This window comes from Thamnophis sirtalis, unplaced genomic scaffold (assembly GCF_051295495.1).
Source record: "Thamnophis sirtalis isolate CommonGarterSnake01/CBP01778 unplaced genomic scaffold, rThaSir2_p1.2 scaffold_4, whole genome shotgun sequence".
In the NCBI taxonomy this organism is placed as follows: domain Eukaryota; kingdom Metazoa; phylum Chordata; class Lepidosauria; order Squamata; family Natricidae; genus Thamnophis; species Thamnophis sirtalis.
The window spans coordinates 113,649,662-113,721,750 of record NW_028261384.1 but is presented as its reverse complement, the minus strand read 5'-3'; the positions used below and the strand labels follow the sequence as shown (position 1 = coordinate 113,721,750).

The window sequence follows — 72,089 nt, the reverse complement described above, 5'->3', positions numbered from 1 at the left end:
TTTTTAATTTGACACTTTAACCAAACTGGCTCTCAATTTTTATGCCTACTTGGGTGCAAAATCACTAGCAAATTTAAGACTTGGAAATAAATTAGACTTGGAAGTTAAAAAAAATCCAGAAAAAAGGCACCTGTACATCTTTTTCTATAGAATTGTTAAAAGAACTGCATAGATATGGAATCAAACTAAGCATGTAAGAGACTTTATAAGTAATTGCTACAGTAAGAACTATAGCTTTATAATTTGCTTTCTTTACTGTTTTCTTTTGGAGCACTATAGAGATTCTCCTCTTGATGATTTAGAGCAAATGGCAACAGTTCCCTTTTCTATTTTTATCAGAGATATCGTAAAGCTGTTAAATATTGACAACACTGAAATATTGGTACACTATATTACCTTGTTAATTTACTACCAGGAGCTGAGTTCAGCTTTGATTACCACTCCCAAATGCAATACGGAATCATAAAATGAATGTAAAACAGATGGTGAAAAAAATCAGGAGGACAGAAAATTAAGCATGAAAAAATAAGATTTTAGTTGTTTTTTGCATTTTCATGACAACCTAGGAAATTGGCTACATCAGGAGAGATTCTAGAAGGAATGTGAAGTATCAATTGAACTTGTTGGTTAACATTCTATAGCAGTGTTTTTCAACCACTGTGCCGCGGCACACTAGTGTGCCGTGACATAGTGTAAGGTGTGCCGTGGGAAAAACACCTTATATATAGTCAATATAGGCACAGAGTTAAATTTTTTTAACATTTTCTAATGGTGGTGTGCCTCGTGATTTTTTTCATGAAAAAAGTGTGCCTTTGCACAAAAAAGGTTGAAAAACACTGTTCTATAGCAGCCCAGTTTCTTTTCTCAGTTATATAAGCAAGGCCACTGAGAGGATTATTAAGTACTGGAATAAGATAAATACGGCCCCACTCACCTGCATATGGAGAAATAAATTAATAATGTCATAATTGTACTGCAGGGAGTCTACTAGGCCCAAAACAGGATGCAGGGGGTTGCAACATTCCCCCTTCCATAGCCCATTTTTGCACCCAGGAGGCTACAGGGAAGCGTACTAGGCCCAAAACAGGGCCCAGGAGTGTGGTGTGCCCCCCCCCAGCCCATTTTTGCTTCCAGGAGGCTGCAGGGAGGCCTACTAGGCATAAAATGGGGTGTGAGGGGGTCATGCACCCACAAAGGTTATGTCAAACAAGGCTGCAAAGCAGTTTTGCTATACACACAAAGTATAGAGTTTGAAGTACATATACAATATTGTTTTTCTTTTTGAAAAATTGGTTTTGTGAAAAAAAAACATTTCCCCTACATGCCCCCCCCTTTGAACTCCATGGCCCCAGAACAATATGCCAGCTGCACCCCCCCCCTCTCCTAAGACCTGTATACAAGCCAATTGGTTTCCATTCCTTTTTATTGGGTATGTCAGCCTCTCCCAATCTTTCTGGAGGATCTGGATTCTTCTTGCTTGATTATTTCCTGGTACAAGCACAATCCATCATGGAATATTAGCAAATAGTCAAATAGCATGGCCTTGAGGCTTTTAGTGAAACTCACTTTCTCCTACTTCTGTTGGCATTAATGGGTAAGAAAGCCTACCATTTTCTTTCTTTCCTTGATTGTTAATATTATCAAACTAAACAAACAAATCATTTTCATTCAACTAAAAGTAAAAAAATAAAACCACCAGTTTGAGGACACATTGTCACTAGCTCCAAAGTAAAAGTGCTAATGTGGTGGTGAGGAATAGAGTGATAATGAATCTGCAATACTAATAGCAGTGGTGAGTGATTAAAGTCTATATATTTTTTAATTCCATAATGTATATTTTATTACTCTAATGATAACATCCTTTATATATCTATTCTGGAGTGAGCTCTAGTGTGTTCAGTAGGTTTTACTCATCTTAGCCCTCTATACTCCCCAAAGCATTGTATTGCTGCTTTAGTTTTCTTTTGGAGGGGCCTATTGTTTTGTCGTGGACAGCATGTTTGCATCCCTTTGCAAAAACCAAAGGAAATTATCTTTTCCAATACTTTGACGACACCAACAAAGCAGTCCTCCATAAGGTAACCTTCAAGGAACATACTCAGAATTGGGATTGGTCAGCATCAGTCTATTGATAATACATGAGGATGAAGCTAAACCAAGGAATTGCACATTTAGATCAGAAATTCCAGTGATTTTGCAATTCATTTGTGTGAGATACTTAATGTTATACTTTCTTCTGTTCTACACAATGATAATTCTATCCATTCAATCCAACTCTATCCATGTTGTTTGATTTTTATTAATCACTAAACCAAACTGGTTCTAATTATGTTCATATTATGTTTATGATTATTTACTGCATGGGCTAGATATGAAAGCAAAAGTGAGTTTAAAGAGTTTTCATGAAACATAACTTAAAATCCAAATCTTAACAGAATAACTCAAGGCAAATACAATCTTTATTACCAATTGTTAGTGACTAGATCCTTTATTTAACAGATCAAGCTGATCTTTTTTTCCTTTAACTGACCATTTGCAGAAAGCAATGTCCATTAAATCTCAAAATACTTTTGTGCATACATAAGAAAAGCCTATTTGTTATTTTAGTCATATTCAGATGGTTGCAACAGGTTAGCTCCAAAATCGGACTATTACATTACTGGAGAAATAGCCAAGGGAGAAAACTACTGTATTGTTTTCCCAACTTGCATGTGGACTTTGCAAAGTCTTCTGGTTGATCATCACAGGAATCAGTAAGCTAGGCTAAATAAATCTTTGCTAACATTTAAAAAACATGAAAGAGATATCATTCTCTCATGAGCTATAAAATTATACAGATTAATAAGTTGTCCCTATGTTTTCTTGGCTAAGATTTTTCTAATGAGATGGGGCTTCTCATCTAAATATCTAGGATATTTTCTACCACTGATTCCTGATTATAAAGAGATCTTGCTAAATCTTGCTGATTTAGTAAGATTTTATAACCAACTGTCCAGTTGAATATGTTTATATTTGTCAGACTGGAGAACAGAACAGGGAAAATGGAATTCTGCCATAAGATTGTTTAACCTTAGTGACTGACTGAAAATAAAAAGTTGTGGAATCTGTTGTACTCAAAGTACTCATAACACAGCAGAACTACATGGAAAGGGCTTTTCCTTATGAGTAGATGAGATGATTTTCAAGCAAACAGTTTAGGGCTATGCCATCTTTGTTTTGAATAGTTGAAATTAGATAGATAGATAGATAGATAGATAGATAGATAGATAGATGGATGGATGGATGGATGGATGGATGGATGGATGGATGGATGGAGAGAAAGAGATAGAGATACACATACATACATACATACATACATGCATGCATGCATGCATGCATGCATGCATGCATACGTGTCTGTGTGTGTGTCTCACATCCAAAATAGCTAACTCTAGCCCATATGCTAGATGGCTCTATGCTTTTGCACACTTCTTTTACAGTTATATCTTGATAGTTTTCAAATATTGGTAACTTCTTGCCTCTCCATAAATTGTGCTTCTCAACATCAGGTCCAGTTCTGAATGTTTCTGTGAAGATCATTTGCAAATATTAACCAGCTGTATTTTGAGAATCACATTACCTCATCCTTCCAAAGTCCAACCAGATGGTTTCAATCTTGAAATCTCAGTCCTGTGTATTTTCTTTGTACTCAAGGGAAGAGCTAGTGGTTTCAAACTATTTTTTTTCAGTTTTCCATTTTTCCTCTTAATGAATTGACCTCAATATCACTTTACTTGTAGGTAAACTTTCCTTTGAACTATTCTAATTTTTTGATATGCTTTAAGCTAATTCTTCTATTTTATTCCTGAATTCTTTTAACAACATTTTAATTATGCACTATTTGCAATGGTTCAGGAAATAGAAGACAGATTGACAGACAGATAGATATGAGAGAGAGAGAATAGTTTCAACAGAGATTAAAAAAAATATCATTCTTTTTGTAATTCAAGAATGTATAGCCTTAGAGATGGGAGGATCCCCAGAGGTTATCTAGCCTAACAACCTGCCCCATGCAGGAATCAAATTGAAGCATTTCTCAAGGTTGTCTAACCTTTGTAGGTGCACATTCTCCAAGACCATCATATCTCTGGGTCATCAGGTGCCTAGTACAAAGGATAAGTGGTGTCTTTGCTTCTCTTTCAGCACATACAGCTCTGAAGAAAAACAAGAACAAAGTGCCTTTAGGTGTGTGGTTTTTTAGTTTTTTAGTTTTTGAAGGGGGTTGATGTGGTAGTTGTCCCTGGAGACACATATGGCAAAGGGAATATCTAAAATATGCAGTAATGTCATGCAAGGCAGCTGAAGTTGAAGTTAAAATTCCAATATTTCTGTGGGTTATCCTGCACCATCCTGTTTCTTGGGCTACTGGTTTCCAAGATGGGAAAATTGGGTTGATACTGGATGGAACAAGGAGCAAAAAGAACAGGGGGGCAGGGAAGTATGAGCATTTATTCCCTCCGATAGATAGATAGATAGATAGATAGATAGATAGATAGATAGATAGATAGATAGATAGATAGCATAACATCTCTTTTTCACCTTGCAGAAACTATATTATTCAATCACAATGCTTCTTGTCTCCAAGTATCATTCAAATTCCTCCTTTTTTCCTTCCTCCGTGGATATACTCTTTTCTTTTTATTTCAACAAGTCTATAGTTTTCTTTACCTGTTTGTGTCCCAATTACAGTTGGTTTTGTTATTATGAGCAAAAGACTGCTCATCCCAATGATTTTTAATGACTTGACAATTATTTTTAATTGAATGATTTCTTCTTAGTTTACACTCCAATTCCCCATCCTCTTCCAAGGGACTTAGGGCTGTCCGCATAAGTGAACAACTTTTTGAAGCAGAAATGATTGTCCCATGCAAAAGAGAAAAGGGCTTCTATAGCAGGAGACGCAATCTTAGGAAAAATAAATATCATATTTGGTATGATATGGCATGCAAGAGAAGAAACAGTTTTCAAAAAGGAACGAAGTCAGAACAACAAATAATTTGACTGAATCCATTTTGATTGCATTAAATTATATACAGTGAATTTGATTATTAAATCCTCTATATGGAGAGTGGTTTCCTCAATCTATCCCATGAAACATTCATCAGCAAGTTTTAGACAAACTCTTAGATCTCCTTTTTTGAGATTTTGTTTATAAATGGAAAACTCAATATTAGAAATTATTCTTTTTGAAAGGTTCTTTCTACACAACTTTGCTTCACAAAGGAGTGGATTCTTTTGTCCCTGAGCATCTGAAAAGTAGTGTCACAGAGAGTGGCTTTCCCTAGGTGGGCCTATGTATTACATGATTCCAGGTTTTTCTTAAATAAGATATATTAATCAAATCATAATCTGTTGGATTTTCACGTTATCTTAAACCATCTGGTTCAGTTCTATAATGCATGGATTTTTCCCAATATGTTACATTAAAACCAAAAAAAGCACATTATAGTTTAGGGAGATGTAGGAATTAAAGTAGGGATTTTTCTTAGCGTGGGTTGGATCCTCGTGACTAGACTGACATTCTAACCACTACCACACATTGGTTCTTATGTCTGATTTTAGATTCTCTGAGGTAGGTTATTTATTGTGATAGGTTAAAAAACCAGATCACACCTGTAATTACAGGATTTTTTTAAAGCCAATGCAATCCTAAATTTCATTAACACTCAATCAAGATCACACCTAGAATATTGCATCCAGTTTTGGTCACAACACTATAAACAAGATGTTGAGACTCTAGAAAGAGTGCAGAGAAGAGCAACAAAGATGATTAGGGGACTGGAGGATAAAACATATGAAGAATGGTTACAGGAACTGGAGATAGCTAGTCTAGCGAAGATAAGGACCAGAAGACATGACAGCAGTGTTCTAATATCTAAGGGCTGTCACAGAGATAAGAAGGCTCATTCTATTTTCCAAAGGACCTGAAGGCCAAACAACAGATATTGGATGGAAACTGATCAAGGGGAGATTCAAACTAGAAATAAGGATAAATTTTCTGACAGTGAGAACAATCAACCAGTTTGCCTTCAGAAGTTGTGGGAGATTCACCACTGGAAGATTTCAAGAAGAGACTGTCAGAAATGTTGTAGGGTCTCCTGCTTGGGCAGGGGGTGTTGGACTAGACCTACAGGATCCCTTCCAACTCTGTTGTTGTTATTCTGTGATTCTTGTTTAGTTTCTGTACAAGAAGTGAATAATAAGATGGCAAATTAGGTTACACCATGTGACCTTTTAAGCAGTAGTCTTAATTTGTAAATAGCTCTCTATGTCAAAATTTCCTGGAAGTAATTTAAACTCTACAAAATGTGGGTGGAACCCTGAAGAATGCAAACTTTAATGCTCAGATCAGCAACATTATCTAAAGCATTTTTCCAGCCATGCATGAAAAATATAGAAACTTGCCAGGGACAATGACCCTAAAACATAAGTTGCTTTGTTTTGTTTCAACAATTATTTGAATATAGCCCAAGAACAAGAATTCCAAAACAGGCAGGGCAATATTCTCTTGTTTGACATTATTCTTCCTTAACTCATCTCTGCCTCCACAATGAATTCCAGCAACAATATTTTCCCCTCTACTGGGAACTGTGAGTACTGCTTGCCACTGGATATTTTTGGATGATGACTACTAAAACTGAGAGAATGGCAACTGTAATATACTCTTCCTTTTTCCCTACCTAAGTTTGACTAAATGTAGTATAACACAAAATTCACAACTTCAACCTATTAGCATATCCACATTATAATTTTATTTCAATACTATTTTAGGCATGCTATTTTTTTAAAAAAAATCTCAGGAAAAAGAATGGGTAAATTTATCCATTTTGATGACTACAAGTCCTGCTTAGTCATGGTTTTGTTTCAGTTGATATACTTAGTCAAAAAAATTCTGCATTAGTATTTTCAGAATAAGAGAGAGAGAGGAGAGGGAAGGAGGGAGGGAGGGAGGGAGAGGGAGAATTTTCTGTAGCTATTTTCTATGCACCCGAGGCATATTGGTATCTCCCCAATATTACATGATGTTAAGGCTAGAGCTTCAGGATTTGGGATTCCAGTCATTGTTAACATTATTATATGCGCTGTAGCAGATAATTGGAGAAGTCATTTATTCATCAGGTTGTTCTTAGGTAATGCCTTTTTAAGAGAAAGATATCTATTATATCTTGCTTCAGCTATAACATTCTTAATGGGGGGAGGAGTTCTACTCATTTGATAACCTCTTTTACCTTTTGTGAAAATGAAAGCTATTCCATTACTCTGAATTTTGCAGGAAAAAATTCACACATTCTTTTCAGACATCTGTCTCAGAATGGTGAGACTGATTTGCCTACAATACACAGAACAGCAAGTTCTAGAAACCCCATAATGATGGATACCACCTATGGAAAGCTTTGATAACCCCATGAATTTATACCTACCATCCATACAAAACTAAGGGGAGAACATTTCACTCCATCCTTGTGTTTTATTTGTCTCTCCAAATATTGTGGATCCCCTCCCCAAAAGATTGGTTTACTTACTGGAGCTGGAGACAGTAAACATAGCAGTTTCTCCTTCATTTTTTATTAACTAAAATCTTGTGAAATAGGTTGGTCTGAAAGACATTGACTGCCCAAAAATCATCCAACACTTATCAAAGGATGAATATGAATATGAACTTTTGTCTTCTTGGTACTAATCTTGTACCTTAATCAGCATTCCACACTGGCAATAAGTGAGGCTCACATGTATATTTAATTTTCCAAATTCATATTGCAAAATTGAATATATTAAATTATCCAGAATTTCCTGTGAGCTTGGAATATCCATATATGAAAGAGGCTCCTTGATAAGTCTACACGACTATTGCCTCTGGCTCTTCTTATGTATCTTCTCCATTTGGTATAGATAATTCTTCCTCTTTCCTCATCAAATTACAATTGGAACATTCAATCATTATTGTTACAGAAATATAATTCTCTGTATTAGGAATCTGCCTATTTATCTCTGCATAAGTTGCACATCTTTGCTTAGTTTCTTTTCATCAGGAAAAATGCTAATGTACATTATACGTTTGCTTAAATGTATTGCTAAAGAAATAAAGCCACTGGGAACTAGGTCAAGTTATTTCCACACATAGTAGTGCTGATTAAGATCTATATGTTCTCAATGGTTCCCAACCCAGTTGTCAAGTTGTTCTTAATGAAAGCCTGTCCCTGGAAAATCACTTTACAGTTAAACTAAAAGCAAGTTTGTGGAGGGTCTCTCATTTCAGAAGGGTAGGTAATAACTATAGCATGTTGTTTCTATCAGAGAGAGCAGTGAATAATATATGCAAAGGATGACATCTTACTAACAAAAGCACAGGTGCAAACCTCTCTGATCTTCGTCATTGGTTCAGTTTTTGTAAAATGTGCATTGGAAACCCCTTTCATGATCATGGTGTCACAATTTATTTCTGCTATATCTAACTATAGATAGATATGCCTTGAAAGATAGGTAGTGTCCTTACTCAGATACATTACATAGTTATGGAAGCAACTCTGGTATAGTGATTAAGGCATCAAGCTGGAAACCAGGAGATCATGTGTCTCATGTTTCCACCTTGGGAATAAAGCTGCTTGAGTGACCTTCGGGTCAGTCACTCCCTCTCAGCCTTAGGCAATGACAAACCACTTCTGAAATCTTGCCAAGAAACTGCAGGGATTTATCCAAGCAGTTGCCAGAAAGATTTTTTTTTTCTAAAGAAAAAAATTGACTCGAAGACACTCTATACATAATATATGGAGAAGGACCAATGCTATTACATGTAAGAAGAGGAAAATAATGTTTAAAGAGTGGTGGGGAGATGTGAAATTTATGTAGAAGAAAGAAGCTCCTGACTTAATTATTTTCTCTGGGTGATTAAAAAAAGAAAACAATCCTATCTGGATAATATTATAATAGATGTAACATATCTCCTTATGCAAATGAGACTTTCAACCAGCCCACCAACACTGAAAGACAAGCATTAAAATATAAATTGATAGCTAACTACACTCCTTACTAGCACTGGTTATCAAGTTTGGGTGATGAAACATCTGCAAGAAAACAAGCAAGCTCAGAGAGTACCAAGGATCCCAAATATCTCCCCATTTTCACCAAAGCTCTTCCTGGCCAATCATACATAAGAATCCAGAAACATTACATTCTAACTGTTTACAGGCTTATGATCTATGATCATAATTGAGTCAACATTTCTGTTGCTAAATAAAACAGTTGTTAAGTGAGTTTTGCCCAATTTTATGACCTTTCTGGCCACAGTTGTTAAGTTACTAACATGATTGTTACACGAATCTGGCTTCTGCATTGACTTTACTTGTCAGAAGATCACAAAAAGTTATCACAAGACCCTGGGACATTGCAACTGTCATAAATATGAGCCATCTGCCAAGCATCCAATTTTGATCATGTTACCATGATTATACTGCAACAGTCAAAAGGATGAGAAATAATCGTGTCATGTTTTTCAGTGCCATTGTAAATTCAAACGGTCACTAAAGAATTGTTGTAAGTCAAGGACTACCTGTAGATCCTCACAGTTACTATATAAAGCTAAAATTAACTTTCTTCAACTGCTACTGCTCTTAGTTATGACATCTTGAAAATCAAAATTTGTACGTAAGTAAGAGAAACTGGGCTTAAAGCTGAGCTTAATCCTCATTCAGAAACAACTGATTTTTATTTGAAAATCCAAAGAGACAGTAGTGTTATAAACTATGATGCCCAATTTTAAAATGAAACCTGGATTCAAGGTGATCCAATGACTGAAATGCAATAGTGAGATTAAAATTTCAGGGAATAAAGTCAAGTTTCCAACTTTTCCCATTACTTCCCTTTGCTCTCAGAGAATGTTATTCATTGATTATGTCAGATAGTTTCACTGGGCATTCCTCTCACTCAATATTCCTTTTAATTTTCTTGATTCACAGGGTGATTCTGAAGGTCCTATGGTATATTTGGTGGGCCAATCATGAGTTTTAGCTAATATTATTAGTCGGGGTGAAGGGTGTGCTCTTGGAAACCATCCTCGTATCTACAGTTAGCTCACATATTACAAAAAAACTGTATTCCAAATATTGAATGTATCAAAGGCCCAACAGTGATAAATCACATAACTGGCAGCAGAAATAACTTGCCTGACTATGGTTCCTGACATACTATAGCTTATGGATATTAATGGTGTTATTGACTTTTGTAGAATTAATAGACAGTGAAAAAGTATTTACCTGATGGATTATGAATAAGAAAGACAGTGCCAGCTAACTTTCTTATGAAGCTAAGAGAAGTCTACTTCTATCTTCAACATTAGCTGCAGTAAGAAACTCAGCTTTTGTTGAGAGTCCAAATGTATGTTATTACTATAAAGATAGTTCTTGACTTACAGTCATTGGTTTAGTGTTCATTCAAAGTTACAGCACTGAAAAAAAAAAGCAGATTTACAATAGGTCCTTGTACTTACGACCATTACAGTAGTCCCACAGTTATGTGATCAAAATTCAAGTGCTTGGCAACTGCCATGTATTTATGATGGTTTCAGTATCCTGGAGTCATGTGATTACCATTTGCAACTGTAGGAAGTTAGCACCGACCCCTCCCTAGAAAAATGAAATATTTTAGGAAATATTAAAACGGATGAATATTTCCCCTAAAAGGGAGGCAAAAACTCAGCTGCCACCCCCCATGTGAATGGGCCATTAAGGCCTGAGCAAGTCTATTCTACATAACAAAGATCTATCTCCTTCAGGCAGTGCCATAATAGGAATCCCAAACCCCTTTCATTACATCATCATCCAGTAAGGCTCAACCAAGCCTGGGACTCAGCACAACCTACAAAGTTGCCCCTGTATGGCCCCATGGGAGTATGACAACCAATCAGAATACAAGCTCAAATTCAAAAGCCCAGAGAGGGTATAAAACTCAGGCACTCTCAGCATCTCTTCCCTTATTTTCTTCACCCAACATCTTCAAGGCATGTGATTCTGTCCACCATTAAACCTTCTTTCTGAGCAACTTCCATGAATCCAGTGTCTCCCCCACCCCCTTGGAACTGAACCCAGAAGGATATTTCTTCCAACACAACTTTCCTAGCCAGTTTTCCGACAAGCAAGATCGATGTGGGGTGGGGTGGGGGACATTGTATTAGCTTAATGGCTGCATGATTCACTTCACACCTGCAGAGATTCACTTAATAATTATAGGAAAAAAGCTGTAAATCAGGCATGGCTCACTTAACAATGGTCTTGTTGAAATTATTGCTCAGATTCCAAAATACAAAACCTCCAATGGTCTTTCTAGTCCCAGGTTATAGATCAATAAATCATAAATTGAGGATTGGTCTGTAGTTTCTCTTAGATGTGAAGCATTTTTATTGTAGGGCCACAAACCTAATTAAAAGTTATACTATCCCAATATAAGTAGAAGTACAATTGTTTTCTGAATGATTATTTCTTCTGAACTCAACTTTCATTAAAACAAGACAAGAAAAAAAACCCAAAACAAAATCTGATCTGTAAATATAGATCTTTAAATAAAAGTACAAAAATATTATTAATACCTATTATCTTTTTCATGAAAATTGAATTCAAAAGCTGACACAATGGAGATTTTGTATTTTGGAATCTGAGCAATAATTTCAATTGGGCACATCTTACAAGTTTTAAAATAAAGTTTGAATAAATCGATGAAGTTCCCTAGTTTGGCGTGCCCCTTCAAAACCGCGCTCGACTAAACCACGTCACTGACGTCATCAACAGGGCGACAACAGCCAGCGCGGAGAAAGAAGGGCGCTTTAAATAGCACTTTGAAAGCAAGCCGATTCAACTTAAGGTAAGGGTTAGGTTTAGGGTTAGGTTTAGGGTTAAGTTAAGGGTTAGGTTTAGGGTTAGGTTAAGGGTTAGGTTTAGGGGGGTTAGGTTTAGGGGTTAATTTTAGGTTTAGGGTTTACAGCGTGCTTCTGTCTCCGCACTGTTGTCGCCCTGTTGATGACATCAGTGACGCGGTTTAGTCAGACGCGGTTTAGTCTAGCGCGGTTTTGTGGTGGAACCCTAGTTTGGGGTGGGTGGGAGAAAAGAAACACATCTTTGCAAAATTGTTCAGATCATTTCCATACCTTTCTTCAGTCTGATGTAACTTCTCTGGAATATTGGAATAATCTTTACATGCATGCTAGCCTAGACAAATATAACATAACAGTTTCCACCATTATGTTATATTTATCTGGACTAGCATGCATGTAGAGATCTCAGAGATAGGCATTTGGCTTTAAAAGTTTGTTGTGAAACATTTTTAGAAAAGAAAAAGGATTAAAAAAAAGAAAAGAAAAACATCTTGGAATCTATCTTTATTAAGATTTAATTCATTTCCCTGCTAGGCACATATGTTTCACTACATAGAATGGAGGAGTCTTTTCTAGCCTGATGCCCACCAGATGTGTTGGAAATTGAATCCTGTTGTTCCAGCCCCATAACCAATCACTATTCTGGCAGAGGATTATGGAAATAGCCATGCTGGCTGGAGATGGTGGAAGTTTTAGAATATCCTCCAACAAATCTGGACAGTATTATGTTGGGGAAGATTAAGGAAGTTCTATACATGAAAATGCTATAGAAGAAAGTGCTATAATGGTGTTGCTCTGAAAGTAAAGATCTGAACCAATCACCCAGGAAACAAATTGATAAATGAAATCTGTATATTAAGAGGGGTCGGAAGCTTGCATTTCTTCTTAATCTTAATCTTTATTCATTATGAAGGTAAAACAAATGATAAGGCATTAAGAAAGAATCATGAAGTAGCCATAATGGTACACTAAGCTAAATATAATTGTCACTTGTTAAAGTGTCATTTTGGCAGTTTCAAACAAATCATGAATATTTTTTTTTTAGGATGTAATATGGTATGTATCAGAGGTGGAGAACTTTATTTATGTAATTTCTTAGTAGATCCCTTTGATTTACTAATTTGATTCAAAAAGAGATAATAGACTAATATCATATACTATAGATGTAGAAAGTTCTAGAAATAGGCACCAAAGTTCAGAAAATTTTAGATTTTCTAGCGATGGGAATAGTTCGGTCTGAGCTGTTCATCTCTTTCATAATCTTATAATAGATTATTGTAATAACAGAATAACGGAGTTTGAAGGGACCTTGGTGGTTTTTTAGTCCAACTCCCTGCTCGAGCTGGAAATCCAATACCATTTCAAATAAATGATTATCCAATCTCTTCTTAAAAACTTCCAGTGTTGGAGCAATTCACAATTTCTGGAGATAAGTCTTTCCACTGTTTAATTGTTCTGTCAGGAAGTTTCTCCTTAGTTTTAGGTTCCTTCTCTCCTTGATTAGTTTCCATCCATTGCTACTTGTCCTGCCTTCAAGAGCTTTGGAGAATAGACTGGCCCCAACCCCCTTCTTTGAGGCAGTCCCTAATTATCTGTTTTAATTTAGAATATACCTAAGAATAGAAAGCATTTGTATTAGCAATTGCCAAGTTCTTAGTAAATGTTGACATCCTTATAGATATGGGTGAAAACACTCTTCTATATCCATTACCCATTAAACCCATTCTACACCCATTACCCGGTACCCATCCAGCTGGTTCCATTTGTAGAAACAAAATTGAAATTTGTATCTTTGCCTTGAATGTCTCAATGAACTGGTTTGGACATTTGTAATGAAATTCATTATGTTTACCTATATTACCAATCATACTGTTGCTAACTAGGGAATTCTAGAAGCTGAAGGCCACATATTTTAAAGGCACTATCTGCCCATGTATTTGTCTATCAAAAGTGTATGCTGCTGACTCCCATTGATTCTGGGAGACTCACAAGAACATTTTTTAAAAACGCAATAAGAAACAAAAATAAGAAAAATAAAGATTGTAAAGAATGACAGAAACTAAATGGAATTTGCATCATGATATTTCCTCACTTGCCTCCCTCTTGAGAATGCCTATGAAAGCCATCAGGCATGGCATTGTTTTCAGAGCAAGACAGAGGTATTTTAAATGAATAAATAGGGAAATCTTTTAAGCAATTATTTGCCGTTACATACAAAGAATTTCTTACCTGCAAAGAAATCTACTGAGCTCACTGCCACTTAATTTTTGAAGAATTTCAGAAACTGCTTCATATTCAGGTTCCTATCCTATGCACCTGGTTTGATCTGACTTAATTGGTTCTGTTGTTTGTAAACTACAATTCATTGCTTTCCATGATATGTAAACCTAATGAATTCAGTGTTACTTACAATGAGATCTACAATCTTTATACATTCAGGGGTAATACTTTTCCTTCTTCTCCATAGGAGAGCCGGAATTAATGTGTAAACATTATTAAAATGTGAGTTCATATATTTCTCCTCATTTTTTGCTTCTTGAAAATCCAAAATGGTTTCAAGTGCTATAAGACCAACCCTACTACTTTGCTTGCAATTTCTTCTCCCCCTGCCCCCCCCTCAAATAATAAAAGAATCATGGGCTACAAGCCAACTGGAGGTTGCCTACCATTTATTTGATAAGCAATGAATCTCCAGAACTTCAAGAATCATGATAGCGGCAAAAACAGCCAATTTATGACAGCTCTATCATTTTTATTAGATGCCTCTAAAAGCATGTGGAAAGTTGGGAAAAGAGCATTTTAAGTAAATAAATGTTGTAAGCAAATGGAAAATGTCAAGCAATCCAAAGATGGGATGTACTAGCTAGGCTGTCTTTCCAACTGAAATTGATGCCTTGTGAAGGCCAGTTGTAAACAATATATTTCAGTGAGGGGAATATTAGTGTAAAGTACATCTCTTCTGGAAATAAGGTGACAGATTCTCTTGGAACCTCTGGAAGTCCTGTGGGATCCCAGATTTCTGTGACTTCAACCAGCTAGCCAGTGTTTCTTTAGGTGTAATGGTTGTAAAGAAAAACTTGTGGTTCATTAGGTTCTGACATACACCTGAAAGGGGCTGTTATAAAAGAACTTGGGGGAAAAGCCAATGTAAATTTATTCACATTATGGAATTCAGGAACTTATGGTAACAGAATGTATGTACAGATAGTCCTTGACTCACAACAGCTTATTTAGCAACTGTTCAAAGTTACAACAATACTGAAAAATGTGACTTATGACTATTTTTCAGTTTATGATCACTGCCGCATCCTTATGGTCACATGATCAAAATTCAGATGCTTGGTAACTGACTCATATTTATGACACTTGCAGTATCCTGGGGTCATGTGATCACTTTTTAGGACCTTCTGAGAAGCAAAGTCAATGGGGAAGCCAGATTCACTTAATAGCCATATTACTAATTTAACTACTTAATAACTGCATCAAGAAAGGTTGTAAAATGGGGTGCTTAACAAATCTCACTTAGCAACAGAAATTTGGGGCTCAACTGTGGTCGTAGGTGGAGGACTACTTGTATACACACACACACACACACACACACACACACACATAGAGTATGACTGCAACTCTATGCAGTTCACTGGGAATAAACTCCACTGAATATCCTGGTGCTCACTTCTGACTGAATGGATTTGATTTGCAAAATACATTGTCCTTCAATAAGTTAAAATACACTTTGGGGTTTTTAATGTGAAAAAGAGGACTATTGTCTCATTCTCTGGAGATGTCAACTAGGTCCATAGTCCAGGAGAAAAAAGTATCCAACTCTTGTTTGATTATCTGTAGTTTCTTCATTATTTGCTCTCTTAATCTGATACACACGTTAAAATCCTTGTTATGATACGCCACAGATGAGGCAGCTTTTAAGTCATCAGTTAATTGTACCAGCATTAGTGTTCGTATCTGTATCCTGATTGACTTTTCAGTATGCAAAAGCACCATGCACTACCATTCTCTTAGGGGTGCACTTGGACGAGTCTTATAGGTGGGGACAATCTGGATTACGTTATACTGGTTTGCGATCACATTCGGCTGGTGTGAGATCACTCCTTTCCTTCCAATCCCATGGCAATATTTCCCAAAGCCCTTCTTTTCTTTCTCAATCTCAACTCCACCCTGCTACAAGGCTGATGTTTCCAGACAAACTCTGGGTTGGAGATCTGAATGAGTTTTGAGAGTTAATGACCTGTAGTAGTGAAGCAAGACAGAGAGAGGAGAAGGGGAGAGGGGGAGGGAGGAAGGTGAAGGAAATGTGATTCTCTGCTTTTTCACAATATAACAAGCTTAGCAATTTTTCTGACATTAATTGATAACTAATGGTTTCATTTTTTGATGAGAGTTTGTGGTGCCTCTCTTCTAGAGGAATGCTATAACAAGCCTTGTGACATTTCTTGTGGAAATCCAGTGCAGTTTTTGACAAAAAACTAAAGCTACTGCTAAAATTGTTAAAATTAAATCCCTTCACTTGTCTGAACATATATAGAGAGAGTGATTGATGGGTGTTTTTCTACTAATAACATTTGCTGAGAGCTGAAGAAATAAAAACCTGGTGAATCCATTGGACTTTGAAAATAAGGAAGCAACATTTGCTATCATTGTGTATCTGTGAGATTGTGAATAACCAGTGGGAGCGACACATTTTATGCTGATATAGTTTTCTACTAGCTCCATTTAATGTGTCTGTGGGCAAGAACCCCAGATTTTGAGTCATTACTAGATCACACCCTTCTTCCACAGTAGACAAGAATCCTAATTTTTATTTCACTGGAAGTCTCTCTTTGGGACTTCACAGAATACACCCAAATGTTCTGGCTCTGAATTTTCTCCCATCTATAGTTAAAATTTAACACATTTTCCAATATGATCACACAAACACAGAGGCAGAGAAAGACTTGGGGGGGGGGGGACCCGTCTCGGACATACGTGAGAATGGCATATAGCAGCATTATGTTCATGCCAAGAGCCCTGGAAAACATCTAGCTCTTGGCTTGTTCTGTGTTTCCTTTCTTCTCTCCAATTTTTCATTTCCTGCCTTGCTTTTCTGTAACACATTCTTGCTCCCCCCCTTCCCCTCCCAATCCTGCGACTTCTCTTTGGGCTATAAATCCAGGATTTACACATCATGTCTGTCCCTTGTCTTGGGGTATGTTAGTGGGCAGGCAGCAGTGTGGGTGGGAGGTGTATAGCTAAAGGCCTGCAAAGGAGTCTGAAAGAGGCAGCTTCAAAAGAAAACAGAAAGTCCTATACAGAGAGCAACAGGAGTGACAGCTCAGGAACCACAGAACAACATGAAGGTACAGTAAGTCAACGAAGAATCTGAAAGTTTGGAGCAACAGATATTTTTGGAGGGGAGGTTTATTAGGCTGTGAAATAAGGTTTGATTATCTTTTTTTCAGTTGGACTTTTGTATTTACTCTCAAATAAATTAATGTTTGCAATGTTCTATTTCAATGTTCTATGTGATGAATGGAATTTGCACTTATAACAAATGGTGAAAGGCAGCTTCACTAACTTTTAGGTATGATGGCTGAATGTAGTAACTGAGACCCAGCAAAGTGGAGTGGTTAAGGTGCTTGACTAAGATTAAGGTTTGGGAGATTCATGTTTATCTTCAGCCATCAAATCTCACTGGGTAACTTTTGGGCAGTCCCTTTCTTTGGGCCCAGCTTACCAACACCAAATTATAGCTGCAAGGATCAAATGGAGGAAAAGCCTTCTGTGAGGTGCTCTATATTGATGGAAGGATATAAAATTAACACATCAATAAAGATATCCTCCCAATACAATGTATACTAGATTTGACAAAGATTTCAGTAAAAGATTCTTGAAGAATTCTGTCTGGCCATTGTAGGGAAGTAAAATGCTAAATGAAATAGACTTTTCTTTTGATATGGATGGCTTTCCTTGTCTTCTTAAATCCTGGCATTTGTTTTTCTTATCATGAAGTTGATTCTTTAAACAAAGGGATGTTTACTTTTTCTATCTGTAATACTATTATGGGATTGCTTTCCAAACAAAGACACCTTGAACTATGGATTGCTTAACTAGTTTATTTTTGTTCTGTAACAAAGGAGAGAAATGGTTTCCATTTCATATCCAAGATAGTGGCATTACAAGGGCTAATTGAGCAGAGTAAACCTTATCAATATCTAATTAGTACCTAATATGATTCTATGAAGTGAACTATTTCATACAAAATGCTTTGCAAAACTAATAGGGAGTGGATGGGAGGAAAACTGCCCTGATTCCCTACATATGAAAAGAGATAAGAGGATATTAATTTCCACAGAGAAAAATGATCAACAAGAAATGGGAAGAACAAGAAGGTGCAGGTTATTTAAAAAAATAAAGATGAGCCAACATGACGGTACGAACTACAGTGTGGATATCTCTATCTATATGTATTATAGCTACATCTATATATCTTTCTATCTCTATCTCTATCTCTCTATCCCTCTATCCCTCTATCCATCTACCTACCTACCTACCTACCTACCTACCTACCTACCTACTATCTATCTATCATCTATCCATCTCCACTATATAGCTCCCTCTCTCTCTATCTATCTATAATCTATCTATGTACATAAAGGTACATGAACAGAGATGTACTAAAGATCAGCAAGGAGCATATCTGATTCAGATAAATTAGCCCCCTGTAATTGCACTGTCTTGAATGTGAAGGAAAACACTTTGTTGCAATACAAAAATGAAGCAGTTTTATACACATACATACATACATACATACATACATACATATCCCGATTTTCACACATCTAATATAACCCCTATCCCCCCCAAATAAACCTTGGTTAACCTCCGCCCGCCATCTGATTGTACAAGGTAGAGCAAGGCGCAGGTGTAAAAATCAAGTTAGGGTGGGGGTGGGCAGGGTGGAGCTGCCCCAGACACCCCACACCCGCTTACCTTGGGACCACCACAGCCAGGCCTCCTATGCCCAGACACCTGTCGCACTGCTGCTCGACTTCTGCAGCTGGACACAATATGCGGTGCATCGAGCCGGTGCTGCCACTCGCTGCAGAACACCACAAGACTCATCGCACTGGTGCCACCACTCATGGCAGAACACCACAAGGCTTGTTGCGCTGGCTCTGCCATTCATGGTAGGACACCACAAGGCTCGTTGTGCCGGTGCCACCACTCACATGTGCCATGGCACAATGCACCACATAGCCTCCTACTGCTCGCGGTGCCATGGCTCCAGTGGTCCTAAGGTAGGCAGGTAAGACAGCCCCCGAAAAGAAGACCTGGTGCTTATTTTGGGGCTGAAAATAAAATAAAACCAGGTCTTTTACACACACACACACACACACACACACACACACACTTCTCTGTGTGTTGGTTTTCTGCACTATCTAGAATATTGACTGTTGATTGCATGAAGAAAGTTTACTAGCCCATATTTTTCACGAGCCTCTGCATATTTTCATCAGGAATAGAGGCTAACACCCTAGTTTCAAATAGAATATTGTTTATTGCAGGCAGCTTTTATGTATCCATGCCAGAATCAAACTCAAGGTTGCCTACTTGTTATGCTTCCTAGCTGACATGTGATGCCCTAGACATGAGGTGCTTGGAGAGATAGCTGGGAGACATGATGTGGAAACAGAGAGGATTTCTTCACATGTTTCCTATGCGTTGCTCTTTGCTTGCTTGTAAATGTTACTGCAGGTATTCTAGGGGTGAGCTATGATTTCCACCTAGTTTCTTTAAGGGCTTGGCTGCAATACATTAATGAAAGCGAGCAACACTGTGTAACGGTGTTTCCTATCCGTGGAAACTTAAAGATGTGAGGACTTCAATTGGCTGGGGAATTCTGAGAATTGAAGTCCACACCTCTTCAAGTTGCTAAGATTGAATAACACTGCCATACAGGCAGTCTTCAACATACAACTGTTCACTTAATGACCATTCAAAGTTCAAATGATTTATGACCTTTTTCACACCTCTGCAGCATCCCCAGGGCCACATGATTTATGTTTGGATGCTTGACAACTGACTCACATTTATGACAGTTGCAGTGTCTGAAGATCATGTGATCCCCTTTGTAACCTTATGACAAGCAAAGTCAATAGGAAAGTCAGATTCACTTAACGACTGTTACTAATTTAACTACTGCAGTGATTCGCTTAAGAAATATGGCAAAAGTGGGACAAAACTCAAAACAAATTTCTCGCTTAGTAACAAATATTGTGGATTCAATTGTGGTCGTAAGTTGAGGACTACCTGCTCCACTATACATCAGAGCTTCAAATAAAAGTATATATGCAGTTTAACAATCTATAATTTTTCATTTTAATCTCCATTTTCTTCCTCATTGGTTCTTCATTTAGTAAGAAAACAGTGTATATTCCCAGAAAAACAGACAGATAGCTAGCTGTAAATTCACAAACTTTAAAACAAAACAGACAATAATAACAGCAGCAGCAGACCTGATTATATAAACATTTTATTTCAAAAGTAAGTAACTAGGACAGGAACACATTCAACGAATTGGCAAATCTGGTCAAAATGTCCCTGCGATGCATTTTTCCCCTCAATGTTAGGCCACAGGCCAAAAGAAAACCATGAGGCCAAGAAAAACAACAGAGTACACAAAAGTTTCTACCTAAACGTGTGTCTGCCGTGCAGATTGTTGATAGATTATCAAAGTTAAGGAGAAAATGAATAATGGTAGATTAACTTTAGAGTTGTTCTCCTTTTTCCACTTTGGGAACTAACAAATATTAATTAATGTTAGATCAGATGGAAAAATATCTATTTGCCAGTTTCTGAATCTTAATATTTAGGGTTTCTTGTGACCTGAACATTAGGCCAGTTATCATGAGCTAATGTCTCTAAATCATGTTCTCCACCAGCATCCACGTTTTTTGCTGCTTGCCTCACAATGACAAAAGCCGCATTCCAGCACCATACTGTAAGATCTTTCTCTATGGAGCAGGCATCCAAGATTGCAACACATATACAAAAGGGACAGGGTTTGTATTGCACCAAGACAAGGCCACCTTCATCAACCTGATTCCTTTTGCTCCTTCTACAGGTGCTGCTTTGACTAATAAATATGTAGGCAACTTTTCAAGTTTCAACTACCAGGTTTATGTTGTGATATACTGTATTTCCATCTCTGACAAATATTTTTCTGTTTTCAATCAGTGAATCAATTTCTCTCTTTTTCTTTCTACCATATATTGCTATGAAACTTTGAGCACTAGAGTTCACATTATTATTATCAAAGAAGCTTTTTAAAGCCCTCAACAAATTTCTGAACCCCAAAAATGTGCATTTACATTTTTCACTTGAGACATTTTTCACTTGAAAAATCAGCGAAGTCTGATTTTTATCTTTTGGTAATATTTAATGTGAAAATGACCAAAAGGAAGGTTTGACATAAATAAGCCATGGGCAAACTAAGCACACATGGCAGATTTCTATTTTTATTTTTCTTGGTAGACAATGCCAAATGTATTAGGACAGTGTCAGAAGGAGTTGCTGGGAATTGGGCAGTATATACTCTATATTATAATTAGGTTGGTCACACAGTCAAACAGATGATTAATTAGGTTTGGCGTTTTTGTCCATCCATCAAGTTCTTCCAAAGAACCTTTGATAGTAATAATGAAGGTACTGTCTCCAATATGTAAGTTGCTCCAAGTAAATCTGCCTTCTGCCATTGACCTCATGGTGATTATGTCAATGCTGATAGTGTTCAAGTAATCTTTCAGATGTTTTGGAATTGTATCCAAGTTTCCTATCTGCAATACCTTTGCTTTCCTTTGCCACATTCGTTCTACTTCTATTTGCTCATCTTTATAGTAAATGATAATTATATTACTATTAATAATAAGGTGCCTCTTTCCTCACTATGTATCATGGATGACAAGTCATGCCTTTTTTTTTTTTAGCTTTCTCAGGCTTCCTCATTTTTGCCCATCTCTCTGTTCCTCCTTTTACTTCTTCAGCTGCCAACATTGCAAGGACAGGCCATCAACTCAGGTAAGGGGTCTTGAGACAGATTTATGGCACATACTCATCCTCTAGATGGTCATTCCATATTACGTCACCTGAAAGAAGGCAGTGACATCATCTTTTAACAAAGTAATTTTAGCCATCTTTAGGTTGGGCAAGAAAGAATTCTTATCTAAGACTATGAAAATCTGCTTGTCAATATAGGCAATACAGAGCATGTTATGACTTGGGACATAAGTACAATTCTCTAAACTCCAAACATACCTCTCAAATGTCTCTCCATATATTATTTTATTTTTTGTGCCTTCACGTCAATCTATATTAGTGACTGATCAGAAATTTCCTTCAGTTCTCTTGGCAAGGTTTCAGAAATGGTTTATCACTGTCTACTTCCTAAGGCTAAGAGAAAATGACTTGCCCAAGGTCACCTTACTGGCTTTATCCCTAAGGCAGACTAGAACTCATGGTCTCCAGGATTCTAACCTGATACTTTAACCATTATACCAAACTGGGTCTCCATTCCAGCTTGACTCAACAGTTGAAGACTTCAAGGTTTCATGTGTTCCAGTGCTTGGGCTTCGTATACACAAGCTTCTGTAAGGGAGAAAGGGCAGCAGCTTAGGGAGCTCTCCTGGGAGTGTGATATTGCCAGCAAATTGTACCAGTATTTGGGTTATTGGATTGGATCTATGATAATTCACCATGTCCAACTTACCAAGACCAACTCACCACGTTCAACTTGCCATGGTCAACTTGCTGTGACCATAGGAAAACTCACTGCAGGACAAGAGTTACACTAATATCAAATAAATTGTGGAGTAGAATAATTAAAAAGGATGCAAAAGCAGGGATAGAATGAAATGTGAATGATAAAAATTAAAATCATTTTTAAAATTTTAAATAATTAAATTGAATTGTTAAATTGTCCTGCCGCAAGTTGTCCCAGGGTGAGCTGTCCCGCAGTGAGTTGGCTGTAGTGAGTTGGCTGTAGAAGTTGTTCCATTCATTATTGGATGTGGGTTGAAAAAATACTGATGATTCCTAGATAGCTCCCACAATATAGACACTTTTCTCTTTCCTGCCATTTAGTGACTGATCTAGGAGTGCATGTTAAGTTTATGTATTGTCTGTCATGGAACCCCCAGACATTATACAGCCGCCAGAAAATGCTTAGATTCCTTTACCAATAGCAATAGTACTTATATACACAGTGCTTTACAGCCCTCTCTAAGCAGTTTAACAGAGTCAGCATATTGTCCCCAACAATCTGGGTCCCCATTTTACCAACCTCAGAAGGATGAAAGTTGAGTTAACGTTGAGCCGGTGAGACTCGAAATGCCAAACTGCTGCAGCCAGTAGTTAGCAGAACTAGCCTGCAGTACTGCATTCTAACCACTGTGCCAACACGGCTCTTATGGTTGCATATCAGCTCTGCAACAACCAAGTTTGTTTTCTAAAGATTATAGGTTCAACTAAGAGTCTTAGAACTATGGCCATTTACACTGTCTCAAGTATATTAATGTCACTGGCACAACTTAGTATAAAGCACCTTCTTCTACTATTAAATAGATAATTTGTGCTAAAAGTAAATAAAGCTTAACTCTTGGTGATTCTGACTGTGAAGCTCTTTTGGCAGCATTATGAAAGTTTGCTGTTTTTTTGTGGTTTCTTTTATTTCCTAATCTAGCTAACAGACATAGCATTTCATAATCATCCCAATCCAAATACTAATCAGGACTGACCTTACATGGCTTCTGAGATCAGCCAAGTCCATTTGTTAAGACATTTCTAGACAGATAAACTTTGCTGCCAGAGCTGCTCTCTGCATATATATTCTTTTTTTAAAAAAAAATCTGGCATTAAGTTGCCGAGCAGACAGCCATTTAACAATAAATGAAGAACATCAAAACATAGTCCATGTTCAAGCAAGCACAAAAGACACAAACAAGCATTTAAATTATATTCTCGGCTTCTGAACAGCTGTTTGCAATCAAACTGGATAGAAAAATACACTGCTTCCAGTTAGCCAGAAAGTCTCATGTTGGGAGGTCATTTGTGGCTTGTAGCTTGCCCAGCCTGGCTTACATTATAGCAGCTTTTGCCTTTTTAATCCTCAGATCATTTCACCATAGTTAAAGACAGTGTTCTGGAATATCCAAAATAGCAAGAACACTTAGACTTATATACTACTGCATAGTGCTTTACAGCCCTCTCTAAATGGTTTACAGAGTCAGCATATTTTCCCCAACAATCTGGATCCTCATTTTACTGACCTCAGGAGGATGGAAGGTTGAGTCAGCTGGTGTGAAATGAACTGCTGACAGTCAGCAGAATTAGCCTGCAACATTACAATCTAACCACTGTACCACAACGGATATATACAACAGTAAAGTTTCTTGGATGAGATGTCTCTGTACTTTTACAATGCAGTATAGAGAATCTTGAAGTACACTTGAATTATTTCAAAAGAAACACACAAATCTCCTTGGGTTCAGAAAAGTTTATGGAAAAAAGCAAAAAATGAAAATATTTAAACTATGTATTTGCATTAATCTGAAAGTCCTTTAGAAGATCCTGTTTCTGACTGCTGAGTGGGCAATAATTATGGAGACAGGGAGATACCTGCTTGAAGAAGACACTGGAGCATCTAGTCCTACGATAGAAAAAAAACTTTCTTGCTGTTTAGTGCCTTCATATCTCAGAAAGTGAAGGGACCATAAACGTTCATCTGATTGCTCAGGTACATTAATCTTCCTACAATGGAGCTGTAGGCTATGCTGTCTCTTATGCTGACCATTCACTATGCAGAATCTTTTTTTACATGGCCTCCTAAAATAATTCTCACATACCATTGACAATAGAGAGTGTCAGCCTTGAGCTATGGTCTCATCGTTTCTTAGTACAGAAGATGCATTGAAAATCTCTGTCATTATTATCCAAACTCACAACATCAGTAATCTGTTGGGATAATAAGTATCTTATCTCATACTATATATATACATATACATACATACATACATACATACATGCATGCATGCATGCATGCATGCATACATACATACATACAGTATGAGATAAGATACTTATTATCCCAACAGATTACTGATGTTATACTGATTATATATTGTTGTATTTGTGCTGATAAATAAATAAAGGGAGACTAGTACAGATCTATTTAGCTCTCATCAGCTAGCCATACCCTTACTGGGATTTGAAATTGCTTGAAATAGATCTATACTAGTCTCCCTTTATTTATTTATCTGCACAAATACAACAAAATGTAACAAAAAGGCAACAGTAAAAATATTGGGTTTCTGCCTGGATGGTCTCTTGTGATGAGCCGAAGGACAGAGAATGGAAGTAGTAATCTTCCTCCCATATTTGGGCATACCGGGGGTTGTAAAAATCATATATATAGCTCTCATCAGCTAGCCATACCCATGTTTGGGAATCAAACCAAATGGCTAGCTGATGAGAGCTAAATAGCTTGAAATAGATCTATACTAGTCTCCCTTTATTTATTTATCAGCATAAAATATAACAAATATAACAAAAAGGCAACAGTAAAAAATATTGGGTTTCTGTCTGGATGGTCTCTTGTGACGAGCCTAATGACAGAGAGTGGAAGTGTGACCTTCCTCCCATACTTGGGCATACCAGGGGTTGTGACTTTAAGTATATATATATACTTTGTGCTGATAAATAAATAAAGGGAGACTAGTATAGATCTATTTCAAGCTATTTAGCTCTCATCAGCTAGCCATACCCTTACTGGGATTTGAACCTGGGCTATATGGCATACTAGGCACACTAGGCAGATATCTTAGCCATTAGGCCACAGGCTCTTATCCGTTATCAGCGAAGCCAGGGTGAAAGGTATCTATTAGATTTTTACAACCCCTGGTAAGCCCCAATTATGGGAGGAAGCTAACTGCTTCCATCATCTGTCCTTCGGCTCGTCACAAGAGTCCATCACGACAGAAACCCAACATTTTTACTGTGAGGACATTAGATATATATATATATATCATTGGAAGAACAATAGAAGTTGAATGAAGTTGACAACATCTAGCCTTAGTGGCATTTTATCACACTCCTTCCTTTGTAACAAAATATTACAGGTTTACGACTGACCAGCCTGCTCTTTTGAGATATTGCTGTCCACTGTTTTCTTTCCCAATAACCATTCTGTTAGTAATGTTATTTGTTAGAGAATGAAATTACTATATGTTTGTGAGTCTCAAGTAATGTCAGATGATCCTACTATAATAGGCAGAATATTTCATGGAACATAGAATAATGGGGTTGAAAGGGACCTTGGAAGTCTCTAGTGACTAGTCCTACCCCCTGCTTAAGCAGGAAAGCCTGTATCATTGTGGACAAATGGCTGTCCAATCTCTTCTTGAAAATCTTCAGTGATGGAGCACCCATAGCTTCCAGAGGTAAGCCATTCCATCAATTATTTATTCTCATTTTCAGGAAATTTCTCCTTAGTTCTAGACTGGATGTCTCTTTAACAATTTTATATCTGTATTTTTTCCTCCACACATATTGTTTAAATTGTAGTGGGAGGCTGAACAAATAGCTTCCTATTATGGAAGAATGTCTAGAAAAGTCTTAGTTAATGGCAGCTACTACAATATATCACCTCTTGCTATCCCTGCACTCCCTCAAGAGTGGCTTTTGACAGAGATAATAACTAAAACAATTCCTTAATGGGATTCTTGGCTAGAAGGTGCTTGCTTATATGACTGTTAAGTCTTTTTCATGCTTGGTATCTTTTAGTTACAGGCATATATGCACAATCTCCACAACCTATAAACACCTGTTTCATTGAGGAATAAAGAGAAATAAGTATACATTTGAAAACTATCCAGAAAGGAAAATTGTTGTCCCTTTATAGGTTCAAGCTATCTAAAAGTAATCATTAACCTCCCCTGAACAAATCTCAAGCAGATCACATACAAATTCATTCAGATTGTTTGTGAATGACAAAACAATCTAATTATATATTTTTGGGGTAACAAACCTGCATTGCACATTAAAAGTTAGCACTTCCAAAATTTTACAGTTGTCCCCAAATCTCCAAAATTAATATATATGTACTGCAAATGACAGCAAAGACTGCATTGAAGTTAAAGTAATATTAAAGTAATATTCCCCCCCAAATAATAATAATAAAAATTATTTATAAAATCTGTTTACATTGGGTGAATATCAAAAATGTGTCTAAATTTGGACAAAAATGTACAAAAATGTCTGTATAAATTTTAATATGAAGTTTGAAGGGGAAAAAACAACATTTAAATTAATAAAATATAATGTTTTTATTTATTTCTTAGCTATTCTCAGAAATGTCACATTTGCCCAAGTAGAAGGTAATTTTGAATAAAATAATTATTTGTAATATATTTGTAAAATAATAACAGCAATAGCTTTATAATTATTGTCTTGGACTACTAACTCTCTGCTTTAAAGCAAAATGATCAGTCAGAAGTCAAAGTAATGTCATATGCTTGATGGGTTATTTAAATTTAAAGTAATCTGTTTTTTCCTCCCACTGGGACAGCTCAGCAATCTCAACCCTGCGGAGAAGATTCCTTTCCACTTGACTGTGAGGACATATACGATCAAGGTTCAGAGACAGATGGCGTGTACCTTATCTATCCAGCAGGACCCAGTGTCCCTGTCCCCGTGTACTGTGACATGACCACTGATGATGGAAAGTGGACGGTAATGAAATCCCTGCAATGGATCCAAGATGGGAAAGTGTATCCTATGGAAGCACAAGAGATCCTAGAACTGGATTATATTAGTAGTGGCTGTCTAGTGCTAGTTTGGTGGAAGTTCTCATAATCTTGATTTCTTTGATTTCAGCCTGTTCTACAGTTGTAGTTTCACTATCATTGATGGTGCTGATATTGCTCTACATAAAGCCTTAAAAAAGTTGTAGTATTTATCTTACAAGCATTTTCCCCCTGGGAGTTCAAGATAACAAATATGGAAGGGTGTGCCATTTTATCGCTACAGACCCTTCTCAAGTAAATTGGACTAGAAGAGGAATCGGCAAAAAAAATAATAATAATTGAGCTCTAATGTCAAATGGTGTTATGATCCTGGATATTTCCAATCCAGATCCTCCATTACTCTTTTTCATGGGACCAAGGTATCTGTGTCTCATGTGAATCTTTTCACTCCTTAATTTGAACATCAGAACATTTAGGATTAACCAGAAATACACATTTTGTGTGGTGTCTTCCTGTTTATGGATGTAGGCCAGGGGTGGGTTTCAAAACTTTTTACTACCTATTCTGTGGACATGGCCTATTTTGTGGGTATGGCTTGATGGTCATATGACTGGGTGAGCATGGCCAACTTGATGTCACTCACCAGGAGATGTCATGGATTGGGTAAAATGTGGTGAAGATCACTTAACAACGCTCTTGCTTACCAATCAAAATTTTGGGCTCAATTGTAGTCATAAGTCAAGGACTATCTTTGCCTTTCACTGCATGGCAGCCATGTCCTAGTAAATTCCTTCTCCTTTCTGGCAATTTTCCTTTCTGTTAGAGGCACCAAAATAATCCAGACAATGTAAGGCTTCCTGCTGTAGCAGAGGGTTGGACTAGATGACCCCTGAGTAGCCTTCTAGCTCTAAATTACTGTGCTCTTTCTTTCTTTCTTTCTTTCTTTCTCCCTTCCCTCTGTGGGAAGCAACCCCTCCACCCAAATAAAGTATTACTCCCAGAAAAGGAAAAATCAAGCTGCTAACAAAGAAACCTGCCTGAAGCTCATTCCACATTCCTGCCAGATTGAGATAATAAGCTACAGAAAGTTTGGCTCCATTCACAGGGAATCATTCAAACACAAAGCCTATATTGCACAAACCCCAAAACTTCAGAGAAACATATAAGAATCCTTCCTTATATCCAGTTTGTTGCTCAGCTGACCCAGAAACAAACTGCTAAATATCACTTTGCAAATTTTCTTCTGAGCAGCTTTTCAATTTAAAGGAGACTCCAAAGTTTTCAGCTTTAAGACTTGTAGACTTCAACTCCAAGAATTCCACAGCCAGGCATGCTCAGTTCTGATTTAAAGTGATAGCATTTGTTTTTCTCCTTTACTGAATCTCCATGCTGAAAAGTGAGTTTCCTTCTTTCTTTCTTTCTTTTTATTTTTCTTTCTTTCTCCCTTCCCTTCCTCTTTCCCTTTCTCTCTCCCTCCCTCTCTTATTTTTTAAAGCCTCTTTCCTCTTGCCTGAACCAGCAGAGGAAAAAACTTTTTTTTAAAAAGCTTCTGATGGGAGAACAGGTTTGGGGGCATGGCCATGTCACCTATCCGGTACACCAGATTTTCACTACCTCTTCTAGCATACTGGACTGGACCAGGAGGAACCCACCTCTGATGTAGGCCACAAAAATCACAAAAGAACTACAGATATAACCAATTCCTTGTACTTTTCCTTGTCTTGTTAGCCAATGTAGAAGTGAGATGGTGTCCAGCATGAAAAAGTAGAATATAAAGACCAGACATCAAACAAGCAAATATACATTTAAAATAGGAGGAGGAGGAGGATTTGTGTGTATGCTTAAACCCAGGCTGTTAAGAGTAAGGCTTAGTACAGTGTATGAATTATTTTGGCTTATCCAATTAAAACATGTTTTAGCATAATGTATAATCTTCCTTTTCATGGTGTTGACAGGAATACAGCTTCAGGGTAACTGTTGACAAATTGATGTTAATTTAACAATTGTTTTTCCTCAAAACTCTTATACTTTGCAGGTTTTCCAGAAACGCTTCAATGGGTCAATCAGTTTCTTTCGGGGATGGAATGACTACAAGTTTGGCTTTGGCAAAGCAGATGGCGAATATTGGCTGGGTAAATATGAAGGGATAAAGAAAATTTCTCCTACTCCTCCTTTTCTCTCTCCTTTTCCTCCTCCTCTCTGAGGAGCCTTTGCCAAAAGTCCTTGATTTTTCCCACCCTTTCCCTCACTGGCTTCTCTCCAATCTCAAAATTTTATGCATCTCTTGGTCCAGACATCTCCTTTTGCCAGAAACGTTTGGAATGCAAAATGTTTGGGTTTCTCCCCTAAGCAGCTGAAACCTGGGCCAGAAAACTACATCATGAAGTGCAATTGCTCTGTTTATTATGAGTCTAGGCCAGCAAGCTCAGCCAAGAATTGTCTTGCTTTTCTGTCTGGCCAGTACTTTTTGGTTAAGAGAATGGGGGGTCATCCCCAAAGGGTAGGAAAATAAATGGAGGTCTTAAATGGACTTCTTCCCAAGGCACCACAAATGATTTTAGAATTCCCATCTGGTCTAGGACTGCAAAATATCCACCTTCTCACCCTGAAGCAGAAGTATGAGCTACGTGTGGAAATGGATGACTTTGATAATAATACCGCCTTTGCCAAATATGCTGACTTCTCCCTTTCCCCAAATGCAATCAGTGCAGAAGAGGATGGCTACACGCTCCATGTATCTGGGTTTACTGATGGAGGGGCAGGTAAGAGGCCTTAGGTTCCCAATCCCATGAGTATCAAATAGAGTAAGACTGAGTCTCAAAACGAGGGCAAGAAACCCTATTTACAATAAGAAAGTTGCCACACATTTGCAGCTGTCTTTTTTTTTAAAAAGTTGGAAAGCATAGTCTTCAAATAATTTCAAACATGGTAATCAGGCATTTAGGTAGGATCAATTTGGATCTGTGTATTATCATGAATACTAAGATAATGTTTGACTTCAGCCTAGTATATAGATCAGTCACCCACAATTTGCTGTCCTTCTGATTTATTGGGTCTATATTTTCCAAAACCCTTCTGGGCCAGGGGTGTCCAAATACTAGCATAAACACACACGTGAGTTAAGAAGATGTTTACAGCAGCAAGCAATATTTTTTACCCCTAAGACAGATGATTTATTTAGGCTCCAATGGATCTACTCTCAAATATACAAGCAAGGACACTTACCTTGGTATATGGAATCAGAGTATATTATGGGGAAATTAGAAGTCATTTAAAAGATTTTTACAGCATGTTTTGTCCAATCTTGAAACATAAGTTATGAGATGTGCATGAAAACATTCCAGTGCCAGCTATCCCTATACTTAGGCTCCAATGGATCTAATTTCAAATATACAAGCAAGGACACTACTCCTTATTTTTACCAGCCTCATGAAGTCTCATTGTTACCATTATTTCGCTTGATGTTCCCACCAGGTGATTCATTGTCCTATCACAGTGGCCAGAAGTTCTCCACATTTGACCGTGACCAAGATCTCTATGTGCAGAACTGTGCAGCTCTGTCATCAGGTGCCTGGTGGTTCAAGAGCTGCCATTTTTCCAACCTCAATGGCTTCTACCTTGGTGGACGACATCTGTCTTATGCCAATGGCATTAACTGGTACCAGTGGAAAGGCTTCTACTATTCCCTCAAGAGAAGTGAGATGAAAATACGTCGTGTTTGAGATCCAAGGCAGCTAGTGGCTTTTCCCATGCTTCTACTCTAGAGGCCACTTGGATCTTCATGTAGACTGAATTCCCAATTATTAATGTATTTCATTACTCTGTTTTCCTACCTTTAGCATGCAGCCTGCACCAAATTATTCCTCAGAGAACACAACTCTCAATAAAGATACCCATTTCTCAGGCCTTGCTTTTCTGAGATCCAATACAACTAGATAATTGCCATTGCCCTATCCTACTAATCACCAACATCCCTGCTCTTCCAGGAAACCTGATGTTGGTTTGTTTCACCAACAACAATATCACTGGCCATGGGTCTTACCTGCCATTTCAATGTCCCAAATCAAAAATTGCATTGGGAACATACCATAAATAAACCCCATCTCTTCTAGATGATTGCTCCTCTTCAGCAGCCCAGCAGGAAAGAAAAAAATGGAGGAGGCTATAGAGATTATAGTAGTGTTCCAGGCTAATCTCCCTGCCTCAATTAATAAAAATGAGGTAACGTGTATTGGCAGAACTGGAAGAATGGCTCATCTAAGCCATGTTCCTGCTTTACCCATTTCCCAGTCCTTGATACAAATCCAACAAAGGATTTGTAATATTTCAAACTACAGGTAACAGACGATTTAAAACGAAATGGAGAAAACATTTAAGAATGATCAGAGAAGACACATCCAATTGGAAGTTTCTGGCAGATGGGACCAAGTATTGTAAGGTTCAGAGAAAAGGTTCCCAAAAGTGATAGCAATTATCCTGCTTTTAAAAAAATAAATAAAATGAAAGTCTCTTTTCCAAATATGGGCAATTGAGAGACCAGTAAAACTGTTAACAATATAAAGGCTTTTAAGGCCATCCTTTCTGGGCCAAATCCCACCCCTATACATCTACCCAATCATTAAACTGTTTCTACAGCATCTGTCTGGACAGTGACATGGTCCAAGTTCTAAAGTAAAAATCTGAAGATGAAAATCCTCCTTCTAGCCTGCTCTGGTATCTTGCCAAAAGACTTGTTTTGACTACAGCCTGCTCAACATCTGGATTCTGTTCTCAGTAATTAAGTTTATAGGACACCTGAGGCTGCAGTACTGAAATGGGCAGAGATCCCAGAAAACCTGATGTTCTTTTGCATGTTCCAAAGAAATCAGTTTGGATCTTGCAAAAGCATGTTGTGGGAGAGAGTGATAAATTGGTGGTTAGACCTACAACAGTGAAAGTTTGGATCTGTAGTCTGTGAAAAGGAGATGTAGAAAATCCAAGCCAAAAAGTTAAATTAATTAATTTCTGGAAACATTATACAAGTCATTAGCAAGCATGCAATTTAAGATAGTGAATGTATTGGAGAAAACAGATGCATTTGAAAACTTAGAAAGAGATGTCTTCTTTTTTTGAGGGGGGACACAATGAAATAGTTCGCTGAGAGTATAAAGGAAAAAAGACTTGTAGAATCCTTAGTACTTTCTGAGCTTGATTATTTGCTTGCAGATGTTTCATTACTCACTACTCAACATTATTTAGCAATAGCACATTGAAAAATCTGTAGCAAACAACCAAGCTCAGAGCGCACAAAGAAGTCCACAATTCCACCCTGAGCTACATATAATCTATGTGAAGGTGAACTTCCTTGAGGACGAGATAAGAGGTTTTGATTTCCTAAGTCAGTATAAATTTCTTAGCACACCATGGTGCAAGCAGAGTTGGGAACTGTATAATTTACCCCATATTCTCTAACTGAAAAACTGAATCTTTAGGTAATTGGCAAAAATCAGTAGTGCCATTTGAACTTCATTGACTATTTGAAAAAAGATGAAAAGAGGTACATACACAGAGAGAGAGAGAGCTAGGAGAACCAAATCCCACACTTTTAGAATCTTTCCGATTTCTTGATTTCATATTTCATCTCTTTTGCACAAAGAATAAAGGAGCTTCTTACGGTGTAATTTAAGATATGACAGTTATGCCCACTACGTACTGCTTTAGTTTTGTACCCAAAGCAATCCCAGAGTGGAAATACAATGGATGTGAGCAAGTAGTTCCATGTCAATCTTGATTCTAGTACCCAGCCAAGGATGGCATTGCCCACTTCCCTCCATTGGGCTTATTACATTAGGATAGGTGTTAGGACAAAGACACATGTAATGAAAAAGAATGGGCAATTCATTAAGGGTGTATCCAAGAAAGGAAGGAGAGACACAGTGAAAGCATTATGTCTTTCTTTACCACTAGAGAGCATGCTGCCCTAGTTTTTATCATTACCAGCAAATCAAAACATTGATGCTGGCAAGTATGTCATTTTGTTGTTATTCCTTAATGGTGCTATAATACAGGATTGACTTTTTTCATAGTTTTTAGGATAGAGAAATTCATGTGTAACCTATCCGTTGATATCTGTGACCAAAAACAGAGAGCTAAAGCAGAAGAAGTTATAGACTTCAGATTTTTCCAACCCTTAAGATGTATCTGAGAAAAAGACTCCCCCCCTCAACCTTGCAATATTTTTTAACCTCATTCTCAGCCTTCTGAGCCTGAGAGTTTCCTAATGTTCTTCCTCACAGTAGCCTCCCATTCTTTCTCAAACACTGCAAAGGTGCTTGCACCTCCCATATTCCCAGTGGTAAATTACCACTGCTTAGCAAAATGGCTTTAAAGCAAACTGTTTGGTAATGATGGATGTGCTTTTTCAGAAAACCTTCAGCCTCATCTTGCAGTTGGGATTCCAATAATGAGGTGAAACTTGTCAAAAATTGGCTCACCACCTTGAAGTGACTCATTGCATTCTTGGACTAGCTTCGGCTGCTTCTTCAGAAGGAGCTGAGTCATAGGGATGGATGTTTCTCTTGGGTTCACAAACAGAAGATCCTTGGTGGAAGAGGAAAGAAGTGGAAGCAGTATAGAAGTGGCTTAGGAAGGGAGAAATGGAAGTGTTAATCAAGTTACAAGTCAACAATTTAAGCCCTTCCCCTTCCTCCTCCTTTTGTCCTTCTTGTATGATCAGGTTCTTCCAAACCCCCATTTCAAGTTCACAATTACCATCTGAGGTCGGTTGATGTTAAAAAAAAATCCATATTCAGTTTGGTGAGCTAAATTTTGGAGCTAACTGAAAATGCTAATCTATCTGGATTATCTATCTTCCCACTTTGGTGGGAAAAATTTAACTCTGATCATGTGTGTGAAGAGGGAAGCCAGCACTGGACATGGTTGGATATGAGGGATCACCAAACAAGATGAGGCAAGACCGAATGAGGAGCCCAGAAAAGACAGCAACCCAAGTGCTACTAGTTAATTGGTATAAAGCTAATTTGCACTCAGCAGTGCACCAAGGACAGTGTGTACGTACTGAACAGAATGAAATAGTATTCTCCATGTCAGGATTGCCTTGCCTATGTAGCATATATAGATTTCTCTGACATTTTGTTTACACAAAATAAATAAACGAATAGTTGATAAAATGTAGGTTATATCCCATGCAGACATTCATTTGCACATGTGAACATTGAAAGAAGGATGAGGACATCTAGCTCATTCTCCTAATTCCGTGATGGTGAACCTATGGTATGTGTGCGAGAGGTGGCCCACAGAGCCCTTTCTGTGTGCAGGTGCATCATTGCCCCACATGTCAGATCACCATGTCGTTTCCTTCATGAGCTTCTGTTTCCCTGCAAATGACAAAACAGAAGCTCACAAAAGAAAAAAAAATCTTACCTCTTGCTGCCATTGTTGGGATGCCCTGCCTTCCCGCTGGCCAGCTGGTCTTCGGATCTCTGCTGTGCATGTGTGCATGTCCGTGCATATCTTCATGTGCACACATTCATGTGCGTCCCTTTCCGATTGGGCATGCATGTGCACGCAGCCTGGGCACTCAATGCCTAAAAGGTTTGCCATCCCTGCCCTAATTACTAAATCAGAAGCCAGGAATTATGGTTAACATAGCTAGTAGTCTCTGAACCTTATGCAGTGAATTCCAGTGCTGAAAGTTCAAGGATTCTTGTTTTTATAGTCAGATTTCATGCAAAATATTTGCAAGACTCTAAAATAGGCTTAGCCCAAACTGACTAAGGAAAAAAAAAAATCAAAAGTTCTTATCTAATCTTTTTGTCATTGTTCTTCCTGTTTTCCATTCACACCAAGTATGCTTCCTCAGTCACAAAAGCTTGCTGCTGCTTCATATATTCAGCATGATTCCTGTAAATGTATTTCCAGATCTCCATGCTAGGTGCATATTAATTTAAAATGTACTCTCTTTAATATGCATGTTTGAGAAGAAGAGATTAAATGCATGTTTATTTCCATTAAGGTAGCACTCATTTACCAATCATTTGTTCAGTAACTCAAACTTACGAGGGTACTAAAAAAAGGAGACGTGCAGCCAGCAGTTGAACTTGTAGCCATTTACAGCATATCTGCAGTCACATGATTGTGATTCTATCTGATTTGACAATATCATTCTCATATGCAAGTGTTCTTTAAAATCTCAATGATGACTGGAAGAAATAATTCAGATCTGACAAATGCAGAACACCAACTATACGGAGATGTTGCACCTCCTGCTGGCCAGAGTGGATAATGCAAGCATAGGAAAATAGGAAATCTCTCAACCTAAAAAATAATAATATGTATTACAAATTTGGGATAGAAAAGCAAAGCAAAAAAAGTATTTCTGTCCAGTGTTGTATGTTAATTTGTTCAGAATTAGTAGTTTCTGTAGTAATGAGTATGCTCACAAAAGACTATGATGTGATTTTCTACAAAATTTCAGAATCTGAAGTTTCTTTCAGTAAGACTTTTCAATAAAGAGAATAGACAGTAAGGACTGAAAAAACAAAAAAGAGGAATTGTTTCAATGTCCTAAAGTTCTAGATAAAATATATAATCATGTTTTAATTAATTAAATGAGATGAAAATATAACATTAATGGTTGCATCAGCAAAGTGAAGTTAGCATCTTTGTTCCCCTGCAGAAACACTTTTTCTTTGCAGGTTTAGTGCAGTTCAGTTCAGTTTAGATAATTCTCTTCATATTAGTGCAATGGAGAACCAGTTTGGTCTAGTGGTTAAGGTTCTATGCTAGAAACCAGGAGACTGTGAGTTCCAGTCCTGCCTTAGCTATGAAAGGAAGCTGTGTGACTTCAGTCCAATTCACTTCACAGGGCTGTTCTTGTGGGGGAAATTGAAGAAGGATTTGTTGGATATGTTTGCCAACCTGAGTTATTATTATAAAATAATAAAAGCAAGATTAAAATAAATATGTACTGAATTTGTATTATTTCTTTTTCACTAGTCTGCAAAATGACTGCTATTGATATTGTGAAAATAGTTTGAAGAAGGCTAATCAAGACATATTCATAGCTCTTTTGAGAGAATAAAATCAAATTTAAAGGATCCTAAATCTTGACTGGAAAGAGTAAATATCACCGCTTTTTATAGTTCTACAAAAGTCTTCCGTTTGTTTTATTATTCTTTTTGGTGAGAACCCCTCCCTGCAAGCCTCCTCCTCCTCCTCCTCCTCCTCCTCCTCCTCCTCCTCCTCCTCCTCCTCCTCCTCCTCCTCCTCCTCCTCCTCCTCCTCCTCCTCCTCCTCCTCCTCCTCCTCCTCCTAAGTTTCCTGCTTTCATTCCAGGCAAGAGAATTAGTCTACTCTAAATATTTTTTGGATTCCACCAAAGATTAAAATGGTGACTTTATAGCACTTTAGTGATAGAATGCTGCAATCCTGTCTTTCTTTCTGTGAATTTATGCTAATAACAGGCATACAAGTAAATGGGAAAAACATGAAGGATTACTGTGAGTTTCATTAGTTATTTCTTGCTAGCAATGGACATCATCCTACGGCTGCTTTTGAGAGTCTTAGGGGCTCCTGAATCCCAGCTCGTTAATGAGGTTAAATGGCTAAATAGAGGGAACAATGTGCGGCCATTGTAAAACCATCACATAAGGAGAAGATGGACTCGAACATCAAGTTCTAATTCTGAACACAGGATAAAGCTTTCCATGCTTTCTGCATGTTTGTGTGAATGATGTCTTGGGGCAGACCTGGTTATTTTATGGCTCTTGGGACACAGCCAGCTCTGGTTGTCCCTGTCTGGCCCGCATGAGGTAAATCAGAAATTAGAAATCAAATGTAAATAAGTGCATCACAGGGGGAAGAAGAAGAAGCCAAGCTGAGTGTGGCTCTGTGCCAGTGGGATCCTACAATTGACTGGCAGCTGTAAGAGAGCAAGGAGAGAAAGCCTTTTTCTGCACCTATGCAGCACTCATAGGGACATGGTGGCTCAATGGCTAAGATGCTAAGCTTGTCAATCAGAAAGGTCGGCGATTCAGCTGTTTGAATTCCCAGCACCATGTAACAAAATGAGCTCCCATTACTTGTCCCAGCTTCTGCCAACCTAGCAGTTCGAAAGCATGTAAAAATGCAAGTAGAAAAATAGGAACCAGCTTTGGTGGGAAGGTAACAGCATTCTGTGCACCTTCGTTGTTTAGTCATGCCAGCCACATGACCACAGAAACGCCTTCGGACAGAGCTGGCTCTTTGGCTTTGAAACAGAGATGAGCACCGCTCCTTAGAGTCGGGAACGACTAGCACATACCTTTACCTTTATGTAGCACTCATCTCTCACCTAAAGCAGCCTGAGGAGCTAAGGTGATGGAGTTTGAGGATTTCATATCAGTTTATATTGTTTCAGTTCCAGTTTGTTGTGCAGCCCCTGGAGAAAATTAATTGCCCACCCATCTTGGGGGAATTCTGTCCTCCTCAGTATCCATATGTGCCTGGGATGATCCAGTCAATTTCCAAGAGATTGTGATGTTGCAACAGAGTTAAGAGAAACTCCATTCCCACAAATTTCCTCCCACTACAGACCCACTGGAAGCATGATAGCAACACACCTACTCTAAGCTTGATAGCTTTTGTCAGCTGAGGGATTTGACAGACCTGCAAATTCTCCCAAAGATATCCTAGAAACAAAACTGTGCATATGGCAGCAAAGCAGAGGTGATATTTAGGCAGTTCTGACAGGTTCTGGAGAACTGGTAGCGGAAATTGTGAGTAGTTTGGAGAACCAGCAAATAGGCTGGCCCTGCCCCTTGCTGCCTCCCAGCTGATCTTCTTTTGTTGTCTTGAACAGGAGAACAGAACTGGAAAGCAGGTTAATGGGGTGGGAATGGGAATTTTGCAGTATCCTTCTCCTGCCACGCTCACAAACCCACGTCCACAAAGCCAAGCCATCCCCATCAAGCCATGCTCACAGAACCAATGGTAAAAAAATGAATCCCACCTCTGAAGCAAACGTAAAGGGCTGATTATTCCAATGAAAATAACCTATAGAAAAAGGTTTGTTACCCTACAATCTTGAGCTGTTATAGGAATTCTATTTGGCTTGTCTGAGGAGACCCTGGACAAAATAGGATAGAATCACAGCATTGTATGAACCTTTAGTCCAAGTCCCCCTCACAGCAGAAATCCTCACACCTCCTCAAATAGCTGCCCAAGCTTCCAATTTCAGATCACCCATGGATCTGCAAAGCAATTTCCCTCTTTCTTCAGGAGAGCTTTTCCTTTGTAGCCTGACAGAGGGGGAAGAATTATAAATGATTCCTTTTATTTTTTGCTTCTACTAAAGTCTTCAGGGGATCATCTGGATTAGAATGGTGATACTAAAACGACAGCGGAGGCAGTGGGACCCAGTTTCTTGGTGATCTTCATTTGGTGTGGAGAAAACATGAGCTGCCTTTAATATGCTAGCTGGACAGAGAAAATTTGTCACCCTGAACACAGATTCTCATTGTTTTAAGAGAGATTCTGGGGTGGTGGTGTCTGCTCCTTGAATAACCAGGAACTTGAAAGTACATCAATTAAACCATTCTGTGTAACAAACTTCCTTGGTTTGCTTCTGGCATTCAGGCAAGCTGAGAGAAATTTTGTTTAAGAAAACAATAAAGGAAGCTGATAAGAATTGTGTTTCCTTTCTGGGAAAATTTAAGTCCCTGTACCATCTCCCCCCATCCAATTTCCTACAACACAATACCAATAACAAACAAAATCTTGTACTTGACTGGTGTTCTTTGGAAATTCAGGTTCCAGTTGGAGACCTAGGATTTATTTATTAAATGAATTTATAGAGATGCCCATCTAATGCAAAATGATCTGGGCAATGTAGTATAATTACATGAAAATAATACACATATAAAAACAAGCCTTTAAAATACAAACCGCCCATGTTAAAAAAATTGGAAGGTTTTTTTTTTAATTTATTATTCTGGTAATATCATAAAAGTCAGTATATCATAAGCTCAGAAAAGAACTTTTTTGGTTAATGTGCAACCAATATAGCCAAAGTATTTATGTTATTATAAAAAAAAATGTTTAGTTGTTATCCATTAATCACCATTATTATCAACAATCTATTACAGTAGTGCAACTTAAAAACATGGAGGTACAAAGAATATCCTATGATCCCAGAACCCAACATTTCATCTCTCTTCTAAATATCTTCCAAAAGAGCCTTTAAAATTCTCTGAAATGTTTTGGGAAAGGTATTTGCAAAAGAGGTTGCTGCCAACTGAGAAAGCTTAGGAAGAATTTTCTAGCCTTTCCAAGTTGACAGACCAGCACGGGGGGGGGGGGGGGAGAAAAAGAGGGCATGGTTTTGTGGTAGAAGGCCGTGCATGAGTGGAGCCACGAGCCCTGACGCTCAGGGCACTGCACATTTGCGCCTGGGCATACACCAGGTCACTCACACAGCCCTGTTGGGAATAGGCCACGGACTGGTTGCAGGTTGTGGTCCATTGGTTGGGGATTCCTGAGCTTAGGAATGGGAGCCATGAACATGATATTCTCTCAGCACAGGGAGACTTTAACAGGTCTTGTCTCCCTGTTCCCACTGGGCCATCAGTTGACTTGGTCTCAGCCATGTACTGCTTTTTAAGATGACCACCAGAATCTTGAATTTATTTATTTATATATCATATTTACAAACTGCCCATCTCCCTCATGGAGGGATTCTGGGCAGTGTATAAATAGATATAAAATCATAAAAGCTATACATATTATAATAAAGAGAATTAAAAACAGGAACAGAATAGTGAAAGTTCAAGATTAAAAAAGGGGCAGGGAGAGGCTTTGGGATGCTAGCCAGCCCCATGGTTGTGTGCTCATCTGTGGGCCCCAACTGGAATCAACAGAGCCAAGTCTTCAAGCACTTATGAAAAGCAAGGAGAGTGGGGCCCTGCCTCATCTCTGCGGGGAGAATGTCCGAAGAATGAGGGCAATGGCAGAGAAAGCTCTCTTCCTTGAGCCCATCAGTCAAAATTCTTTACCCAATGGATTCTGCAGCATACCTTTTTTGCCTGACCAGGTGGGGAAGATCAATGTAATGGGATAAAGACAATGGCAGAGGTAATCTGGCTTTATGACATATAGGAATGTAAAGGTCATAACCAGCACCTTGAGTTGGGTATGGAAACAACCCAGCACCGAATGCAGCTCACATAACTGAAGATTCTGAATTATTTTTTAATGGCAGTCTCATGTGGAGTGCAGTGCAATAATCCAGACAGGAGATGATTGGGGAATGAAAGATCAGATGTAGGGCCTCCTTGTTCAGGAAGGGTTGTAACTGTGACATAACATAAATCACACATTTAAGCTTTGAAGGAGCTCCATCTGGGAGTTGTTACAATATTTCTATGAAGAGCGAAAGAGTAGCCTCTTGTGATAAATTTTGAGATGACAACAAAGCCCACTTTAGTCTGCTCTAGATTTTGATCCAAAGCAGACTATTGCAAAATGGATACCATTAAGTGGCTCTAATGCTATGGATATAATTTCCTTTTCTCCTTTAGAATAAATGCTAGAGCAGGAGAAACATGCCACTGTAAAAGGCTTGGTAATTCATTGGAGCTCCCCCCACCCCCGGAGGGAGAGCCCCAGAGGAAATAATTATTCCTTTAAAAGCCTTTGTTTTTTTTTTTAATTGTCATTTGCAAGTTCAAATCTTTGTGCCAGAACTATGCTATTTTATGGCTATCCCCGAAAGGGGATAATTAATTTTCCATAGTTCTTGAGACAAAGGAGTGCACATGAGACTAGTCTTTTGGGATTAATGTCTTTATAGCAGGTATTTGTTCTTTAATAAAGGAAGTGTGGGGCTTCAATTCTTAAGGTTAACCTCATCAGCTAATAAGACTTTTCTCATCTGACATATTCTCCTCCTCCTCTTCCTCCTCCTCCTTTTCTTCTGTCTTATTATCATCTTTAGCCTCACTGTTGTCATCATTGGTCTTAGAAGAATCCCCTATGCGTCTCCCCACACCAGCTCCCACTCCTCCCCCAACGAGACCGAATGTGCCTGCCCCGGCCACAGTCCCAATTGCAAAAGTAGCACCAGTTCCCAGCACAATGGCTTCACCTGCTAACAAGGCTGCTGCCACAGCACCCACCCCAATGGCTACTCCGGCTTTGATAGCGGAGATTTTGAAGCGGCGCCTATAATCTTCCAAGAAATCCTTAGTTTCACAGTTGAGGTTTGACTCCAGGCAAGCTAAAAATTCGGTCTGATGTGGCTCGTCACCCTGAAATGAGTTTTGGAACTGTTTGAGCAGTTTCTTTTTCTTCTCGTCTAAGCGCTTAGCCATCAAATTGGGGACCACATGTAGGCTTGCCCACATTGAGCGTGATAGTTTATCCTAAGATTGAAGACAAAAGGTGGTAGGTTACAGAAATAGATTAATAGAAATATTAATCATCTCATTATTCATAACAATGCCACTTCTGATTATTCCACTATTTATCATATATACTTAATCTGTCCTTATAGCTAAGACCCCAAGATATTTTTTTATTTGCCATTTTATGTTCCCAATAATCTTTTCTGGCCAATTAAGATGAAAGAAGAAACAAACAAACCTATACCCGTGTGATAATTTTTGAACTGCCAAAATATTTTAACTTCTTTTATGGGTCTAGGAATAGCAATAGCACTTAGACTTGTATATCGCTTCATAGTGTTTTACACACACTCTGAGAAGTTTTAAAATTTCAGCATATTGACCCCAACAATCTGGGTCCTCATTTTATTGACCTCAGAAAGGTGGAAGTTTGAGTCAACTTGAGCCTGTCAGGATTGAACTCCAGGTTATGGGCAGTTAGCCTGCAATACTGTATCTAACCACTGGGACACTAGGGGTCAATGGTTAATCTGCTAAATTTTGCAAAACACAGTCCATTCTCAGACAATATCAATCAAAAATCATTTGATTTTCTTTTTCTGTATTTAATACTTACTAATGCCACTACAGGTAGTCCTCAATTTATGACTGTTCATTTTATATTAGCTTAGGGTTATAACAGCTTTGAAAAAAGGTGATTTACAGCATGTTCTTGAATTTAGTCAGGATTTGCAAACTCAGCAACCAGCTTGCATTTACAAAATTGCAGCATCCTGTTATCACATGACTCCAAATTGTGATCTAGTTATTTTTAATCAGTCATGTGGAACCCAGATTCACTTAATAACCACATAATTCACTTACCAATTCATTTGCTTAATTATGGTTTTTTGCTTAACAACTGTGGAAAAATGCTTGTAAAATAGGGATCTGATCATGGGATGACTTAAGACTTAATGACCACATCTTTTAGCAAGCAAAAATTCTGGTCCTTATCTGCACTTGAACTTTAAAAGCTCAGCCCTCTGGTTTCTATTACAGCTCTGATTCTAGTCTACCCTACTCTGACCAAATGTCAATCCTTTCCCCTTCACTACATGCCAATTTACAGTAGGCAAACCATAGTAATTTGTTCTCTCTCTAAGACATTCCAAGTATTTGTTGTCTTCAGAATCCTCATTTTTTGCCTTAAAAAAAATTAAAAATATAATAAAACTGGGCTTGTCCTACCTGCTTTTGGATGTACTTTTTAAATTTCATCTGGAGCATTTTATTGGTGTTCTGGTTGAAGGTTACAGGCCATCTGAGCAGAAGGAAAAAGGAAATATTAGCAGATGTGGCTACATAAAAATTTGAAATAACCACATTTTCCATACCACAAGAAAGCATGCCAACCCAGTTGCAGGTCATGTTCTTCCCAAACTCAGTAATCTTGTATGCCTCAATACAAGCCATTATTTCATCCATGTTAATACATTGGCCTGCTTAATACAATTCCTAATTTGGAGCCCAAAATCTCCTCCTCCTTCTTGAATCTTGCAATATTTTAAAGTTAATCTTACTTCCCCCTCTCTTTATATCTGAATGTATGTATGTATAAAGGGGAAAAAAGTTAGAATTAGTTTTAAAATGTTGCAAGATTCAGTGTGCGTATGTATGTATGTATGTATGTATGTATGTATGTATGTATGTATGTATGTATGTATGTATAGAGCTGTGAAAGTTTTCCCACTGGTTCTGTGGACGTGGCTTGGTGCGGGTCATGTGACTGGGTGGATGTGGCTATGTAGTCATGTGACTGGGGGATTCAAAAGACAGAAACTCACTTTAACAATGTCCTGCTAGAGTAGGGGGTTGGACTATATGACCTCCAGGTCCCTTCCAGCCCTGGATTGCTGTGCTCTTTCAAAGTATCCTCAGAAGCTACGGGTAGGGCCAAGTTTGTGGTTCCCCTCTCTCTTCTTTTTCCTTTCTTTCTTTCGCAGCACCCCACCCCATTTTTTACACTTTTTAAAGAATTCTTTCGCAACAACAAATGCCTGTTCCGGCGAATAGGCAGGAAAAAAATACTTTTAAAAAAATGGCGGGAGGGGGAAGTTGCCGATGATCAAGCAGCTCAGCTGTGAGAAATAGGATTTCCTGCTAAGGACCTCCAATGTCATATCTAACATGTTCTTCCACCCAAATGCTAACTAGGCCAAGTACAACTTAGTTTCAGCAAGATTCCTTTGCTCTTCTTCACACCCCATTATGGTTTATCAGCCTTATTAATTCCTTGTTGGGAATCACCCGGCAATATTAGAATTGTAATATTAGGCTAAGATTAAAACAAAATGAAACAGAAAGAGTGAAAAGCAAAGCATTTCTACATAGTTGCTCAGAAAACAACATGGATGTGTTCATGGAGTCAGCAATCACACTTGGCTGACAGAATTCTATTCAAATGTGGAACTTGATCTGAAGGATGTTTTCCTTTTTAAAAAGTAAAGACTAGTTATACGTGTATACCAGGGAAAGATACAGAAGGAAAATGGGGAAGTCAGTACCTCTGTGGGTGAGGAAAACCCAGTGTGATATTGTTTCATGAGTTCTGACAAAGCCCTGAAAGAATAAAAAAAGGGAAGATTCAACATATAAAAATAGATTAACAAAAGACTCTCCTAGTTGGCTATTCAGACTACTTTTAAGATATGTAGAGAGCAGGGGTGAAATGCTCTGAGGTCTGCTACCAGTTCGCTTCACTACTGGGTTTGCTTCACTGGCCTGCACCTTTCCGCACAGCGCTGAAAAAGGAGGATTAAGACTCTGCAAAGGAAGTAGAACAGCGTGGGGGGGGGGGGGGGGAGGACAGCTCTGCCACATGATTTAGAGTCACTAGAAAGCAGGATTTCCAAAATGCACGTGAACCGAACCAGTAGTAACACCAGCAGCAACTCACCCCTGGTGGGTGGGTGTGTTTTTGCCCTTATTGGGCTCCAGAGGCTTTTCTTGAGCCTCCGGGAGGGCTGAAACAGCCTCCCCAGCTCTGGAAGCCCATTTTTCACCCTTCCCGAGCCTCTGTGCACACCCTGCACTTACCTGCATCCAAAATGGGCCGCGTGTGGACTCAGGGGAGGGGAGGAGTGGGCGGGGCCAGCCAGGAGTGGGATTTGAGGTTCTCCCAACTGCACAGAATCTTAGCTCCCGAATCCCTGCAGGCCCCCAGCAGCACACCCCTGGACCATGTTCCTTGCTCTCTGAGTCTATAGTAACAAGGCTCACACCAAGCCACACAACAACTGAATGTGGAACTAAAGCTCCCAGTGAGATTCAGAACAATCACCTTGATGTGGTAACTATCCACTGGCTTTGTTTAATGTGATCAAGTAGTACTTCAACAAATATGGATTTTTGAAATGATCGGGGATTTTAACTCTGAGTTTCTGTGAAATCATGTTTTGAATAGGCAGTGCTGGACTTTTCCTAGTTGCCTATCAATTCACACATACAATTTTAGTCCAAACTGGGGTCCTTCTCCATATAACCAGTTTTCACCTATCCAGAATAGGGCATCTCACAAAGTTTGCACTTGCTGGCTTCAGCTCTCGATGCTCCTTTCCCTCTCATTTGAACCTTTCCTCTAGCACTAGGGTAGAAGAGTTAGTTGCTAATAAAGCAGCAACCTTGCATGCCTTGTGATAGGCAGTATACGAGATGTATGTTTTCTGCCGTCATCAGCAGCAAAAAGATAGTTGTTTTTTTTTCCTTTCCAGTGAAAACAAATCTACAGAATGTATAGAAAGAAAAAGGACAATTTAGAAAAGTGTAAGAGCTCCATCTGCTGGCTGTTAAAAGTGACAACACTTTTAATTCCCAGGGGGGAAAAGGGGAGGGGGAGTCAGAATACACTACAGGTATTCCCTGATTTACAACAGTTCATTTAGTGACTATTCAAATTTACAAAAGTGACTTATGACAATTTTACGACTGATGCAACATTCCCATGGAGATCAAAATTCATATACTTGGCAATTTGACTCACATTTATGATGGTTGCTGTATCCTGGGATCACGTGATCACCTTTTGCAACCCTCCGGCAAGGAAAAATCAATGAGGAAGCCAGATTCATTTAACAACCATATTGCTAACTTAACAACTGCAGCAATTCACTTAACAACTGTGGCAAGAAACGTCGTAAAATGGTGTAAAGTTCACTTAACAAGTGTCTCTCTTAGCAACAGAAATTTTGGGCTCAATTATGGATTACCTGTATATAAGAAGACATCAATGTTTAGTAGGTAGTAATGGAGAAATACTGTATGTTTTAGAGCACACCAATTAGGGAATTCTGTGAGTTGAAATCCTTGCTGAGGTTGAGATACAGTGCACAGATTACAACATAGATGTAATTGTAATAAATAATATTATATAAGTAATTTTATTAGAGAAGGAGTAATTGTATTAGGGTTTTTCAAACTTGACAACTTTAAGATGTAGGCTTAAAGTCTCAGAATTCCCTAGCCAATATGGGGGCTTCTTGGAATTAAAGTCCATCTTAAAATTCCCGAGGTTGAGAAATACCTAAAGAAACTGATCTTTTTTGGTATAATAGAAATCTCTATATGCCTAGCACAAATACAAAGGTTTCAGCTGGTTTGGACTGGTTCACCTGAACCAGTAGTGGAAATCACAGGCATGTTGTCCTATTTGGGCATGTTTTTGAGGCCGGAAGTATGAGCGGAAGGCATGCACTCAAGCAAAGCGCATGCATGGAAGGCCAGGCACATGCATGGAAAGTGGTGTAAAGCGGGCGGGTGCATGTGGGGCAAACCGGTGGTAACAAAATGTAAAATCCACCACTGCATTGGTTGCTTTCATCATTTGATTCCCAGAATTCTCACCTTTATCTTATCAGCAAGTTCTGTCCCGGTGAGAGGTTTGTTCTCCTGATTTCTCTGTACATGCATTGCAGCTGATCTGGCAATATGATTCCCATAATCGTTCAGGAATCCCCTAAAATCCTCATCCATACCTGCAAAAAAAAACACAAACCAATTCAGACTGTTCTGGCCAGGAGAAGGTTTTTTTTAAAAAAAACTTTTTTTGGAGAAAATGGTTGACAAAATCTGAATGCAACCCGATTTAACTGAAGATTCCAAAATGCAACAGTGTTGGATTTGGCTTTAAAATGGGAACTATCCTGTCTGATAAACCTTTGTTTCAGTATGTATGTTTATATGCTGTGTGTCTGGGTGCTGGTAGTTGGAGAAATGAAATTGTTATTTTAGAATATTTTTAATATCTCCAAGATTCAGGCTTTGTGCATTTTTAAGTGCACTTTGTATAAATACAAATTTTATAAGATGTGCACTTTGTGCATCTTATAAGCTTTGGGGAAAACAAATGCAGCAGAGGGTTTGCAAAGTTGATTCTATCAACCATGAGTAGTGCTAAGGGAAGGATGAAGAGCTCTTTAGGGGAAAAAAATGCATATTTTGCAATAAGCCACAAAGATCATATAACACAATAAGAAAGTTTTGGTGAATTGTGGCCATGGCAATTATTTGTAGAATAAGAATTTATTTCATAAAAAAATACTCTGAGAAAGTGGAAACTCTTGTTGGTTTCTCCATGGTCATTTTACATTGCCTTTTGGATACAGAGCAATTTTTAAATGATGATAACAGAAAAAAAATCTGTTCCATAGTTTGTCCTCTCCCCCCCCCCCCCCCCCAGTTCCTGTGAAGGAAAAAAAAAATCCCAATTCCATTACAAGCCACAGAATGAATTGATTTAATTGTTTTTAAACTCCAATGCTAATCAGGAAGGATTTATGGTATCAATGTTCCTCCTTCTAATACAATGAAGTCATTGTGCTTATTCCTTCCTAAACTTTATGAAAATGCCAGATGAATCGACTTGTGGGTGGAACATGAAGAAGGTATAATGGAAAAGAAGAGGTTCTTGCCTGCTATGGTGCCTTCAGTTCCCATCACCAACGCCTTGCCAGGGAAGGGCATCAGGTAACAAGATGTGTTGGTGCTTTTTAATATTTCCAGGGTTTGTGAATACCGGTTGAGTTGACCCTCCAGCTTCTGAGGTTAAATGGACAAATAGAAGGGAGAAGATGCAACCATTGTAACACCACCTCACAATCACTCTGTTTCTCTCCTTTAGAAGGACTCCTGGGGAATCTCCTCATTATCAACACAGGATATATTTCTATAATTTCTATAATAGGTTTACCTGGATGATTTCCTGGAGATAAACTTGTCCGCCCTGGAATCCATAGGTGGGTGAGTAGAACCAGTCACGAACTAAGACATCAAGATGCTGCAACAAAGAAGCAAGAGAATCTGCATTTGATTTCTTTCCTTCCTATTCTGGTCCTACTGGACGCATGGAAGCAAAAAACCTACTCTGCATGGTAGCAAAGGTGAGTTAGAAAGTAGATTGTACATATGGCTGCAAAATTATGGGGCTGATTCTACCATTACAAGGAACCACAGGAAGTATTTGCAATCTTATCACCTTCTCCTGCCAAAGCATGCATCTAGCATGTCTATCAATGCTGACAAAACAGGGAGATTGATGAGTAATGCATACCGCTGCAAAACTAGGATCCTTCCCAGTGGTGAAATCTAATTTTTTTTTACTACCGGTTCTGTGGCCGTGGCTTGGGGGGGGGGGGGTCATGTGACTATGTAGTCATGTAACTGGGGGATCAAAAGACAGAAACTCACTTTAATGTCCTGCTGGAGCAGGGTTGGACTAGATGACCTCCAGGTTCCTTCCAGCCCTGCATTACCCTCTGAAGTTCCTTCTATGGTGAGGTTTATAGTCCTTCCTTTTCCCTCCCTTTCTTTTTCTTTCTTTCTTTCTCTTCCTTCCTTCTTTCTCTTCTGTTTCTATTTCTGCCACTCTCTCTTTCTTTCATTCATTCTTTCTTTCTTTCTCAGCACCCCCAGCCCCCATTTTTGGCCCATCAGGCTTTAGGTAGCCTGCTGAGAGCAAAAGCAGACACCCCCCCCCCCCAGTTTTTACCATCTACCCCGTTTTTGGCCTAGCAGGCCTCAGAGAAGCCTTCTGGAAGCAAAAATGGACCTCACCCCCATTTTTGGTCCAGCAGGCTTAAGGGAAGCCTGCTGGAACAAAAACGGACCCCCTCACCTCCCGTTTTTGGCTGTGTGATGCGCGATCATCAGAACTTTTTTTTTTTTCAACTTTTTTTAGTATTTTTTACTACTGGTCTGAACTCGTCGCATTTCACCACTGATTCTTCCCTATTAAAGAAATCTGGCTTTTAGGCTCTGGATGAAATATAGTCAGTTTTCAATTTACAACAGTTCATTTAGTGATGATTCAAAGCCAAAGACGATTCAATTAACAACTGGGTTACTATCTTAACAAATGCAATGATTCACTTAATAACTGTGGCAAGAAATGTTACAAAATGGGGCAAACTCATTTGACAAGTGTTTCACTTAGCAACATAAATTTTGGGCTCAATTGTGGTCATAACTCGAGGACTACCTGTACCTTTTAAGGGCATTCCTACTTTATCAGATTCTTTCTTACTCTGCAAGTCCCCTCAGCTTATTCACTTATACTTTCTTCTGGTCCCAGGCTATGCAGCCGAAGGGGAGCAAAGGTGTCTCATTTCTTCACTTATGGAGGGCAGGAGAATAACAATGAAAAGAATCTGTTCTCCCTAGTGGTACAGTTTTGACCTTTCTCTGAAGCCGGTCCTACTTTAAAAGATTGGTTTTCACTTTATTTATATCATTTACCAAGCATATCATAATTACAGTGAAAATAAGACAACACTTTCCCTTAATTATGTTGCTAAGTGAAACATTTGTTAAGTAAGTGACATTCACATTGCAGTTAGGTTGCTCCTGTTGCTTTTTAACAACCTTCCCCTTTTCAGTTTCCAAACGATCACAATAGGTAGGGCTGATGATACTATGTGGTGACATAGTGGTTAGAGTGCATTACAGCAGGTTACTTCTGCTGTCCGCTGATTGCCAGCAGTTTGGCAGTTCAAGTCCCACTGGCTCAAGGTTGACTTGGCCTTCCATCCTTCCAAGGTGGGTAAAATGAGGACCCAGATTATAGGGGGCAATATGCTGACTATGTAAAACCGCTTAAAGAACCTTTCCTACTGATCTGCAAATGTGAGTGTGTGTGCACTCTCTCGCTTTACTCGCATGTGCTACATCTGCACACTGCCTTCTGTGCATGCGCAGTGCTCACACATTATGTCGGGGCGGATGGGTGGAGCCTCCTGCAGCCACTGCTACCAGTTTTCCCGAACCGGAGGGAGCTGGCTGAATATCACCTCTGTTACAGAGGGCTGTAAAAGCACTGCGAAAAGATATACAACTCTAAGTGCTATTGCTATTGTCAAGGGAATTGTAGCAACATTTGGGTTGCTTTTTTCTCATTTTGGATAGATATGATTTTTGGACTTTTAAAGGCTTACAACACCTATTTGGAAAAGTTATAATTCTGAACAGAGTTTCTTCTTGCTGTAAAATGGAACTTGGAGCCTCAGGACCTCAGGCTGTCTATCCATGCTTTTGATGAAAATTTCATTTTGCTATATTAACTTTCTCACTGCCTGATTAGGTTCTGACATTCAAATCAAGCAGAGAGAAACTTTCTTAAGGGAGCAGCACAGTAAGGGAAGGAAGGGGTGTGTGCTTTGGAAAAATAAATCATTCTACTATTTATTTTATGAATATGGTAGCAAAGATTCCTGCTTTATCCAATTTTTGACTTTTTCTTTAAAAATATTTTAAAAAATAAGTGTTATTCAGAGATTACTGTCCTTTCTCGAGAGGAGAAATGAATACATTATAGAGATAAGTAATGCATTTTCTAATAGCAGTGGGTAAAAAAAATCATTGGTATTCACAATGAAAGAAAAGGAAAGAGAGATGTGAGTACCAGGCAGAAGAAAACAGTGATGAAGAGGCGTTAGCTGTGAACAGGAATTCAGGAACAAAGAGCCTCTTTGACCATGTATAAGGGCAACAGTCCTGAGGGGATGGTGACAGTGGAAGGGGGGGGGGGGAAGTATACATTACATGAATGTGAAAAGAAAGAAGGAAAAAGATGGGGCTCCATACCTGAACAGGCTTCAGCTTGAATTGATGGCCCACACTCTTTGCTATGTACAAAAACATCTGTGGGATGAAAGAAGTAGGTGACTATTAAATTAGGTGATTTAATTTCACTGAAATTAATTGCCTGTTCACTCAGTGGCAGAGATAAAGAACTAGAACATGATTTAGGAAATAAATGATTTTGTGAGTTATTGTTTTTACTGTTGGCTACCTTGAGCGTTTGATGACAGGAAAGATAAAGACACACATAAAAAATATATTTTTAGAAATGACGATATGATAATGGTTCATTGCACAGCCAGCCAGATGTTTAAATTGGATTTGGTACTTTTATCCACCTTTTGAGTCTTTCCCCAGGACACAGGATAGGCAGATGTTGTCATTTGGTATTATTATTCTCTCTTTTATTCATTAAACACGAAACTCAGTCAACTGAATATTTAAAAATGTGTCACAAATACTATTGACTGGTACTGATAGTTGATACGGGTTGCTGCCAGCATCCTAGGTATCAACAATTATCCTTTTAAAATATATGATGTTCTAAGTAGCACAGTTTTTTGCAGTTCCGCTAGTGTTATTGCAGGAAGCTGCAATTTCTTGATATGTTTTGTAAAATTCTTGGACATGGTACCAAGTGCCCCGATAATAATGAGTATCAGTGTTACATGTTTCATCCATAGCTATGTAATTTCAATTGCCAGATTGTGATATTATTATTGTTGTTGTTGTTGGAAGACAACAATAATATCTACTTAAAGTTAAAAATTTGTCTTACATCACATTTCTATTCTGACCGATTCCAGAGAATTCAGGACAATATATTTAAATACAGTACTATATTTAAGTGGATTGGGGGAAGGTATATCTACCCCCCACACACACTTTAAAATGTAATACAGTAATCACATTAGACTACTTAACCTATTGCTTTTAACTTTAATGTTATTGAGACAACCAACTTATTCAAATCAGTTAAAGAATTATCAGTTGCATTTGTACAGCATGCTAAATTGTAAAATTGGAGTGTTTTTGTGATTCAGTGAATTGCATGAACCAAGCACCAGAGATAAGTTAATGATTCAATGGATGTGCAGATTCAGACAATGGGTTAATGTGATCTCTAAGATCAACATGCTGTTGATTTGTTCAGTGATTGTATTCATGGCTGAGTCAATCATGTAAATTGGAAAATGTCCTTACTGGTTTTCCTGATTTATTTTGATGTCTTCATTGTGGACTAAAGTAAACGGAAGAAAGAGTAGATAACATATGCACACATTGGGGCAACAGTGATAGGGATCTAATAATAACTATTAGGTGCCCATGTTTTCCATTGGGACAAAGATTAATCTTTGTTCCTAATCATCCAACTTAAATGACTTTTTTTGCAATCTGACTTGGCCATTTGATATTCCTGTTAATATTTACTCCACAATAAGACTTAGCAATACTTTGGGAACATTTTGGAAAAGATTCTTTGGAATATGATTGTAACACCTATCAAAACTCTTAAAATACCCACATCTTTCCTAAGGTTAACTTAACTTTTCTGTAGTTGTCAAATATCCTGGAAAAGATACAGGGGCTTCAAAGGGTATTACATTTACCAATTTTCATCCTCCTCAGTATCTTCTGTAAGTGGATCTGAAGCACTGCATAACCCTACTACTTATGGAATCTTTTGCAAGGCATGGATTCTCTATTTGTAGTATGCTGAAATGGATTCGAACTGCTTGGGTATCATAGCTGTCAGATTCTTGCATTTCAATCAAGGTAACCAGGTAAAATAATCTAGGATCTTTCCAGTTTTGTTACCTGAATCAAAGGATACCAGAAGTCTAGGCTTTGGTTTATGCCACCTTCTTTTAGCAATATTTTTTATATCACCTCTACCTGATAAGGTTCCACTGGAATGTTTTTGTGATTCAGTGAACTGCATGAAACAAGCACCAGAGGTAAGTTAATGATTCAATGGATGTGCAGATTCAGACAATGGGTTAATTTGATCTCTAAGATCAACATGCTGTGGGCCCTGCAACAAGGACCTCACTTTTAATATTTAAAGCTCAACTCACTTCCATGTATTCCAGGTCTGGGTCCTTCATCTTATGGGATAAATTGAGAATCTAAAAGACAATTAATAAACACAACAAAGATGTAGTAAGTATGTGCTGATTTTACAGTCTAGAGGAAAAAAGAATGATTTGGTTTCTAGAACTCCACCTGATAGGAGCTTAACAGCATGGAGAAAGCTGAAAGCTTGATACCATTGTCCTTGCTTCTCTCTATATCCATTGAGCCCTCAGTGTCAATCAAAAACAAGGCTACCTGGAGATGAACAGAGAAGAGAAATAAATGGATACACACACACACACACACACACACACACACACACATATATATATATAAAACGTGAGTCTATTCTTTTCATTTAATTTCAAGTTGTATAATGTGGATTATTTAATAACCATCTTAGGAATGTGTTCATAGTCACAAAATTCATTTCTGAAATATATTTATATGCTCTTAGCCAAGATGGAAAATCTTTTAGATTTTGTCCTGGTTAAACTACAACTCCCAGCATTCTTAACATTTTTAAAAAATCAAAATGACGATAAATGGAATAAAAACCAGAGAGATAAAACTAATGAAAACAACCAACCATTGTAACAAATGAAAACAAATGGAACATAAAATAAATTATCCCAGTCATTCCATTTGAAGCACAAATTATCAGATACTACCTCATACATATTATATGAAGCGCTAGCTCTCTACAGAAGACTTTAATGATGGGAAAAATGGAAGGAAAGAGAAGAGGACACTCAACAAGGTGAATACAGACTATTACAACAATGATCAGTGCACATTGGAAGATCTGAAGGACCAGGTTAGGGATAGATCATTGTGAAGAAAACTGTCCATTTGGTTGCTAGAAGACAATATTGACTTGATGGTATATCATCAACAAATCAATCAACAAATCAAATATGCAGACATCTCAATTAAATCAACCTCTGGCTTGGCCAAGTGATGTTGTTTATGGCAAGATTTCTATCATACTATCAACCTTTTGGGTAGCATTAATGAAATCTTATTTAGTTTGATGTGTAGGAGGTGGAAAATGCATTACATTCAGAAAATTGTTGAAAAACCTGCATAGACGCTACAAAGAAGAAGACAAAAGGCAGAAAAAAGAGAAAATTACTTCTTGGATTGAACTCTCAAACGTTTACCTTTCCATTTTCATCAGGGACCAAAAATGGCTGATTCCATATCCATATCCCTTTGGTGATACTCTCAGTTCCTGAACGCCATTCAAAACCTGTCAATGGCTCATCTTCTTGGCCCAGCCAAGAGTTATCTGTAGCAGCCTGTCAGCAAGGAAGAAATAAATGAAATAAGAAACAGAGAGCTGCTGAAATAGCATTGCTGTCAAATGATACATATTTCACAATATGTCAAAAATCACTTGGTGAAGCAACTTTCCCTATTTTGCTCTATATTTCTGCAAAGTTCATCAATTTGCCTTTTGGTGAAATGCATGTCTTTGTCTTAGTCTTCATTTTATTATTTATTTTTTAAATTATATTTTATTATTTATTTATAGCATAAATCTCTTGGGAATTTAGAAACGCCTTGAGAGTCATTTGTACTCTGCCGGGGAGATACTGGTGAGATATGAGATATTACTCTACCTTCAGTGAAAATATTCCTTTATTAAGCTGTTATATTTGTTTTTTCAGACAAGGAATATATACCTTATACATTTCCCCTTCTCCTCATATTCTTTAGAAAGTTGCACATGTGCAAAATGCAACCCATGTAAACTCATTCTGCATGCTGGATTTCCTGAATAAAATCTACACAACACTTTAAGACCATACCAATCAAAATCATTTTAAAACACTAAGAAAATAAACACTTATTCTCAGACTTACCAAGTTTTTAAGTCTCCGTAAGAGGAAATTTAGCAAGAAGGATTTACCCTGTCGCTGTTCCCCAATGATGGAAATCAAGCAGATGGGAATATCTTTCACCTCTTCCTGCTCTAAGCAAGTACTCAGGGCCTCCGCATCCAAGTAGAGATCCCCATTTTCATCCAAACGTACTAGCTGTACTGCCTGCCCCAATTCCAATGAAGCTGTTGGCAGCATCTGAAAAGGGGAAGACAACCAGGTAAAAATAAGTTATGTACAACATTTATGGTTACTCAGTTGGAGACAGATCTCAGGTCTGAAGAGGGCCAAGATAGAAGAAACTAGGGCAGCACAATTGTGATGGCCATGCCAGATTGACAGGAGTGGTAGAGAACTTGCTATTTGTAAGCTTTTTTGGAAAGGGACTGTATAATTTTGAATGGAAAATGAAGAAGTTAAGTTCTCACTGACATATTGTCTTTCAATAGTTCTTTCTCTTCCTACAGGGTGGTTTTCAACAGAGGAGGAGATGACAGCTCTGCTCAGAGACCTCTATTTTGTGGAGTGGCCCAGGTTATCTTCACATCTATATGAAGCCATTGGAATCCACCGGCACAGTCATGTATCAACAGTAATATGTCAACCCCACCCCAAACAATGTAAGTGCTGTCCCATAACTCTAAGGAGGATTGTACTCATTGGTTCAAAGTGGCCCATCACTTGGGATCCTTCTTGACTTATAGCAAATGTGGTATCCAGCCAGTTCTGACAGGTTCTGGAAAACCGATAGCGGAAATTTTGAAAAGTTCAGAGAACCGGCAAATAGGATGGCCATACCCCTGCTGCCTTCCAGCTGATCTTCTTTTGTTGCCCTGAATAGGAGAACGGAGCTGGAAAGCAGGTTAGGGGGGTGGTGAGGGAATAGGGATTTTGCAGTATTCTTCTCCTGCCATATCCACAAAGCCACACCCACAAAACCACACCACACTCACAGAACCAGTAGTAAAATCCCACCACGGACATGCAGCTCTTTATCATTCTTCATTTTATAGATAGGTGACAGCTACAGCCAGGTGGACTTTTGAATAGTTACATTTAGTGCACTAATGCAACCATTTTAGGGTTGGGAAGCCTTGCTTCCATTCATCCATGCCCTAGTCATCTCGTCTGGATAACTATAAAATGATCTACGTTTGGTTGCACCTGTAAAGCATTTGGAAGCTAAAGCTACAAAATGTGGCAGTCCTGGACTATGATGAATGTTTCCAACAGGAAATAGGAAAGTTTCCTGTTATACTTGGGAGTCCACTCAGTTTTGGGAGCTGAGCGGCTGCACCTTGTCTTACAGATGCAATTCAAGGTTCTGGTTGTCACCTTTATGGACCTCTGTGGCTCTGAATCTGGTCATCTGCAAGACTGCTTTTTCCTGTATTCACCTGCTTATTCAATCAGATCAATCTATCTTTGAACTAAACCTCTATCTATCTACCTATCATCTATCAATCTAACTACATGCAATGTAGGAGATGACCATATTGAGCTGAGAAAGGGTCAAACGCATCATCAGTTTGGAATCGCTACATCCCCACAGAAGACCTAAGTCTCCCTTTAAAGTCCATTGACCCTTATCTGGAACCAATTTGTCTTTACCGTTAGTAGATCAGACAAGTGGTGGGTTTCAAAAATTTTTGGAACCTCTTCTGTAGGTGTGGCCTACTTTGTTGTAGTGGCTTGTTGGCTATGTGATTGGGTGGGAGTGGCTTGCTGGCCATGTGACTGGATGGGCGTGGCTTGCCAGCCATGTGACCGAGTGGAAGTGGCTTGGCAGTCATGTGACTGGGTGGGCGTGAAACTCATAACAACACTCTTGCTTAGCAACCAAAATGTTGCCTCAGAAACTCTGGCATTTGAAGCACGCAAGTCTTAAAGTTGTCAAGTTACAAGACCCTTGTACCGCTAACTCTTTAGAAAAAAACCCCAGGGGTGTTCAAACTTGACAGCTTTAAGACTTGTGGACTTCAACTCCCAGAATTCCTCCTCTCACTCTTCATCTTGATGATGTGCAGACAGGCAGGGGGAGGGAGTTGGAAGCGGTTCTAAACGCACTGTAGATTTGTGGAACTTCTATAGAAGAGGTTAGAACTGGCAGGAACCCACCCCTGGATCATACACTTGTGTCTAGGTAGCATGAAATAAACTTGTGCATTTGAACTGTACCCTGGCTCATGATTTCTTGCACCTGACATGCAATGCAGTAAAAGCTTCCTAGTTCCATCTAGATGCAGTCTCACCTTATTGATATCTTCCAGATGAGGAAATTGTGAAATTTTTTCCACCAAACTTTTCAGCCGTGCATCTGGCTTCATGTGTTCAGGGTGGCAGAGATGGCGGCATTCAGGGCAATTGAACTCAGACTGTGGAGAATTATTCAAGTGTATAAACAGACAGTCTTGACAGAAATTATGCCCACACTCTATGGAGACAGGGTTATTGAAGGATTCCAAACAGATGGAACATCTGATGTCTTCCTGAAGGTCCTGAATCATGCCACCTACAGACTTTGATATAGGGACATTTGATGAAGTTGGTCTGAAAGAGGCAAAGAAAAAGAACTGAATCAAATTGTGGGAGGCCAGGACTCCCATCTAGTTTTGCTTCATGTGATATCGTAGGACCAAACTGCTCTTCAGAAATCCAGAAGCCCCATCTTGAAGGATGAGCATCAATTATGAGAGAAGGCCAAACTATATCATTGTCTACAGCCCAAATGTATAGATAGTTCATAGGATTTTTAATCTGATTATGTTATTTTCCCAAGCAAGAGGCTCACAGTATGCGAGAAGGAGGAGGAGGAGGAGAGGAGGAGGAGGAGATTAAAAACCAGAGAAAAGGGAATGTTAAGTGAGAGAAAAAGGAAATATTAAATGAAGAAAATCAGTTACTTCATCTGCTTTGTATTTGGACCCTACAACACTATCCCTTACTTCAGTCTTCTATCCGCATCTTTCCTCCTAAAATACATTTCCAATGAGTGTTAATCTCACAGAACAAAAAATGTTTATCCGTGCCTGTGATCTCTGTTTGTCTCCAGCGAGTGAAAGTGAAAACACTACATTCCTCAGTCCAAAACAATTATACTAATAATATGTAGTATTTTGGCTTATTTTTATATTTGTCCTATCCCTTTGTGACAACCTTTTTTTTCTGTTGGGAAAGTCAACTTTGCAATATTACATATTTTATGGTTTAAGTGGAAAAATGAAATCTAGGTGATGTCAGGCCTGCAGTTATATCCCTTTTAGGATCTTTGGCCTGCCACACTCTCTCTTATTTCATTATTCTGTTTCATTAGTGTAGTAGTTGGGAGGGAGGAATAGAAAGGAGTAGAATTGTGAAAAGTGTTGTTGTCATTCTTTTTTAGAAGCCCAAGGTCATCTTTTGTCTCTGCACCTCTGCACCTGACTGGAACCAGTTGGGTTGAGATAGAAGAAGATTGGACCATGTGATGGATTTGTGGGTGTGGGGACAAAATCATGAACTTTCAACTGGGTGGGAATCTGATCTAATTTCCTGAATTGGGATTCCACAGATGTGCTAAATGTCTGATTTATTAAATTGGAACTTTAAGGATCGTTTTGCCTTGGACTCTGATTTAATTCTACGTGATACTTGGAACGATGACAGATCATATGATTGTCTTACCTTTATTTCTTCTGTGACTCATCAAAAGTAAACAAATAAAATGTTTAGTGTTTGAACAGTGAACTGATAATGAGGGGTAACTGATAAATAAATCATAGGTGGACTTAGATAACACTACCTTCTTTTTTCTGGTTTTTCTTTTAGCTAATTTGAATTCTTAAAACTGTCATTTCTTCACTCTAGAAAGGGCTTACATATTATTTAAAGTGTTCAGACTACATCAATTTTCCGCAGAATTCCAAAGTGATCACAAAAATAAATAAAAATACAGTAATACCAAATAATCAGCAGAAAAATACAAAAGTTGCCACAAATTCTGAAATGACTGGAAATGTGTTGATAAAATAAATAAATAAAATTCATAGAAATAACATAATTTCTGTCAATAAATAAATAGCAACATCTCACAGAATTTTAATTTCTTGGCACTCAACCATTTTTTTAAACGTATGATTCTTTGTTGCTATAAAGTTACAATTTTTATTAAATCAATATTCTAAGTGGAGGTGGTCATGGTGAAGATAATGAGAACACAGAAATTAGATCAAGTTATTACATTAATTCTTTCATTATTTCCCCAAATATTTTTCTTTGGAAAATAAAGAACAAACTCACGGTTCAGCACTATTTCTGTTTCCCATTTTGTGGTGACTAGGATGCTGTGGGATTCCAAACTCCTCCTTTCTAGAAGAGAGAAGATCATATCACTAAGCAATGGGTCATCTCCTTTTTTCCATATCTTCCCCCCCTCTCCCTCCCTCCCTCCCTCCCTCCCTCCCCCCCACTCTCTCTCTTTCTCTTTATCTATCTATCTATCATCTATCTATCTATCTATCTATCTATCTATCTATCTATCTATCTATCTATCATCTATCTATCTAATCTAATCTATTAATTATATGCTTTTATTATTTTATAAATAAATCTAGGAAATAAATATATCCAACATATCTTCTTTCTCCTATTTTCCTCACAACAATCCTTCTGGCTGCGTTAGACTAAGAGAGAGTGACTGGCCCAAAGTCACTCAGCTGGCTTTCATGGCTAAGGCTGGAATTGAACCCATGGATTCCTGCATTCTGGCTTGGTGCCTTAACAACTAGGCTAAACTGGATTTTCTTTATCCTTATCTTATCCAGATTTTGAGAAATAAAGATGGGACACAGAAAGAAGAAAACAGGACATGGGTCATGAAAGACCAGTCCTTTGGTTGGGATGGAAGAAATAAAAAGAACCATTTGTGAACAAGAATGCAAAAATTAATGGCCCTCATCTGATCATTATATACAAAGAGCAAAATCCTATACAAAACAGTTCAGAACAAAGGTCTCTGTTTTTCTTTTTCTGTATTCTTAATAATGATTTCAAATCAAATGTATGATAAGCAATATTAAGCGATGGGAACAAAATGGCATACAAGTTTAATAAACTAAACTAAACTAAAAACACACACAAAGAAAAACAAAGTTGGGTATGATGGGGGCTGTAGTCCAAGTATTAGGAATCAGATAAGTTTGGAAATGCCAATGCACAGAACAGCAGCTTCAAACGTGTTTTTTTTTTTTTTTAAAGCTTTATAACAGTGGGATGGAATAAATATATAAGGGACCTTGTAGGAAATCCTAAGTTTTATTATGGGGTAGAGTAGGAGTAAAGAATCTTGGATTTTTCCTCTTAAGGATCTTTTTTATATATTTGAAAGCATCCTCTGTCCACTCCCCCTACCATCAAGGGAAAATTTGGAACATAAGCTCACTGAAAAGAATTACAGTTCCGATCATGTGTAAACATTAGTTCTAGAAATTCGATTAATAGAAGGAAAGAAACAGGACATTCTCATTAAAGTTGTCATGTATATTTGTTCACTGATAAAGGTGAAAACTTGATTTCTGGTGATGTTATAGACATGTCTATGTTACATTTATGAAAAGGAAATAATACTATAATAGCTTACAATGGCCTTTAGTAATTTGTTGCTGTAGTTGTTCAATTTTTCAGTCTAACATTTGGACTTGGGGTTTCCTTGTGGTCTCCTATCTGAGTACAAACTCTACTTAAATTGTCAAAATCAAACAAAGGAGGTTAGGGTTAGTTACCCAGGTGGGGTGCAGCCAAAAAGACCCGCTTCTCATTTTAGTCAGCCTGTTTAATTAGTAGAAATCCTACTGGATTTATTTTATTTATTTATTTGTATTCCACCTTTATTGTTTTTACAGACAATAAAGGCAGTGTTCAAGGCAGTGAACATATACTACACGTCTTCTTCCTTCTATTTTCCCCACAACAATAATTCTGCGAGGTGGATTGGGATGAGAAAGTGTGACTTAATTTAGGTTTAGAATATTATAATGAGTTAAATTATAGACAGAGCAGCATGGTGGCCTAGAAGTGGAGGTCTCTCCTCCCAATCAGGAAGATGCAAGTTTGATACTAGGTAGTGGCAAATGTTTCTCTATCTACGCGCAATGAGTAACTATCTGCTGTGAACTCCACACAAACATCAGGAAGGGCATTTGGCCAGTAAACACCCGAGCTCTGTTCAGTTGTCCAACTCTACCCTGATGCAAGGGATGGGCTGTAGATAACAGAAGTTATAGTCCAAAGTATCTAGGGGATACCAAGCTAAGAAAGGCTGATGGAATTCATTAATTTGGTATTACACAGTAAACTTGCAAGAGAAATTTAGTATTATGAATATTATTTCTGCAGGAAGCTTATCTCAGTTTATATGGTTTCAACCAGTGGTGGGTTGCAGGAGGTACGCCCCGGTATGGGTGTACCGGAGCCTGCCCGGAGCACCAGATACCGCTCTGATACAGTGCTCCGGATGGCTCCCCCGCCCCCTTTACCTGTCTTTTAAGGCTTCTGCACTTCCGTGCATGGCGCATATAGCGTCTGTGTGATGCTGCACTGAGCAGTTGGAGTGTCGTGGAGGCGGTAAGACGCATGCACACGCTGCACGCGTCCATGTGTATGCCGCCGGGCACATTCCAACTGTACCGGTTGGAATGGGATCTGGAACCCACCACTGGTTTCAACCATTAGCTTAAAGTGAGTTGCCATTTTTCATCCCTGACATTCATCTACTTCATAACAAAGAAAATTAGTGTCTATTCTTGATGGTTGGGTTTGAGGTGAGAAATGCAAAGTCTTTAATGTAAATTCACTTTCAATGCAAAGTGAATTCAAAAACAAGTTGAGTAAGCCAAAGAGCAAGTGTTAAAATATATTGCCTTTTGTTTTAACAACACTGTAGCTTTCAGTACCATGCAAATTAGAGAGAAAAGAAAATTGATTCTTCCACTCTTCTGAACATCTGTTCTTGTTTCCTGCTGCTAGAGACAAAGCTTTTTGTAATAAGTTTCATCTTCTATTTCTGTAACATCATCAGCCCACTATTTCAGGGCCAGCTGTACTCAACCATACCCATAGTTTCTGATTCTGTTCCTGAATGTTATGAATGAATGTTAGGTACTTTTAAAAAAAGTATTTAAGTGTGTATTTAAGTGTGATTATAAGGGTGGAGACATAAGAAAAGCCAGCCAAGCAAGAAAAGCCTGCCAGTAAATAATACGACTTTCACATGTTCCTCTACCACATTTTTTGTTTTGAAGTCCCTATTGAAGCCATATTACTTTAATACTCTACTGTATTTCTCTCTTCCACCCCTCTCTCTCCCTCTACCCACCAACCTAACTACTCTGTCTCCCTACCTATCTACTATATTCTCTCTCTATCCCTCTACCTACCAACATATCTACTCTCTGTCTCCCCCCCGCCTACTGCATTTCTCTATTTCTCTCTATTTCTCTCTCTTTATCCCTTTATCTACCTACCTACCTACCTACCTACTCTCTCTCTCTCCCTACCTACCTACTGTATTTCTCTCTCTTTCTCTCCCTCTATCTACCTACCTACTTTTTTAAAAAAATTGCCTCTTCAAAACCTTGGTGCATCTTATACTTATCTTATTTCTCAGAATTCACAGCCATTTTACTGATCAAAATTTTGGGATTTTGTAGTCCAACAATTTGGAGAACACTCTCCTGGCAAAGTCTGCTTTGAAGTTGACAAAGTAATGAATTTATTAATAACTAATGACACTTTCATCTAATGAGAAGGAAGGATTCACTGGAGAAGAGCCTAATGTTGGGAAAGATTGAGGATAAAAGAAGAATGGGAAGACAGAGAATGAGGTGATTGGATGGAGTCACTGAAGCAGTTCGGCAGTCAACGTGAGCTTAAATGGACTCCGGGGGATGGTAGAGGACAGGAAGGCCTGGAGGAACGTTGTCCATGGGGTCATGATGGGTTGGACATGACTTTACGACTAAAAACAACAACAACGACACTGCTGAAGATGTTATTGCTATTTAGTTATTTAACCAAATTTATATGGCGCTCAGGTCATGGCATCTTTGTTCCTTTGGGAAGAAGTTGGCTATGCTACAATAACCAGTAAACTGGAATAGCAATTTGTCCCACTGATTTTCTGTAAATCTAATCCAGCCTGCCTAGCCCTTATTACTAATTCTGAGACGTGCAGGATTTGAAAGCAAGCTTTGCTCCAACAGCTATGTTTATTTGAAGCTGTAAAGCACCTTATCTGCTGTTCCTTAAGTCCATGTTCTATTTTAATCGTCCTTCCTTATCTTTATTCTGGAGGGCAACTAGTAAAGAAAAGATAAAAATAATCATCTTGGTTGACTCCCCTTTCACCTTTTATTATCGGTGATGCAAGCAAAAACCACCAGATCCTGTAATTCCAGTAAAACAATTGGATTTTCCTCTGAAATCTTCCCTTTTTATTGTTGCTGTTCTTTGGTGAAACAGCAAAGGAAATTATTTGAAAACCGCGCCTGATAGGTATCCCACCCCCACTTCTTGCCCACTGCCACTTTTTCTCTGATCCCTCATTGGAAAGAATCAAAATACTTTCTAGCGAGCAGAAAAGTGAGACGTCGTTTCCTTTCTCCTTCCCAATCTCTTTTTCCATGTTGAAGTGAAGCGCGGAAAGGCGAACTGATCGCGAATGCCACAAATATCGCCAAATGACAGGTTAAGTTTCAAGAAGCAAAAACCACGACGCGCCGTCCTTTTTTCTCGGCCAGCTGATCTTAACGCACATCTTAAGGCGCACCAGGCAGGCAGAAGGGACGGGGGGGAAAGTTCTTAAAAGAAGTCTACCCCAACCCCTCGCTATCTTACCTGTACCGGGGCAGGTTCTGTAAAGCTTGGGACAAAGGAGTCAAAAGCGAAAGCGAAAAGAAGCATAATGGAGGCAGAAAGCATCGCTACTTCTCCGTGCTGGAGGGAGATAAAGAAGGTGGCGCGGATTGGTCCACAAAGGTCTCAATGTTAATGGAAAGATGACGCGTGGGAGGAGAGTAAAGAGCCGTTTATGGGCGGAGAAGAAATATGAATCCGACCGTACTAAAAAGATGGACGCGTTTCTGAGAAGGAATTCGGTTCCACCCTGAAGTTTGTATAGTTTTTTCCTGGCGTGCAGTGCAGGAAGAACATTCGTGTGCAGCCATTTTCGTCCCTTCTGTGCAAACAGGCGTGCAGGAATACTCACAAATGGAATTGAACTGAGTTTTTTTCTTTTAAATTTTCTTTTATTTCTTTCTTTTACCAGTTTCTTAATCTCAACTTCCTGCAAAGTCGGTATAATTAGTAAATTGAATATTCACCTAATAATGTTGAACTTAGAGTTGCAAGTTGACAGACAATTGGAAAAAACACACTGCAAGCCCTTTTATAAAAAAACAAGCAAGCAAAGAGAGGAGATTGTATCTCCTTTGGGGAGTGGGGAGAAAGTGAAGCATGCAGAAATTTTGATAATCTGGACAGCACTGAAGGGGATGCCAAAGTGATTAATGGAATTATTTAGAGCAGCCATGAAGATCTTCGAAAAGATATTTTAATATTGTGTCGTGTTTATACTGTGCCTGAAAGATCAGAATTGGGCAAGCTATATTCTCAGAGACCCTGTAGCAGGGGTCTCCAACCTTGGCAACTTTATGATTTATGGGCTTCAATTCCCAGAATTTTTCTTTAACTCCCAGAATTTCTCAGCCAGCATTAACTTCCTGGGAGTTGAAGAGGAATTCTGGGAATTGAAGTCCATAAGTTGCAAAGTTGCCAAGGTTGGAGAGCCCTGCCTTATGGAAGTGACAGTTGGGATTTAAAGAGGCAGGGTAGGAAGAGTATTAATGCTTTGAACTTTGTGTTGGAGAAGATTCTTGAGAATTTCTGTGGACAGCCAAGAGAACAAACAGATAGATTATCAAACAGTCCTTACTTAAGACATAAATGACCAGGCTTCAGTTTTCCTACTTCAGACACATTATGCGACAATCCGGCTCTGTGAAGAATGCTTTAATGCTGGGAGGAATGAGAAGAAGGTCATCAGCAACATTGATATTACCCCAGCGAAGAGTGCACTGTTGGAACAGTTGAAGGATCAGGTTAGGGTCAGATCTCCATGGAGACTAAATATTTATCTGATTGTTAAGAGTCAATGAGTTGATGACACATCATTTACTAATAAAGTTTCGGTTCACATGCTAAGAGTAGCAAACTGGTGGCTCCCCAGCTGGCTTAGAACTACATTTCTCAGCATCCTTTAGAGGGTGATGGATTCTGGAATTATTAGAAGCTTGGTTTTCAAATATTTTCGATATAATTCTTACACTGAATTATGTTCAGTTTGCTCAGTATAAGAGTGGTGCTAAATTTTTCTTTTCAAAAAATCTCCTTTGAGTTGAATTTGACTTGTTGATCTAATCTATAGAGGGAGGGAGGAAGAAATAAATAGATGATAGTATGGAAGTAGTAAGCCAGTCCCCTTCATCCAATAGGAACCCCAATACCAACGCCATTGGCTTTTACCACTCTGTTAATTAAGGAGCATCTTGTTAAGCAAAATGCATAGATCGACTGCACTTTCCCTAATGCACAAGCAGATCAGTGAAAGTCTTTATAGCAGGCCCAGCATATTTTGGTCTGCCAGTTTTTCCATAAAGTTTCTTTTTACAGTACTTAGGACCTGGAACTACAAAGTTATACTGTATATCATTCCAATCTCCCATTATGAAGCCGAAGCTTTGATTTAATATGCATATTAATTATATCACTTTTTAAAAAAGTGATAGTTGTGCTGCCATTACAACCCAGATGTGATTTTCTTCACATAGCAGTTGCAATTGCTCTTCTTCAACATGCTAAGTTTGTTAAATATTGAATTGCAGTTAGGTGGGTGTTACTGCAAATCTTACTTACGTTAGGCATTTTTTTTGCTTGTTTTTATTAATTCAAAGCTGAACATAATGTGAGAACTCTCAAAAAATATTAAATGGGTATCCAGCTTAAACATATTGTTGGGACTCAAAGTTCTTGAAAAAGTTAATATGATGTCATATGGAGGAGAAGTCTGAATATTCAATTTAGTCTACAATGTGCATATTAATTTGAAATGCAAAAGCTGGAACATAAGAGAACCCAAAAGACATTCAAAAAGATATATGGAAATTATATTTAGACCAAGAGAAAATTTATATCCTAGCTATAAGTTTTGCATGTGTGGGAAAATGAAAACATTGTGTTAACATTGCCACCTGGTGGGGGACTACACTCCTTTATATAGATTTTCCTATGGGTTGTACTCCCCCCTCCCCTATCTTTATCTGTGGGGTTTTTTGGGGTGGTGGTGGTTGTTCAGGAATTACAAAACATTTTAATTCTTAATTCTTTCATTCTTTCATTCTTAATTCTTCAGGAATTACAAAACATTTAATTCTTCTTAATTTTTTTACTTGGAGAGTGGTGGGGAGAGTGGGGAGGTAAAGAAAATCCTTTAATGAATAAAAGTGCATCAGATGTATTTTAAAATAGAATATTCATACCTTAGCCAACTTTATTTTATTTTTCTCTGGTGCATAAACTCTCAGTTATATGTACAAACAATATAGTAATATAATCATAAGATACCAGTAGGAGAAGGTAGTAGAAAAGATGACAATAAATAATTTAAAAAATATAAATTTATAAAAATAATAAAAAAATAAAGAGCTTGCCTTATTTTCTCTGAATTTGCTTACATCAGTTCTATTTTGGGGGTTGTATTATAACTTTCTTCCAGATGATGGGAAATAGTGTTTGTTTGTTTGATTATTTAATTTATGTAATCACTATAAAGGTAGATTAGCTTTTGAGGGATGGGGGAAAGGTATTCCTTTGAGTCAATGTTGACTCCTGGAGTTGCCTGGACTAGTCCCTGCAGATGTTTTGATAAGATTTTGGAAAAGGGATGTCCTTGCCCTCTTCCTAGGGCTGAGAGTGACTTCGTGCCTAGTCCAAGGTCATCGAGCTGCCTTTGTACAGAGGTGGGACTAAAATTCACAGTCTCCCAGTTCCTAGTCTGATACCTTAACCACTTTATTAAGCAAGTTATTTTACTATCTAAATTAAATTAATTAAATTAATTTAAAGCATCCCTTCTAATTCCAGGAATAAACAATCCAGCATTCATGAGTAAAGGTTTACCTGGTATCTATAGGTCATCTCTAGGTCAATCCATTCTCCAGTTCTCTTTTTATCTACTTTTAATTATTATTAATATAAAATAACTTGCTTAATAAAGTGGTTAAGGTATCAGACTATTTGGTGGGATTTGGAGGTTCTCCGAACTGGCCATAACATTAGCTATGGGTAAGGTGACCAGATTTTCAGATTGGTAAAGAGGGACACCATTGACTGGGGGGGGGGGGGGGGGGTTGATTAAAAATTTTATTTTTTGTCAAAAGGTCACCCCAGGACACTGAAACCAGCGTAAATACGAATCTGTTGCCAAACAAAATTTTGATCACGTGGCCATGAGGATGCTGCAATGGTCACTAAGTGTGAAAAATGGTCGTAACGGTCGCTAAGTGTGAAAAATGGTCATCAGTCACTTTTTTCAATGCCATTGTAACTTTGGTCACTAAATGTTTTCCCCCTCCTCGAGACACCTCACTTCTTCCTTCATTCCTCTTGCTTATCTACCTTCACCTTATCCGTCTTCTGCTCTTTCCCTCTCTTCCTTCCTTTCTCCTTCCATCCTCTCTTCTTTCCTCACTCACTCCCTTTCTCCCTTTCTCCTTTTCTCTTCCTTCCTCCTTCCATTCTTTCAGCTTCATTTCTTTTGCCTATCTACCTTCTCTGTCTTTCTGCTCTTTCCATTTTGCTTCTGTTCCTTCCTCCTTCCCTCCTTTCCTATTTCTTCCTTCCTTCTGCCTATCTACCTTCACCTTCTCTGTCTTTCTGCTCTTTCTCTGTCTTCCCCTTTCCTCCCTCCCTCCCCCTTCTTTCCTTTCCAGTTCCATCTTTTCTTCTTTCCTCTCTCCCTCCATTTTTCTTTTTTCCTTCCTTCCTCCTTCCTTTTGCCTATCAACGTCATTCTCTTTGTCTTTCTGCTCTTTCCCTCTCTTCCCCTTTTCTTCCTACCTCCTTCCCTCTTTTCTCCCTCCCTTCTTCTTTTTCTTCCTTTCTTCTTCCATCTTCCTCCTTCTCCTTCCATTCTTTCCCCTTCCATCCATCTTTTCTCCTTCCATCTTCTCCCCCCTCCCTTCTTCTTTTCCTCCCCCCTCCCTCCTTCCTTCTCCTTCCCTTTCTTGCACACAAGAAGGGGAGGGGGGGCTTTCTAGTCGCTTTCACAGCATAATTTCTTTATCTAACTTTTAAAAAACAGTGTGCAAATCAAACGAGATTTTCGTAACCTGCGAAGCACCAAGTTATTATCTTCTGTTGTTGTTACAAATTCGCAGCTACTCCATTCTTTCCGATAGGGAACTGCATTTCCCAAGATGCCTCAGGTCCTCAAAGAGCTGAACGCGGTTTTGCAATTGACTCCAGCGAGGCCCGGTAGCCGCCGGCTGGGGTGGCTGTCAGGGTGCTGCAGAGCGGACGCGCTGTTTGTTACTGCTTCCAGCAATCGAGACGAATGAGGGAAGCGACTGAAACGGCCGCCGGCCGCAGGAGAGCGAGGCGGCTGCTGGCCGTTTCACCTCGCACAGAGAACTTCCACTCGGTCCCGGGGCTTCTGCCGGGCGGCACAAGCCCCGGAACCGAGTGGAAGTTCTCTGCGCGACTGAAACGGCTGCCGGCCACAGGAGAGCGAGGCGGCTGCCAGCCGTTTCACCTCGCGCAGAGAACTTCCACTCGGTCCCGGGGCTTCTGCCTGGCGGCACAAGCCCCGGAACCAAGTGTAAATTCTCTGCGCGACTGAAATGGCTGCCGGCCACAGGAGAGTGAGGCGGCTGCCGGCTGTTTCACCTCGCGCAGAGAACTTCCACTCGGTTCCGGGGCTTCTGCCGGGTGGCACAAGCCCCAGAACCGAGTGGAAGTTCTCTGCGCGACTGAAACAGCCGCTGGCCACAGGAGAGCGAGGCGGCTGCCAGCCGTTTCACCTCGTGCAGAGAACTTCCACACATAAGGGAATATCGCTCCCACTGCCTTGAGTCTGGAAGCAGTTCCATTGGTGGAAAGCATAGACATTTTGGAGTGGTACTGACATTTAGTACTATAAGGAGCCCCAGACTGCTCCTGAGTGAAGAAGTGGAACATCTGCCAATTTGAACTAAGGTAATGGAATGTGAGGCAACTTAAAGTTGGAACAGAGTTCTTTTCAGGTGTGGTGGGGGAGTAGAATGTCTAACTTCTTAGCATCAAAGCATGTTAATTACTGTATAAGAAATACTAATGATCTGATAGTCATTTCAAAAAATCCTTTCTTACCAAGCACCTAGAAGCCAAGAGGAACATATGTGACAAATTTCAAGTTTGTAGGCTTTAGGTTCTGAAAATTTCATGATGAGTGAGTGGTACATATATAGCTTATCATGCATACCATACTGATTCTGAGGTTACAAATCTAATAAATAATTGCATTCAACAAAAAAGGCATTTTTGAAATGGCAGTAAGCAAATGAAAACCATCCTTCCAATTATGTCTTCTAATATTAGAGATAGCCGATATATAATTTTTGTCTCTACTTCCTATAGTTCGGAACCATGTGGATTAGAGTCCAGAAGTACATTGGGTTGCTTTCTCCTGATTTTTAATATTTATTTAGATTAATCTGGAAAACAGTCTAAAGGTATATTTAACTCAGCTGTATGTCTCGGCCCATGGTGAGATACCATGACCTTCCACTTGCAGTGCCTGGAGAGCTTATAAGTAGCTAGATGGGGACCAATAGGTTGAAACTGAACCCTGGCAAGACCAAATGGCTTTGGGTTTGGAGTTCTTTGGCCCATGGAGAATTGCCACCTTTGGTTTTGGATGGAGTGGTACTGCCCAAAACAAATCTTGTGCATAATCTGGGGTTTTCCTGAACTCAAAGAGCAGGTAGCAGTTAGGCCAGGAAGGTCTTTGCACAACTGCACCCTTTTTATGCCCTTTCCTGGACCAACAAACTCTACTCATGATCACTCATTCCCTAACCACCTCCTTTCTTGACTATTGCAATGCGCTCTAAATGGGGCTGCCCATGAAAAGCATCTGGAAACCTCAGTTGGTACAATTGGAGCATGGTTTTGTGTAGACCTTGATGCGCACATGTATCACCTCTCCTGTAGGAGCTGCATTGGTTGCCGATTCACTTATGGGCACAATTCAAGGTACTTGTTGTCACCTTTAAAGTATTTCCATGGCTTGGGACCAGATTATCTGAAAGGTCCTCTACTGCCAGTCACATCTACCTGACTCACTAGAGTGGGGAGGCAAGGAATGTTGTGGGTTCTGTCCCCAAGGAGGTACATTTGGCAGGACCAAGAAGAAGGGACTTCTCTGTAGTGGCTCCCTCCCTTTGGAATATCATTCCTCCAGAAATTAGACTGGCCTCCACTCTTTTGGAAAGCCCTGAAAACGTGGTTCTTCCAACAGGCCTGGGGAACCTAGCGCGGGATAGAGCCATTTAATGGGATAGAGCCCATTCAATGGCTGGTATGAATGTAAGTTGTCACCTGGGTGTACGGGGGTTATTATTTTACTTTTTTATTTATTTTTATTCTTTTATATTGTCTTTTTATGTCCTGTAAGCCGTCTTGAGTTGCCATGTGAAAGTAGGCGGAATATATATTTTCTAAATAAATAAATAATAAATTCATTTTTAAAAGAGAGAAAGCATCTGTAGCGTTAACCTCAGGAAATATTCCATCAACAAATGTATGATTCAAGAATAATCACTGCTGAATAAATCCTACCAATCCAAATGTTGGGAAAATTATATTAAATCCAAGCATATTTCTAAAATTTCCAGAAAAACAAAACAAAACCTTTCTCAGAATCTAAATAACAAATTCAAATTATTTTTTAGTAAACAAAAGGAACATTAATTAAAAATCTGCTATTTAACAGTCCTGTATATTACACAGTTGCCTTCGTGTATTCCTTCTAACCTCGGTAAATACTTCATTGGCCTTTGATCTATCTGTATCCTTAGTGTCCTACCCCTTTCTTGGAATAAAACAATTAAAAAGGCTCCACCCTACCCTGGGAAAGTCTTCTTGAAAAAAAACAATATCAAATACATTATTTAAACAAAAACAGCAATCTGTTTCCTTTAAAATGTTAGAAGGAGTTATACTGGCAATATAAAGCTTATAAAAGGAGGTCAGAGTACAGTGACAATTATTTATATTCTTTTTGCTTCGACTGCTTGTTAACTTTTTCCTTCTTTTATTATTTGACTTAAATCAAAATAGATTCATTAAACAAAGATGGTGAGATTTCTTGGAATTGAAAGTCTGACCCTTCTCTCTCTTCTGATGGGTAAGAGAATATCTTTTCTTTAAGGAACTTATTTTTTTCCCCAAAATAGGTGGGTGTATAAAATACAAAGAGATTCATTCCTCTCATTTACTAGGCACCCATTTTTTTTATTTTGAACAATTAAACATAAACACCAACAGATGATGAGAGAAATCCCCCCTCCCTTTTTTATTTTTACAAAAGGTAAAGTTTAGCCTATTTAATCCAGGGCAGGTTACTAATTTTATTTTACTTGTTTTGATTTTAGAAAGGATCTCTACTTTAAATTAATGCAATTGGCTAAGACTTTAGATCTGATACTAGAGTGATATGAAAATATATTATGTATTTATATACTATTTTAATTGAAACATTTTTTTAAAAAAAATCCTTTTATTTTTAAGGAGAGAAATTTATGAAGGCAGGAAATAATCCAATTATACATGCTTATCTTTGGTAAATGTGGATAACAAGAGTATAATAGTT

At 38.5% G+C, this 72,089-nt stretch overlaps 2 protein-coding genes across 3 annotated transcripts; one reads left to right on the top strand and one right to left on the bottom strand.

The window, feature by feature from the left end:
* Positions 1-17,051: 17,051 nt before the first annotated feature.
* On the top strand, positions 17,052-31,599 carry MFAP4 (microfibril associated protein 4). 2 transcript variants are annotated; one of them, XM_087713751.1, is made up of 7 exons: positions 17,052-17,253; positions 21,883-21,973; positions 27,289-27,324; positions 27,516-27,679; positions 29,729-29,825; positions 30,273-30,455; positions 31,168-31,599. In XM_087713751.1, the coding sequence occupies exons 1-7, from the start codon at positions 17,248-17,250 to the stop codon at positions 31,413-31,415; spliced, it is 825 nt and encodes a 274-aa protein (XP_087569877.1). In that variant the 5' UTR covers positions 17,052-17,247; the 3' UTR covers positions 31,416-31,599. The 2 variants fall into 2 exon arrangements, with proteins under 2 accessions (XP_087569877.1, XP_087569878.1); XM_087713752.1 differs by lacking the exon at positions 27,289-27,324 and having other exon boundaries at positions 17,057-17,253.
* Positions 31,600-39,464: 7,865 nt separating this feature from the next.
* RNF112 (ring finger protein 112) lies at positions 39,465-64,170 on the bottom strand. The gene is made up of 14 exons (XM_087713750.1): positions 64,019-64,170; positions 59,426-59,494; positions 57,400-57,697; positions 55,130-55,345; positions 54,425-54,562; positions 53,412-53,516; positions 53,264-53,314; positions 51,189-51,245; positions 48,301-48,387; positions 48,023-48,149; positions 46,957-47,086; positions 44,607-44,675; positions 43,305-43,365; positions 39,465-42,092 (listed from the first exon to the last, which is right to left on the bottom strand). Exons 2-14 carry the CDS (start codon positions 59,449-59,451, stop codon positions 41,580-41,582), a joined length of 1,878 nt encoding a protein of 625 aa, XP_087569876.1. The 5' UTR covers positions 59,452-59,494; positions 64,019-64,170; the 3' UTR covers positions 39,465-41,579.
* Between the last annotated feature and the right edge of the window lie 7,919 nt (positions 64,171-72,089).

Excerpts from the sequence above, each read along its gene's own strand:
- RNF112 (XM_087713750.1), bottom strand. The coding sequence starts at position 59,451 with ATGGGAAACAGAAATAGTGCTGAACC. Across the intron at positions 48,388-51,188 it reads TCAAGCTGAAGCCTGTTCAG|CATCTTGATGTCTTAGTTCG; the intron begins GTATGGAGCCCC and ends TCTTTGTTGCAG. Across the intron at positions 47,087-48,022 it reads AACTGAAGGCACCATAGCAG|GTATGGATGAGGATTTTAGG; the intron begins GCAAGAACCTCT and ends TTTTTTTTGCAG.
- MFAP4 (XM_087713751.1), top strand. Across the intron at positions 27,325-27,515 it reads CACATTTGCCCAAGTAGAAG|CTCAGCAATCTCAACCCTGC; the intron begins GTAATTTTGAAT and ends CCACTGGGACAG. Across the intron at positions 27,680-29,728 it reads CTGATGATGGAAAGTGGACG|GTTTTCCAGAAACGCTTCAA; the intron begins GTAATGAAATCC and ends TATACTTTGCAG.